This window comes from Cebidichthys violaceus, unplaced genomic scaffold (assembly GCF_023349555.1).
Source record: "Cebidichthys violaceus isolate CVI_PGR_0920_01 unplaced genomic scaffold, fCebVio1.0.p SCAF_61, whole genome shotgun sequence".
NCBI lineage: Eukaryota > Metazoa > Chordata > Actinopteri > Perciformes > Stichaeidae > Cebidichthys > Cebidichthys violaceus.
In genome coordinates, this window is record NW_027176828.1 from 920,908 (window position 1) to 992,264 (window position 71,357).

At 42.7% G+C, this 71,357-nt stretch overlaps 7 protein-coding genes across 7 annotated transcripts in view; 3 read left to right on the forward strand and 4 right to left on the reverse strand.

Annotated features, from left to right (window-relative positions):
* Nucleotides 1-17,559: 17,559 nt before the first annotated feature.
* LOC137890105 (trace amine-associated receptor 13c-like) lies at nt 17,560-18,724 on the forward strand. Its single transcript, XM_068734203.1, has 2 exons — nt 17,560-17,771; nt 17,908-18,724. Exons 1-2 carry the CDS (start codon nt 17,560-17,562, stop codon nt 18,722-18,724), a joined length of 1,029 nt encoding a protein of 342 aa, XP_068590304.1.
* Nucleotides 18,725-28,243: 9,519 nt separating this feature from the next.
* LOC137890037 (olfactory receptor 6K3-like) lies at nt 28,244-29,191 on the forward strand. The gene has a single exon (XM_068734123.1). It carries the CDS (start codon nt 28,244-28,246, stop codon nt 29,189-29,191), a length of 948 nt encoding a protein of 315 aa, XP_068590224.1.
* Nucleotides 29,192-36,374: 7,183 nt separating this feature from the next.
* LOC137890093 (trace amine-associated receptor 13c-like) lies at nt 36,375-37,605 on the reverse strand. The gene is made up of 2 exons (XM_068734192.1): nt 37,394-37,605; nt 36,375-37,191 (listed from the first exon to the last, which is right to left on the reverse strand). The coding sequence occupies exons 1-2, from the start codon at nt 37,603-37,605 to the stop codon at nt 36,375-36,377; spliced, it is 1,029 nt and encodes a 342-aa protein (XP_068590293.1).
* Nucleotides 37,606-42,826: 5,221 nt separating this feature from the next.
* On the reverse strand, nt 42,827-44,061 carry LOC137890058 (trace amine-associated receptor 13c-like). Its single transcript, XM_068734154.1, has 2 exons — nt 43,850-44,061; nt 42,827-43,643 (listed from the first exon to the last, which is right to left on the reverse strand). The coding sequence occupies exons 1-2, from the start codon at nt 44,059-44,061 to the stop codon at nt 42,827-42,829; spliced, it is 1,029 nt and encodes a 342-aa protein (XP_068590255.1).
* A 7,772-nt stretch (nt 44,062-51,833) lies between these two features.
* On the reverse strand, nt 51,834-53,055 carry LOC137890068 (trace amine-associated receptor 13c-like). The gene is made up of 2 exons (XM_068734165.1): nt 52,844-53,055; nt 51,834-52,650 (listed from the first exon to the last, which is right to left on the reverse strand). Exons 1-2 carry the CDS (start codon nt 53,053-53,055, stop codon nt 51,834-51,836), a joined length of 1,029 nt encoding a protein of 342 aa, XP_068590266.1.
* A 5,365-nt stretch (nt 53,056-58,420) lies between these two features.
* On the forward strand, nt 58,421-59,654 carry LOC137890106 (trace amine-associated receptor 13c-like). The gene is made up of 2 exons (XM_068734205.1): nt 58,421-58,632; nt 58,838-59,654. Exons 1-2 carry the CDS (start codon nt 58,421-58,423, stop codon nt 59,652-59,654), a joined length of 1,029 nt encoding a protein of 342 aa, XP_068590306.1.
* Nucleotides 59,655-70,125: 10,471 nt separating this feature from the next.
* LOC137890098 (trace amine-associated receptor 13c-like) overlaps nt 70,126-71,357 on the reverse strand; it is a 1,268-nt gene continuing 36 nt past the window's right edge. The window contains exons 1-2 of the mRNA XM_068734198.1: nt 71,182-71,357; nt 70,126-70,942 (exon numbers count right to left, since the gene is read on the reverse strand). The exon at nt 71,182-71,357 is cut by the window's right edge and continues 36 nt beyond it. Coding sequence (XP_068590299.1) covers nt 70,126-70,942; nt 71,182-71,357 — 993 coding nt within the window. The remainder of the gene's footprint in view (nt 70,943-71,181) is intronic.

Consider the following 71,357-nt stretch of genomic DNA (forward strand, 5'->3'; position numbering starts at 1 on the left):
AAAATAAACTCTATTGGTACCGTATTCTGTGTCCTGTGGTTGCTATTGGGTCCTGAACCTGAACTCTTGTGACAATATGAAATAGCTCTGTGTAGCAGAAAGCATGCTGCATACCTCAGCAAACATTATGTTAAGAATAAAGGCGCAAGCATGTATCCCAAAAGAGGTCAACCTACCGTTATATGAAATATCTGTGTGTAACAGAAAAAATGCTTCAGACCTCAGCTGTTAGGTGCTGCTTTCTGGGAAAGATGCAAGCATGCATCCCAAGAGAGGTCACACTACTTAAATCAAGCAGTGAACCCCAGCCAACCGCTTGCAAATGCAGCATTTATAATTATCTATTTTTATTTATTTAATTCATTGATGCCTGGAGGTACTAAAGCAGTCTACAAGGTAACGCTCATAGCCTTTTGAGCTGTGATTATCTCGACAACTCCCGAGTTAACTTAACGTTCATTGGCTGCTGAGAACCAGCGGTCTATAGCTTTCAGTGTAGATGCTGGAACCAATGCAACTGCAGAGGTAACTGCACAGAGTGCAAAGTGTATTGCTGGGGAAGGACTCCACATCATTTGCAGAGGAGATGGAGTCGGGTTGTGAACCAAGACCTTGATGTGGCTTTTCTTTGTCAGTTAGAAACAAGAGTTCGTCTCGCACCAGGACGTCGTTGCAGGTACCAGGTTATGGAAGTTAGAGGACAGAATGTAGTGTTGGTTAATAAGATAACAATGGTCAAACTTTTACCTTCCCCGTCAGTTTTTAAATGTTTAAGGTGGATGGAGAACATGCGAGCATCTATGGTGATATCAGAAGTTGTAAAATCATGCAAAGGATCAAAAGAGTCTGAGCTGGTTGTGAATCACCACACTGGAGGAACCGATAAAGACAGCGAAGAACACGGCCTCTAGTAAAAAATCCACATATGGCCCAAAACACCCAGGCCTTAAGTGAGGCACTAGAGTGTGCGCTGTAACGGTAATGAGAAAGGAAGACACTTTCCTGGTTTTTTTAGGCCGTTGAACAGGAAGCGAATGGAGTTCCCGAACAGGCTACATACTGAGGGGTCTGCACATCTTGAATAAAACTGAATACCTGCTACAAATGCTGTGATGGAAGACGGTGATTAATGCTCTAATTGTAAACTGTTTTAAATCAGTGCACATTTAGAGCATTAATCATGGAGGTGTTTACAAGCATGACAGGAACAGGAAAGCTGCAGAGAATGCAGTGAAATAGACCATGCGGAGTCATACATTTTTATTGCAGAGTTCTTCTAGGACTGGAGAATGCCTTCTAGTCTAGGACATTTGGAAGAAGGCTGGGTAATGCAGGCTTTGATCTGAATTGAAAGCAGCCAGGACTCTTGGTGTTGTTATTGTCGTCTTTCTAATGTGCCTCTGCCCATATTTTTCTGTTTCACTCACAGGCCTGGACACCTTGGCCTGGACATCATCTGCTACTTTTGTAATTTGTCTGTTTTATTTCAACTCCTGTCTTAACCCTGTGATCTATGCCTTTTTCTACCCCTGGTTTAGAAAATCTATTAAGCTCATCGTTACTCTTAAGATACTGCAGCCTGGCTCATGTGAGATGAACATACTGTAGAAAAGACCTGCATGGTGGTTGAAATAAGAAAGACAGATGTACTTGGTCATGGTGGTGACAAATTGAATAACAGATGTAAAAGTCTTGGTACAGTGACTTTTTATGTAAACACTGTTACATGCAGATCATAGATGTATCTTTACATTGTGTACTGTTTCAATGCAACACTGAAACAACTTAGAAAACTACAACTACTTTAGCTACTCTTGGAAATCTGTTACTTGACTCCTTTGAGGCCAACATATAACAAATCAATTGAAGTATCATTGACACATATAGAAATGCTGTCGACGTATATCTGCACGGTGCTGTGGTGGCCAACATATCTCCTCACAGCAAGATGGGACCAGGTCTAAGTCTCGGTCTGGCCAAAATTTCTGTATGGAAAATGAATTGTCTCTGTGGAGTTGTCCGGATAATACATGGATGTTGGCATTTTTGGATTCTAACAGGTCTTTAGTTACACTGTGTGACTCTGTAGCTAAAGACCTGAAGGGGTAATGCAACTCTCTTTTTCCTGTTTAGGAAGCCTGTCAGCATCTTTTCAAGGGGCCTTTCACAGATTTTACAAATCTAAAGTGTATATTAAATTATCTCAAGTGCTGCCACCACCAGAGACTACTTGTCAACGCTGTGCAGAAGGATGATATTACCACATGGAATGACCTATACATTTTTTATTATTGATTACCTTTACCAGGATGACTTGCTGGTTTGTTATGTAAAGGGTTGAGTATCATACTGTTTGGTTAATCTGTTTATTGGTATGACAGGTCTTAATGTTAGTGTACAATTGGTAGGTAGAGAAATCTGCTTTACTTCTTGAAAGACACATTTTTCCAAAGAGGGACAACAATTAATCTGGATGAAAATAATTTATCAAGTTTTAGCCACCAGAAGATGGCACATACAGTCAAATGGTGGTCTGCAGTGTTTTCGTGTGAGCAAACAACATTACATTTACTTTCAATGCAAGTTTGTAAATCCTGACAACTTTTAAAATCTGGAGAGAAAGAAAAAAATGCTGATTGCTTTAAGATCCTATGCATTCTAAGAATAAAGAATATCATCCATGATAATAAGATTTTATTTGTCCAATGGAGATAATGTTTTACAACACTCTCTCTCCCACAGCCTGCGTCTCTCTCCCCCTCCCTCTGTCACAGAAACACAGATACATTAACTCTGTCTCTCTTTCCCTGTCACACTCTTTTCTGCACATCTCTTTATTTTAAGTGCAGTTTTAATCATGCTTCAGCTCTCCTTTGTCCTGCAGACCAGAAGGCTACCAAAAGTCCTCGCTCTCCACAAATATCAGTCTCATTTGCCATTAAGTTTGCGTGGTTCTGGAGAAGCTCTTCAAGTATTTTATTGTATTGGTTACACAATAAACCCTAGCCTAAAGATCTTTAACGCCATATCTACACAGGCATATTCTTAGCAACACGTTAGCAGAGCAGCAGCAGCTTCAGTCCAGTAAGTGTCTTCGAAATCACATACTATTGTCAGTATGTGCTGCATACTGCAAACTAAATTAACAATTAAGTTTTACATTACCATCTCACTATTCACACTTAAAGCTATGGTTGAAAATAAATGTTAGAAACCTTTTTTTGTTATATTTGTTGAAATTTCCTTGAAAGTATATCCTGAAAGCAATCAATAAATCAATGCTTTGAGAAAAAAATCTGGTATCTGTGGTTGTCACAGGATTGTAATAAGCCCACTCATTCATTGAACAGCCTGCCTGTCTACCTGGCTGCATTCTGCCTGTGAACTCGACTCCAACACCTCACTGGAGTCCTCCACAAACTGCTAGCAGTGTCATTTTGATATTGGCTTCATATATTTGGTACCCCAAATATCATGTGAGGCCCCAGCCTGGCCCCCTCATTTCAAATGGTCCAGAACCACCACTGTTCCGGTTTAATCACACTGTAAGTCTCCCTTCTGCTCTCGTTACAGTTTATAGTATGATATGACATGCAAACCGATGATGCAAGTATTTGGTTTACAGTTCTGAGAAGACCTAACATGTGAATATTTGGGCTCCTATATGAATTACAGAAGCATTTTAGGGTCATAAACTGTAGGAAATATGGACCATTTATTGCAACAAATGGTTAAACTTGGCGCTCGTGGCTCCGCTCTTAAAATGCTCCCTGTCATGATCTGACTTGGCTGGGAGGTGTGTCTTCTAAGTTTCAGGCTGGGTGAGCAGGTTTCCGTGGAGACCAGGGCGGAGTCTGGCTGCTGCCTGCTGTCACACCTGTTCTTCATTCACCATCAAGAACCCTACTTAAGGAGCAGCAGGAGCACCAGTCTTCGCCAGATCGTTTTACCATTCCCGTGGTAATCAGGCCAGCTCCTGTCTCTCGAGTTTTCTTTGACCAAAGAAATTGTTGTCGTGTCTTTAACCTGTCTCCTCGTTCCAGCCTCGTTCCAGTCTCATTCCTCCCGAGTCTGACGGATTCCCTGGCTTCCGGTTGCATCTCTCCCACATCTCAGCATTACCTGGATCTGCCTCACCACCTGCCTGCTCACCCGCCGCCACACTGGAAAACACCTTCCAGCCAGTCAGTCTCTGCCTCACCCTCCAGTTGTGTTTTCACCAGCTCACAGTAAGACAGTCTCAGTTTCCCCTCTCTGGAACATTCCACTACTTGGACGCCCACACTAACCCATCTCTCCATATCCAGTTGCACCTGTCGTTCGGACCCCTGCGTTCTCCTGGTTTCCCCAACATTTCTCTGGCTCATGATCCAGCATTCCTATCTCGTTCCACTTCTCTAAAAGAAAAAAATAAATAAATCTTTTTCATACTATTGAATCCAGCATTTGATTAGCTTCTTTAGCCATCCGAATTGATAACCGCATCAGAGAACGGAAAAAAGAAAGGGACTCAAACTCCCATAAGCCTCTGCGCGAGCGCAGCTCTCGCGAGAATTACCCTCCGCGTTCGCTGCTGTACCTTCACCCGGTTGACAATCCTCCTGTCACGGATACCGAAGTTTCTGAGCCCATGCAGTTAGGACGTACTCGGCTAACGCCTGAGGAAAGATCGAGGCGTATGCGTAATGAGTGCATTTACTGTGGTTCATCTAAGCATTTTATTGCTTCCTGTTCGGTTCGCCCAAAAGAATACGCCCACCAGTGAACGCGAGGATACTGGTGGGTGGAACAAATCTTCCTCGCCTTACATTACCTATCACTCTGATGTTTGAAAGAGTCTCCCACTCCACTCGGGCCCTAATAGATTCTGGTTCAGAAAAGAACCTAATAGATCCTGATCTAGCCACTCGCCTTGATTTCCCACTTATTAGGTTACCTACACCTATCTCCGTTTCTGCCCTGGATGGTGTTTTTCTTGCCACCATCACACATAAGACCAGACCCATAACATTAATTGTTTCGGGTAATCATCGCGAGTGTCTCAAGCTTTATTTGTTCCCAGTTGCTAATCATCCCGTTATCTTGGGTTTCCCTTGGCTCGCCATCCATAACCCACATATACACTGGGCTAGCCAGAGAATCGAGAGTTGGAGCTTGCATTGCTTGTCTTCTTGTCTTCGTTCCGCGTCACCCGCCACCAACCAGCCCAACTCTCAGCCGGAGGTTCCAGTCGATCTTTCTAACATCCCTGTCGATTATCATGATTTGGGTTCCGTGTTTAGCAAGGATAAAGCTCTCTCCCTTCCTCCGCATAGACCTTATGATTGCGCTGTCAATCTGCGCCCCGGTGCTCCGTTACCCTCCAGTCGCTTGTTTAACCTGTCTCACCCTGAGAGATTAGCTATGGAGACGTACATACAAGAGTCTGTAACCGCTGGTATCATCCGCCCCTCTTCGTCACCAGTGGGAGCAGGATTCTTTTTTGTTGCCAAGAAGGACAAGACACTCCGTCCCTGTATTGATTACCGTGGCTTGAATGAAATTACTGTCAAGAACAAATACCCCCTACCGCTCATCTCCTCTGCTTTTGAGCCTATACAGGGATCTACCATCTTTTCCAAACTGACCTCCGTAACGCGTACCATCTGGTGCGCATACGTCAGGGAGATGAATGGAAGACCGCCTTCAACACTCCATTAGGTCACTTCGAGTACCTGGTAATGCCCTTCGGCCTAACCAACGCCCCAGCAGTCTTTCAAGCCTTGGTCAACGACGTTCTGAGGGATTTTCTCCATAAGTTTGTTTTCGTTTATCTGGACGACATTCTTATTTTTTTCTCGTTCCCTGGAGGAGCACAAGCGTCACGTGCGTGCTGTGCTGCAGAGACTGCTTGAGAATCGCCTTTACGTTAAGGCTGAGAAATGCAAATTTCATACCACTTCCGTGCCCTTCTTGGGATATATTTTTGAGGGTGGGCAGGTCAGGACAGATCCACACAAGATCGCAGCGGTAGCTGAGTGGCCGGTTCCATCCTCTCGCAAGGACCTGCAACGGTTTTTAGGGTTCGCTAATTTCTATCGCCGATTTATTCGCAACTACAGTCAGGTTGCTGAACCTCTTACTCGCTTGACTTCCACGAAACTGCCATTCCAGTGGTCTCCCGAGGCTGAAGCAGCGTTTGCTACCCTTAAAGACCGTTTTACTTCAGCACCAATCCTTATCCAGCCGGACCCCGAGCGACAGTTTGTTGTTGAAGTGGATGCATCTGATTCTGGAGTTGGGGCCGTCTTATCTCAAAGATCAGAGACGGAAGGGAAGATGCACCCATGTGCCTATTTCTCACGCAAACTGTCACCAGCCGAGCGTAACTACGATGTGGGCAACAGAGAGCTCCTGGCTGTCAAACTAGCTCTAGAGGAATGGAGACATTGGCTGGAGGGTGCCAAACATCCGTTTGTGGTCTGGACCGACCACAAGAACCTCATTTACTTCCGAGATGCCAAGAGGTTAACTCCAGGCTGGCACGCTGGGCGCTATTCTTCGGACGGTTTAACTTTGCCATCACTTACCGACCAGGCACCCGCAACGTGAAACCTGATGCCCTCTCTCGTCAGTTCTCCGCTAGCTCTCCGGATACCCCGGACAATATCCTGCCACGTACCTGCGTTTTAGGTGTTACCTGGGCCGTGGAAGACCAGATCCAACGTGGTCTTAACAACGATCCTGATCCCGGTACCGGGCCTCTTAATCGTTGATACGTTCCGTCCCCTGCGAGGTCATCTGTTATCCACTGGGCTCACACGGCCAAATTCACCTGTCACCCTGGCGTCCAACGCACCCTGTCCTTCCTTAAGAGGTACTTCTGGTGGCCATCCATGGATAGCGACGTTCGGGAATATGTTTCCGCCTGTCCCATTTGTGCACGCAGCAAGAGTGGTAACCGTCCCCCCGCTGGCCTACTCCAACCATTAGCCATCCCCATGAGACCCTGGTCCCACATTGCCCTGGATTTCGTTACGGGACTTCCACCATCCCAAGGTCACACAACTGTTCTCTCCATTGTTGATCGTTTTTCCAAAGCAGCTCATTTCGTCCCTCTGATGAAGCTTCCCTCTGCATTGGAGACTGTTGACCTCCTAATTAAACATGTCTTCAGACTCCATGGTATTCCCACCAAAGTGGTCTCAGATCGCGGACCTCAATTCATCTCCAGCGTCTGGAAGACGTTCTGCTCTTCCCTTGGGGCCAAGGTCTCTTTGAGCTCAGGGTACCATCCACAAACCAATGGGCAGACTGAGCGCCTCAATCAGGAGCTAGAAGCAACCATCAGGTGCGTCACCACCAAGGACCCCTCCACTTGGAGCCAACAGTTACCCTGGGTGGAATACGCACACAATTCCTTAACCTCCGCAGCTACCGGTCTTTCTCCCTTTGAGTGTTCCCTTGGTTACCAACCCCCCTTGTTCCCCGAGTTGGAAAGAGATTTGGATGTGCCTTCGGTCCAACATCACCTACAACGAGCACAGCAGACATGGGTTACTGTCCGGGAAGCCCTTCTACGTACCGCTGATCGGAATCGCTGCCAGGCAGATCGTCGTAGGTCACCAGCCCCTCAATACATTCCTGGCCAGAGGGTTTGGCTCAATACCAAGGACGTGCCACTAAAGGCTTCCACCAGAAAACTCTCACCTCGCTTCATCGGTCCGTTCGAGATCCAGTCTATCTTCAGTCCTTTGGCCGTTCGATTGAACTTACCTGCTTCCCTCCGGATCCATCCCACCTTCCATGTCTCCCAAATCAAACCCGTTTCCACCAGCCCTCTGTGCCCTCCGGCTCAACCCCCTCCGCCCCCCCGGCTGGTTGACAACTTCCCAGCTTACACAGTCCGCCGGATCCTCGATGTCCGTCGTCGTGGGAGGGGCCAGCAATACCTGGTTGACTGGGAAGGATATGGCCCGGAGGAACGTTCCTGGGTCCCTCGGTCGCAGATCCTGGATCCCTCACTGATCACCGACTTCCTCCGTTCTCGGCAGGGTGAGTCTTCCGGCTTGCCTGGGGGCAGCCGTTGAGGGGGGGGTAGTGTCATGATCTGACTTGGCTGGGAGGTGTGTCTTCTAAGTTTCAGGCTGGGTGAGCAGGTTTCCGTGGAGACCAGGGCGGAGTCTGGCTGCTGCCTGCTGTCACACCTGTTCTTCATTCACCATCAAGAACCCTACTTAAGGAGCAGCAGGAGCACCAGTCTTTGCCAGATCGTTTTACCATTCCCGTGGTAATCAGGCCAGCTCCTGTCTCTCGAGTTTTCTTTGACCAAAGAAATTGTTGTCGTGTCTTTAACCTGTCTCCTCGTTCCAGCCTCGTTCCAGTCTCATTCCCGTCTGACGGATTCCATGGCTTCCGGTTGCATCTCTCCCACATCTCAGCATTACCTGGATCTGCCTCACCACCTGCCTGCTCACCCGCCGCCACACTGGAAAACACCTTCCAGCCAGTCAGTCTCTGCCTCACCCTCCAGTTGTGTTTTCACCAGTTCACAGTAAGACAGTCTCAGTTTCCCCTCTCTGGAACATTCCCCTACTTGGACGCCCACACTAACCCATCTCTCCATATCCAGTTGCACCTGTCGTTCGGACCCATGCGTTCTCCTGGTTTCCCCAACGTTTCTCTGGCTCATGATCCAGCATTCCTATCTCGTTCCACTTCTCTAAAAGAAAAAAATAAATAAATCTTTTTCATACTATTGAATCCAACATTTGAGTCCACCTCTGTTTGGCTTACACCCCGTGACACTCCCTGGAAATAGCCAAGCAGCTATTAAGCAAAAACACGGAGCACCAAGCATAATCTCCCAAAATAACGGAACCCAAATGCCAAGTCTGATCTAAAGCCCATGCGAAGCATCAGCCGGACTATGACAAATCTATGTGTAAAAAACAAGTTTGCTGTAGACCTCGGAAACTTTATGTTAAGAACCAGGGTGCAAGCGTGCATCCTGAAGCGAGGTAAACCTAATGTTATCTGAAATATCTGTGTGTAGCACCAAGCATGCTGCAGACATCAGCTGTTAGGTGCCACTTTCTGGGAAGGATGCAAGTATACATCCCAAGAGAGGTTGCACTACTTAAATCAAGCAGTGAACCCCAGCCAACTGCTTGCAAATTTATTTATTTATTATTTTATTTTATTTATTTGTTATCATGAATGGAGGTACTAAAGCAGTCTACAAGGTAATGCTCATAACCTTTTGAGCTGTGATTATCTCGACAACTCCCTTGTTAACTTAACGTTCATTGGCTGCTGAGAACCAGCGGTCTATAGCTTTCAGTGTAGATGCTGGAACCAATGCAGCTGCGGAGGTAGTTGCACAGAGTGCAAAGTGTATTGCTGAGGAAGGACTCCACATCATTTGCAGAGGAGATGGAGTCGGGTTGTGAACCAAGACCTTGACGTGGCTTTTCTTTGTCAGTTAGAAACAAGGGTTCATCTCACACCAGGACGTTGTTACAGGTACCAGGTCATGGAAGATATAGGACAGAATGTAGTGTTGGTTAGTGAGATAACAATGGTCAAACTTTTACCTTCCCTGTCAGTTTTTAAATGTTCAAGGTGGATGGAGTACATGTGAGTATCTATGGTGATATCAGAAATTGTAAGATCATGCAAAGGATCGAAAGAGTTTGTGCGCTAAAGGTAATGAGAAGGGAAGACGCATATCATTTTTCCTGGATTTTTTAGGCCGTTGAACAGGAGGCGAATGGAGGTGTTCCCGAGTTACCGATGGATGTGCACATCTTTAATTAAACCGAATAGTTGGATTTCCGGGATTTAAAACAGTGAACAATTAAAGCATTAATCATGGAGATGTGTACGAGCATGACAGGAACAGGGAAGCTCCAGAGAATGCGGTGAATTAGACCATGCGGAGTCATACATTTTTATTGTAGATTTTGCCAGTCCAATACGAATGCAGAGTTCTGTTTTGTTTTTTTCCTGTTGTTGATCAGCTTCTTTGACTTCATGACTTAATGGTAAAACTCAATACTGTCATGAATTCCCCTTCATATTACTTGTTTTCATCCTGCCTGCCTGTTTAATTAACTCTCTTGTCATTTCAGATCATGCCATTCACACCCGATCATTTCTCTCACCTGGTTCTTCACGCCCTTCTCACCTGCAGCCCATTCCCTCATTAGTCCCTCACTATTTAGGTCCCCCCACTTGCACTTGTTCCCTGTCAGATTGTCTTGTGTGTCTCAGCCAAGCTCTTCAGCGTTATACTGTATCGTATTGTTCCGATCTGCCTGTTCCGACCCTGCCTTCCTGTTTTCTCGACCTTGGTTTTGCCCTGTCCCTTATTAGGGCCCGAGCAACCGACAACGTCGGACCAGCTAAGGCCCTATTGAAATTCTATGGGGTATTATTATTTTTCTTATTCTGATTATTATTTTTGTACTTTGGGCGCATATTTGGAGTATTTGCCATACCCCAAAACTCACCAAATTTTGCAGACCTGTCAGGTTTGGTGAAAATAGCCATCTGATATAGGTTGCATATTTCTGTGCGTATTCTTCTATTAGCGTTTAAAAGATATGGACCAATGAACTTCTTGGGGCGTGGCTTGTATATCAATACTCATAATTCCTCAACCCTTTGTCCTAAAATCACCAAAATTCCTGTATATGTGCACATCGCATGGTGGAACATCCCCTGCAATTTTCATTCCATTCAACCACTAGGGGGGGGCGCTACAGTAATTCACTCAATTTCAGTTTTTTGGTGATTTTTCACGTTTTCAGCCTTTGTTTTAACAAACTCCTCCTAGAGACTTCATGCGATCGACTTCAAATTTGGTCAGGATGCTCTTAAAATCTTTGTGATAAAGTTATCAAAAGCTAGAGTTTTCATCGAAGAACCTTGACGTGGCGGGGCGGCCATTTTGCCTCATTGGCCGGGAAAAAAGAAGTTGTTATAACTCCAAGGTAAATTATTCAATCTGCACGAAATTTCTTATGCATGATGCTACTTCAACCCTTAGCACATTTCAAATGTAAAATTGTCAATAACTCATAGTGCCACCTACTGGCAAAAGGAAATGTCATATTTTATACTTTTATTTACTTCTCCTAGCCAGTTCACCAGATCAGTCTGAAATTTGGCAAAGATAGCCTTAATACATTGATGATGCATCATGAATATTGTGAGTTTTCGTTGAACGCTGTTGCCGTGGCAACCCATCATTTGCCATGAAAAAGGAAGCTGATGGTTCACTGGCTTGGGATGCTCAAAAACTCATGGAACTTTATACATGTCATAGGTAATGGGAAGACATATTTTAGATGGGTTTTTGGTTTGTCCATTTTAAATTGTCTCCATAGCGCCCCCTACAATATTTCAAAAGATCAGCCCCAGCGCTACGTTGGAGGTACATCGATGAAACTTCGAAGGAACATGTATCTCAAAGAGACTTAAAAATAAGTCTCTTAGTACCATTCTCTAAACTGTACTGGAAGCTGGCCATTTTGATTTTTGTCATTTTTCAATAGATTTAGGCTTATTTCTTGTCGCTGTAGTTTAACGAACTCCTCCTAGGGACTTTGTCGGATCCACTTCACATTTGGTCAGTACAGTCTCAAGACCATTGTGATTAAAAGTTATCAAAAGCTTTAGGTTTGACGTAATGGCTTAGCCGTAGCCGGCGGCAACTTTACGTGATTCCGCATGAAAAAAGCTGATGTAACTCAGCCGGACTTGTTCCAAACGCTCCCAAACTTCCCATGCTTGATAACACTGATGGCCTGAGGATGTCCACAAGCTAATTTTCACTAATACTCACAGCGCCACCTGCTTGCAGCTTTAATTAGGGCCCGAGCACCGACGTAGTCGGAGTGGAGGACCTATTGTTCTTCTAATGTTTATTATTATTATTATTAGGGCCCGAGCACCGACGTAGTCGGAACAGAGGACCTATTGTTCTTCAAATTATTATTATTGCGCGTGTTTCCTCGCAAAAAGGAGGTGCTTGGGATACTGGGAATTTTTGGAAATTTGGTACGCAAGCCAGAATTTGCGAAAATTGCAGTCTGATTGGGGTGTCCAGCTGCGGTATGAAATATTGGCTCGATAGCGCCCCCTATTGAGTAGCCCCAACATTTGGTTTCACCTAGCTGTATGAAATTTGGTAGGTATGTGGAACGTAATGGGATGTACAAAAAAATCCTCTTGGAATTTTTCACTCAACCAAACAGGAAGTCGGCCATTTGTTATTTTATGACGTTTTTGGACCATTTCAAGGCGCCGTACTTTAACGAACTCCTCCCACAGATTTTTCCCAATTGACTCCAGATTTGGTCAGTATGCTCTTGAGACCTTGGCAGTGAAAAGTTACTCAAAGATCAAAAAGTTATCGAACTATGTATCCGTGGCGTGACGACAAAAAAACACTATTCGCCATGAAAAAGGAAGTTGATGTAACTCCGCCATACATCGTTTAATCTGCTCCAAATGTCACATATGTCATAACATCCTGACCCTGAACACATTTATACAACAATTTAGAAGCATAGTAATAGCGCCACCTAGTGGCAACTGGAAGTTGTACGTTTTGTACTTTGATATCCTGCTCCTCACAGATTATTCCGATCCCTCTAAAATTGACCTTGATAATGCTTCATTGTGAAGATTGTAAGAAGTTGTTGAAGGGCAGCGACGTGGCGGCTCGGTGAATTTTGATCCTTCGCCATGAACAAATAAACTGATGTAACTCAACTCCACATCATCAGATCTTTACCAGATTTCACATGTTTGATTGGACTCCAGGCTTGAAGACATCTGCAGGCCCATTTTGAATCATAGTCATAGCGCCATCTACTGGCAACAGTAAGTTAAAGTCTTTATACTTTGGCTTGTTTCTCTTAGTAGGTAAATCAGATCAACTTCAAATTAGTTCCAGACAAACGTAAGAAGTTCATAATACCAGTCCATGAAGCTTTTGATGTTTCGTCGAACGCCGTTGCCGTGGCGACGCAGTCTTCGCCGTGAAAAACGAAGGTAATTTTGAGAGGCTATAAATGCTTGAAACGTAAGCAAACTTGGCACACAGATTTAAAGCCAGAAATGTAGTTATATAATTGTTCAGATTGGCAAATCGGCTCAATAGCGCCCCCTACAAACTCTACTTTAACAAACTCCTCCTATGGAATTAATCAGATCAACTTAAAATTTGGTCAGAACAATCTAAAGACCTTTGTGATTAAAAGTTACTCAAAGATTGTTGTTTCGTGAAAGGCTGTTGCCATGGCGACGCATTCTTTGCCATAAAAAACAAAGGTGTTTTTGAGGGGCTAAAAATACTCAAAACACAATCAAACTTGTCACACACATTTAAAATCCTGAATGTAGTTATCTGATGTGATTTTAATGCTTCAAAGTGGCTAGTCGGCTCGATAGCGCCCCCTACAATATTTGAATGATGCAGCCCTCGCAGTACGTTTCACCTAGATGTATAACATTTGGTAAGCAGGTGTATCACATGTAGACTTAAAAAAAAGTCTTAGGGGTCCATGCTCTAAACCCAACCGGAAGTCAGACATTTTGAATTTTGTATGAATTTCTTGTGTATTTTTCCCATTTCCAGGTGCTGTACTACGAATTCCTCCTAGGTAATTAATCAGATCAGCTTAGAATTTGGTCAGAACAATCTAAAGACCTTTGCAATTAAAATTTTGTAAAAGCTTTAGAATTCATCGAACATGGACTTGGTGTAGTGGCCATTTTACATGGTTCGCCATCATCCATCAAGCTGTTGTAACTCAACTGTACTTTGTCAAAACTGTCCAAAAGTTGACATGCTTGATTACTGTCATGATTTTAGGACATCTGCATGCCAATATTAACTCATAGTCATAGCGCCACCTACTGGCAACCACGGACGTAAGCAGGATCCTATAATTACAGCGGCCGAAACACTGAACTTAATAAAAGGGTTTGTGGTCACACCATGAGAAAAAGACTTCTCTGATCTAAATATGTGCAAACTAAGATGCTTGGAGAGCAAAAGTTAGACAACAGTGGTTCTCAAACCATGTCAGTGGGCATTAGTATAAATGATCTGTCCAGAGCTTCTACATGAGAATCAGGTTAAATGTTATAATGAATGCTTCACACTACAATCTAAAGTTACAGAAGAGCTTAAAATGAAAACAGTGTTAAATTGAAGTAAAAGCAAATGACACTACTGTTCTGTTAACTTTCATGTAAGTCCAAATACAATCAGCAGGACACTGCAGGGAGTTGAACCCCATCCCAGTAAACTGACAGTCTGTTATGTTTCAAACATTGAAGCGCATTCACGCACATTCATTTTCTTAAAGATCTTAACAAGCTTACATCTATGATTGTATTGGAGGTACACTTAAAACATTTGAGGCTTAAGACCTGGCAGCATGATCTTGCTACGCTGCTGGTCGACGCTGGAAAAATCATCTAACTCGTGCACGCAGTGTATGATGGTCACAGAAATGCATGGCCGCGTCATCCAGAGTCTGATGGTCACAGAAATGCATGGCCGCATCAACCAGAGTCCTGCCAGTACCCTCGACGTGCGTGAAGTTGCGAGGGCCCAATCAATGCTGCTTGCAGCTTTAATGATGTATGTGTTTGCTGTTAAACACATACATCTGTTAAGCAAATGTCCTGCATTCAAAGTCTTACTTACTGTAAGTAAAAGTGTTGTCAGCACGTATTCTCATCAAAATGTACTTTTACATTTACTGCACAATCAAAATGATTGTGCAGTAAATGTACAATAGAGCTTTAGTTTCTTTTCATCTGAAAAAATGGAAAACATGGAAATGTGTCAGTTTAATTTGTGTCAGGCCAAATTAAAAATGGAACGGGGTCAACTCTCCCAAATGTGCCACTGCCTTTTGGACCTGTTTTCCCATGTAATTGATTTTCCATCAAAAATAGTGGACAACAGACGACAGTCTTTAAGAATCACTTTAGCTCAATAGCAAGTTCCTGGAGAAAGATAGCTTTCACAAGGGTGTGCAGACTTGCTGCTTAATGGGCTTATTCAAGTCATCAACGGGAAGGTTTCATGCCATTTCCAAGCAGTTTCAGCCATGTTCTGAGAAGTTATGGCCATTTGAAGGAGGGGGACTATTGGCCTACATGACCGGTCCATACAAATTTACTCGAAACGGCCGTTTTTGGGATATTAGGGAACGGGCCTTTTTTGAAAGGTTACTCCAGATTCAGTACTTGGGTCCTATAAAAACACATTAAATTGACATATGGTGGACACGAGAGGACACTCTTCAAGGTTCAAGTAGTTTCAAGTCATTAGCATGTTGTTAAAAGAAGATTCTTTCCAGAGTATCTGCAGACTTGCTGATAAAGGTGCTCATTTAAATCCTCAAATTGAATATTCCATACCATTTCCAAGCATTTTCAACCATGTCCTGAGAAGTTATGACTGTTTGAAGGAGGGACTTTTGGGGTATCATTTCCCATTCAATTTATCCAATAAAAACTATCATTCAAATTTAGTCCAACTGTCCCTCCTCCTGTGCAGGCATGCTACTTGCTAGAGAGTGCCATCCAACATGAATGTGCCCCATTTGGGCGTGGCTACAACATATTCAAAAAGCAGGGTTCTGACATGTTTAAAAAAAATGCTCCAATCTGACAAACTTCTTGACATGGTGTCAGACTTATCCATTTTGACAGCATGCTGTTCTCTGAGTTTGATCCACGCAAACAAAAATTCTAGAATATTTAGAGGGATTTTGGTCACGTGACCTTATTGTAGGGCCTGTACAAACAGTCTGGAGTCGCTTGGACCAATATTTGAGAGATTTTGTCAATTTTTTCATTGCTCAAAAAATTACCAAATTTTTTCTTTGGGCCTGTTTTTGGGGACCTTAACTTGCAGCAACGAGCACCAAATTTTAGGCATTTAATGTCAGTTAATGTTCACAAGGTTCCATTTCATGTCAACCCGCTGAGGCTTAGTGCAGCGAGGCTTGTCTTTCGCTCTTAGCTTCTAGCTCTGGGTGTTAACCTGTTGCTTACATAACAAAGGCTGCAGACTGGGCCAAGTTGAACTACTATGATCTGCAAGCTGTAGCATAATTGCCGCAGTGGGAGTCCACTTGTTGGACTTGTGTCACTATCACATCTACCGTGGCTCCACTCAACTCCCCATCTGGCTGTATCAGCTGCGTCCGTCTGGCTGATAAGATTGCAGAGCTGGAAATGAGAATCTCCACGCTGTAGAAGCCGAGAAGTTAATGGATACCATCACCTTCGGTCCAGCACAAACCAACACAACCTGTGCCTGAGTGCCTGATACCACCGCTCCCTGTCCCGCTGCAGTCTCTGTGGGTAATTTTGTGTCTGTTACCTCCCCACTGTCCTGTGGTGTACCGCAGGGCTCCTTTCTGAGGCCTCTGTTATTTTATTTGTTGCCTTTGGGAGGGATTATAAAAAGTCATAATGTTGCTTATCATTTTTATGCTGATGATATTCAACTCTATTTTTCATTCAAACCCAGTGAGGTTTTCACAGTAACTAGGCTCCTGGACTGTGTAAATGCTATTAGAGACTGGACGGCAGAAAACTGCTTACAAGTATACGGCACTAAGACTGAGGTTCTGGTTATTGCACCAGATGAAGTTGTCCCTACGATCAAGAAGAGTATTGGTCCACTCTCATCTGCTGCCCACTTTAACCTGTGTAATCTAGGGGTAATATTTGACCAATCAGTGTCGTTGGACCCTCATATTAAAGCAGCTGTCTACATCCTGTTTCTTCCACCTAAGACATATCAGCAAACTCAGATCTGTAGTATCAACAGCTGAACTAGAGATGATCATACATGCCTTTATCTCTTCACGCATTGACTACTGTAATTCACTTTTCTCGTCACTCAGCTGAAAACTCATCTCTTCAAGAAGTGCTGAGCCTTCCACATAGCATTTATTGTATTCATATTAGTTTATTGAACTTATTGTATTTGTATTGGCTTGTTCTTGCACTGTACTTTTGCACTGGTTTATGCTCTGGTTCATGCTCTTAGATGCTTGTGTAAACAAGGAGATGCACTTATGACTTCTGGTTACTAGTATTTCTCTTGAATACCTATGTTGAATACACTTATTGTAAGTCGCTTTGGATGAAAGCATCTGCTAAATGACTGTAATGTAATGTAATTTAATGTTTAAGTTTAAACAAATCCAAAAATCTGTATCTTGTACAGATTCATGGCATAATAGAAACTAATAGCTGTACTCTCTCTTCTTCTTGTCCTGGTCATAACTGTCTTAAAAAGGAAACTTTGGCTGCGTTGTTGCTGTTCCCCGTTGCAGAGCATGATGGAACTTGTAATTGTTTAGGAAAAAAAGTTAAAAAGAGGAGGAGGAGGTGAAATACATGCAAAAGCCCAATGAAAGTAGATGAAACAGTAGGGGATAAGTTTAGTCACTCCCACTAAGAGAAAGTTGTCACCAGAGTAAAAGAGCAAGGAGGGATGTGGAGGAAGAAAAGAGATTAATCAGTTGTATGACGAGCACAGCAGCATCTTTTCTCCTTTTTCTGACAATGAAAAGCCTTGATGAAGCCGAACTTTGCTTTCCAGAACTCCTCAACTCCTCCTGCAGGAAGGCCATGCCTCCTCACTCTGTATCTATGCTCACTTACATTTCACTGTCCTCCATCTTTCTGCTCACTGTGACTCTCAACCTGCTTGTCATCATCTCCATCTCCCACTTCAAGTATTCATATGTTTTATAAATTCATGAAACTGGTAGCTGTACAGAAAGAAGTGGTTAATGGAAAAGAACAAAACAAAATTGTCAGATCTGGAACGAAAAAAAAATTGATAAGCATGTTGTTCTCTGATCTCCTCAGGCAGCTCCACACACCCACCAACCTCCTCCTCCTCTCTTTGGCTGTGTCAGATTTCTTCGTGGGCTTCCTCATGTTCTTTCAAATTGTGCTCATAGACGGCTGCTGGTTCTTCGGTGACCTCATGTGTATTCTGTATCAGTATCTAGGATACATCATTACTTCTTCCTCTGTAGGAACCATGGTGCTCATATCAGTTGACCGATATGTGGCTATTTGTGATCCTCTACATTATCCCAACAAAGTCACACAAAAAAGAGTTAAGATCTGTGTTTGTCTGTGTTGGATATGTTCTGCTTTCTTTGACGGTCTGCTAATAAGGGATTACTTGGAACAACCAGGCATGCATAATTCCTGCTTTGGAGAGTGTGTCATTGTTAATGACTACATTGCTGGACTTGCAGATCTTTTTTTGACTTTTATCTGTCCTGTCACTGTCATCATAGTTCTGTATATGAGAGTATTTGTGGTGGCTGTGTTTCAGGCTCGTGCCATGCGGTCTCATACTGTAGTTTTTCCTCTCAAGTCTTCAGTACGTGCAACTGCTAAAAAATCTGAATTGAAAGCAGCCAGGACTCTTGGTGTTGTGATTGTTGTGTTTCTATTGTGCCTCTGCCCATATTATTGTGTTTTACTCACAGGCCAGGACACCTTGCTCAATGCCTCAACTGCTGCCTTTGTAATATGTCTGTTCTATTTCAACTCCTGTCTTAACCCTGTGATTTATGCCTTTTTTTACCCCTGGTTTAGAAAATCCATCAGGCTCATTGCTACTCTTAAGATACTGCAGGCTGGCTCATGTGATACCAACATACTGTAGAGAACCACTGCATGGTGGCTGTAATAAGACAGAACAATGTACTTGGTCATGGTGGTGAGAATTTAGTAACAGATGTAAAAGTCTTGGTAGAGTGACCTCTGTATGAACACTATTGCATGCAGATCACATATGTGTCTCTACATTGTGTACCGTTTCAATGCAACACTGAAGCAACTTAAAAATCTACGAATACTCTACTCTAGAAAATGTATTGCCTGAATCCTGTAAGGCCAACATAAAACAAATAATTTGTAGAATCTTTGGACAAATGTAGAAATATTGTTTTCTTTTTTTGGATCGAATATCATACGTTATACTGCGTAACTTTAATGCATCTGTCTCTTTCCTGTTTAGAAAAAGGAGCCTGCCAGCATCCTGTCAAGGGGCCTTTCACAGGTTTTACAAATGGTCTGCACAAATGTTTTAATTGATTGACCTTTATATTGATTATCTCTTTCAGGTAGTTGTGAAACTGTGTTCAGCACCTGTACTTACTTTCCCTCAGTTTGGTTAGCCCATACAGTGAGAGGTGGAATAAAATCTGTTCTTTCTTACGCAAGTTTACAAAATCACTCCAATGTACCTTGACTCTGAAAATAACGTATATAACTTTTTTAACGTATTTAACACATTTTTGAACTGCCGCTTTTGGAGGACAACCAAAATGTAAAATTTGAGCCATAACCACTCTGTATTCTTTTGGGGATCCAAAACACAGAAATTAACTACATTTAGAACCCGGACATCTGAATGGACAGAGACAGTATAGAGCGGACACATCACTAGTTTAATAAATTTAGCAAGATGACTCAGCCAAACTTAGATCAATGTAAAGATTGAAGTGGCTGACTTGCAGGTATGTAATGTAAAGGAACAAGTGTAATTGTGTTTGTTTGGTTTCACTGTTAAGTGTAGGTACAGGTAGTAATGTGAGTATATAATTGATATGTATAAGTATATGTTGAATGCACTTATTGTAAGTCGCTTTCAGATAAAAGCGTCTGCTAAATGAGTGTAATGTAATGTAATGTAATAATTGGTAGGTAAAAAAATGTTCAATGAGGGACAACTCAACAGTTAATCCTGAAGAAAATAAGCTGTGGAAATTCTGGCCACCGGATGATGGCACATGCATTCAAATGGTGGCCTGCAGTGTTTTTTTTGTGAACAAACAATAGTAACGTTTACTTAAAATGCAATTTTTTAAATCCTGACAACATCTGAAATCAGGAGAGAGACAAAAATTACTGATTGCTTTAAAGTCGTATGCAATCTATGAATAAAGACTAGCATCCATATAATATGATTTAAATGTCCAGCGTAATTTTATACAACACTCTTTCTCAGACACAGCCTGCCCCCCCCCCCCCCCCCCCTTCTCTTTCACACTCTTATCTGCAGTTTTGGTCACCTTTCCTCCCATTTGTCCTGCAGACCAGAAGGCTACCAACTTTGCCTTAGCTGACATAACACATTTTAACAGTCCTCGAAATCCATGCTCCATTGAAATCTACTTATGTATTTGGTAACACTTTATAATAACTACACACTATGAAGCATTAGTTAAGTATGAGTAAACACTTAATTCATCATTTATAAAGCATTGTTCCTACACTAACACTCATTAGTATGCAATTCTGACAACAGTTATAAATGTTTTATTCTTGATTAATAAGCTTATCAATTATTGTTTCATGATTGTGTTTTCATACTTTATGAATGAAGTATTATATATATTACAACCAATTATTAAGGAGTTGTAGATGATTAATTACATCCTTTATAAAGTGTTAGTAAATGATTAAGAACTTATTTAGATGTACATTATTCATGCAATTATATATAATGATTTAGATATGCACTAATGGTTAGGGACTATGTTAATATATGTTTTATAAACACGTATTAATATTGCAATTCATGATTAATTCAGGTAGTTACTAGTCACTAGTGAAGTATTTTGTGTGACCTCATCTAAGGTGAGGACTATTTATGCAAAGCATTTATAAATGAAACCTGTAAAAAACAGATTCTCCTTCAAGTGAACATGGCTGGATATAAAACGCTTACATTCACTCCCCTCATATAACCAAATAAATAGTCATCTAACATTGTCGTGATCATATAACAACTAGTTAGCCAACTGTCACCTGGATTGCTCATATACAACGGAGGTGATGCGGTAGTGTGCGCTGTCTCAGGACCTCTAGTTAGTGATTTGCTAGCTGGAAGGCTAGCTACATACTCATCATCCGTAATGTGTAACGTTACGTGCCAGCAAACTAGGAAACACACTGACGGACTTTGGAGGCCCGTTAGCAGTCTTTCTATCAGGTCGGAGTTTTCCATCGCGTAAGTGCACTTCTGTATCAGTTCCTTAGCAAAACGTTTGACCCACGTTGATGACGTATGAAACAGGCTTTTACTTTGTCCAACATTGATGACATATTGAAAGCGGGATTTCTCTCGATTTCACTTATTTCGCGGATCAGATCATAACCTCATGGATCTCTTCCTAAAACCACCACCGTCCAAATCATTATTTTTCAGCCGGCTGCCTTCGGGACATGCAACTGTAGAAAACTGCGAACAGTGGAGATTGATATGCACCCACATACACACAAACACACAATCAAGCAATAACAACAAACAGATAAGCACGGTAATTGTACAAATTCAAGTTATTTTTAGTGAAAAATACAGAGGTCTGGACCCCGGTGACCTAAATGGTGTGAACCAAACTCCTGGAGAGGGGACTTATCTGGAAGGACACTTTACTTCTGCTGGGGGTCTTCAACACATGGGCAATGATAGAGGAACCTGAAGAGGGGTGACTGGGATGAATTGCTTGCCCAGTCTGAACATCAGTACTGCTTTGTTACTGGACTTCTGTGCCAGTTGTAGATTGGCCATAATATACACCAGGTTAGAGCATAGGGTGATTAATGAGAGCACTTGGTACTGGAACACCTGAGGCTAAAGATCAATGATCGACTTTGTGATCATATCATCAGATCTGCGGCCGTATGTCTTGGACACTCGGGTGAAGAGCAGAGCTGTAAGCTGGGGGACTGCCTTACAGAACTCAAATGTATACTGTGTACACACAAAAAACATGTATATGCCCTTTGCCACTTATAAACTGGTAAGTATAAAGGAAGAATGTGCACTGAGATTATGGAAAACTCACACATACTTTTCTTTTTGTCTGAGAGCTTTTTAACTTCAAGGCCTGAACATTTTTGATGGAATCCGAGTGGGCCATGTTAAAAGGCTTTATTGTGGATGCGGCAGCCACATGGACTTGTCAGTGCCAGTTGTGGCAGCAAACTAAGAACCAAGGAAGCCAATAGGGCTTAAAGATATGGATTGAATCAAACAGTGTTAATACTGAAGCGAAGCTTCAGTACACGGGAATTCAGTACAAATTGAGGCAAAGTTATCCAAAATCACAAGGCTAAGGCAGAGTCAAGAAATACAAAAGTAAGATCGAATACCAATGTGAAATACACAAGAAAAAACTCTGCAACACTTGACCTAGAAATACTAAGACAAATGGGCAACAGAGAAAATGAGCACGTAGACTAAATACACACAGGCAGTAGGGTAATAAAGGAAAGGTGCGACTAATAAGAGCAGGGCAGGCAATCAAACAGTTGAGAAACACACAAAAACAGGAAATTAACCTATTCTTGAGTTCGAAAGATCATGACAGATATGTTTTTTCTTGTGTCCTCATTACCAACTCTGCTAATACCTTTTGTTGGAGCCATAATGTGGTTTTGTTGTTTTATTTTGTCTTTGACGGAAACATGTGGTGGGTTTACACATAGCAGTTCTGACACTGAACACAGGGTGGTGCATTGAGTTAAAAGTGCATATAGGTAAGTGCCTGGTGAGGAGAATCAGGTGTGTGGACGGGAAGCTAACAGTTTTTTGACCGTGTCAATGTGACGTGTCAGCAAGCATGTCAGCGTGGCTTCTCCAGGTGTTATATTATACTGTCATGCAGTATCCTGTGGTGTTCTGCTATGGTGTCAATGTACAAGCTGAATAAACGGATCATACGGATCGAAAGAAAGACAGCGCACTGGACAGTGAAATGTTTGTGGCATGAACGCGCGTCCGAACAAGTTCTCTCGTTCGCCCCCCAGTGGCTTAAAAGATAAAGATAAAATGGATATTTGTTAAAGTCACTACACCTTTCATAAAGACTTAACTGAAATCCAAATATGTCTCCAGATGATTATCTAAATAACTTCAACTGTACAATCGGGGTTGTACTTGATTCCATAGCACCTGCAAAAAAATAAAATCGCAGCACGCCTTGGCTAAATAATAATACCAGAGGATTATACTTTTAAGCCCGAGGGTCCCCCAATTGGGGGACGTAGTACATAAAAACGTAGAGAGTTTCGTGTTAAAAGTAACTGGCAGAGAACCCACGAAGAACGAATATAATGATGTTATAGTTCTGCAGAAACCTCAGCGTCCTGGGAACAACGTGAACTAGGTCACTTCTACATGAGACAAACACATCTCCCATCAGCCAAGCAAACAAATAACAAAATATCATAAATCATAACTCGATATGACTGGAAAAGACCGGAGAAAACAGCTGCTACTGTCCGTTAGCAACGTGCTACCTACAAACATGCAGCATGAAAAAGCATGTCCGCTTGACGGAGATTACGGACATATCTTCCAATTCTCTCTCCGGTAAACCATCGCAGAGATATTCAGCTTCGAACACAAAAAAGTCACACAGCTTTCATCAAATATTATACTCACTTTTGGTCGAATCTCAGCGAAAAAATGAAATATCTCCGTACTTATGTACGTATGTCCAGCTGCATGTGCTCCGTGTGAATTCGTTCGATTCGTGTCTTTCCGACACTCCTCGGCTTCTTGGGAGGGTTCGAAGCTCAGCAAATTAGATTTCAGATCTGCCATCAGATTGGACGTTTATCATTCCCATTGCCTAATAGTGCTGTCAATCATCTAGCTTTCAATTCCAGGCAATTCTATTGGCTTCTACGGTTCGAAGGAGGTCTCAATGGTGAAAATCGGAGAAAGGGGGGCAGAGATACAGCCCTAAACAGAGAGAATGGGCTGAATCTGAAGCAGTATGTGACCATAAAATGACCATAAAAAGGGCTTAGAAAGAGCTTAAAACACAAAAAAAAGCCCAATCTTCTGTCTTTTGATTCATTGAACATCAGGAGTGATAAACAGAAGTGATATAGAGTGTTTTTTAATTTAAAAAAATATTTTTTTATTCAAATATTGGAATATTTTATCAGTTTTGCAATTTTATATGCTCTATATTTTATGAATGTTTCACTGTATCTATGTATAAATGTGTATAGAGAGCCTTTATCAGTTGTTATAAGAGCTGGAAATATTTTAAATCTTGGATTTCCATAATTTCCAAAAAAAAATATCCTGAAATTGCTGTTTTTCCCCAGCGAGCTTAATCTTATGTTAACCTGTAACATATGTACTGATATTTCCATGACTTTTCACATCTCAAATATATATAAATTTATTTTTTTTATTTTTTATTTTTTTTAAATGCAACGCTACACTCACTTAGGTATTTTGTATCTTTTTTCGAGCTGAGGCCTGAAAATAGGGCTCGTTTTAACTTAAACATTAAATTACATTACATTACAGTCATTTAGCAGATGCTTTCATCCAAAGCGACTTACAATAAGTGTATTCAACATAGGTATTCAAGAGAAATACTTGTAACCAGAAGTCATAAGTGCATCTCCTTGTTTACACAAGCATCTAAGAGCAGAACCAGAGCATAAACCAGTGCAAAAGTACAGTGCAAAAACAAGCCAATACAAATACAATAAGTTCAATAAACTAGTATGAATACAATAAATGCTATGTGGAAGGCTCAGCACTTCTTGAAGAGATGAGTTTTCAGCTGAGTGACGAGAAAAGTGAATTACAGTAGTCAATGCGTGAAGAGATAAAGGCATGTATGATCATCTCTAGTTCAGCTGTTGATACTACAGATCTGAGTTTGCTGATATGTCTTAGATGGAAGAAACAGGATGTAGACAGCTGCTTTAATATGAGGGTCCAACGACACTGATTGGTCAAATATTACCCCTAGATTACACAGGTTGAAGTGGGCAGCAGATAAGAGTGGACCAATACTCTGCTTGATCGTAGGGACAACTTCATCTGGTGCAATAACCAGAACCTCAGTCTTAGTGCCGTATACTTGTAAGCAGTTTTCTGCCGTCCAGTCTCTAATAGCATTTACACAGTCCAGGAGCCTAGTTACTGTGAAAACCTCACTGGGTTTGAATGAAAAATAGAGTTGAATATCATCAGCATAAAAATGATAAGCAACATTATGACTTTTTATAATCCCTCCCAAAGACAACAAATAAAATAACAGAGGCCTCAGAAAGGAGCCCTGCGGTACACCACAGGACAGTGGAGAGGTAACAGACACAAAATTACCCACAGAGACTGCAGCGGGACAGGGAGCGGTGGTATCAGGCACTCAGGCACAGGTTGTGTTGGTTTGTGCTGGACCGAAGGTGATGGTATCCATTAACTTCTCGGCTTCTACAGCGTGGAGATTCTCATTTCCAGCTCTGCAATCTTATCAGCCAGACGGACGCAGCTGATACAGCCAGATGGGGAGTTGAGTGGAGCCACGGTAGATGTGATAGTGACACAAGTCCAACAAGTGGACTCCCACTGCGGCAATTATGCTACAGCTTGCAGATCATAGTAGTTCAACTTGGCCCAGTCTGCAGCCTTTGTTATGTAAGCAACAGGTTAACACCCAGAGCTAGAAGCTAAGAGCGAAAGACAAGCCTCGCTGCACTAAGCCTCAGCGGGTTGACATGAAATGGAACCTTGTGAACATTAACTGACATTAAATGCCTAAAATTTGGTGCTCGTTGCTGCAAGTTAAGGTCCCCAAAAACAGGCCCAAAGAAAAAATTTGGTAATTTTTTGAGCAATGAAAAAATTGACAAAATCTCTCAAATATTGGTCCAAGCGACTCCAGATTTTTGACAGACTGTTTGTACAGGCCCTACAATAAGGTCACGTGACCAAAATCCCTCTAAATATTCTAGAATTTTTGTTTGCTTGGATCAAACTCAGAGAACAGCATGCTGTCAAAATGGATAAGTCTGACACCATGTCAAGAAGTTTGTCAGATTGGAGCATTTTTTTTAAACATGTCAGAACCCTGCTTTTTGAATATGTTGTAGCCACGCCCAAATGGGGCACATTCATGTTGGATGGCACTCTCTAGCAAGTAGCATGCCTGCACAGGAGGAGGGACAGTTGGACTAAATTTGAATGATAGTTTTTATTGGATAAATTGAATGGGAAATGATACCCCAAAAGTCCCTCCTTCAAACAGTCATAACTTCTCAGGACATGGTTGAAAATGCTTGGAAATGGTATGGAATATTCAATTTGAGGATTTAAATGAGCACCTTTATCAGCAAGTCTGCAGATACTCTGGAAAGAATCTTCTTTTAACAACATGCTAATGACTTGAAACTACTTGAACCTTGAAGAGTGTCCTCTCGTGTCCACCATATGTCAATTTAATGTGTTTTTATAGGACCCAAGTACTGAATCTGGAGTAACCTTTCAAAAAAGGCCCGTTCCCTAATATCCCAAAAACGGCCGTTTCGAGTAAATTTGTATGGACCGGTCATGTAGGCCAATAGTCCCCCTCCTTCAAATGGCCATAACTTCTCAGAACATGGCTGAAACTGCTTGGAAATGGCATGAAACCTTCCCGTTGATGACTTGAATAAGCCCATTAAGCAGCAAGTCTGCACACCCTTGTGAAAGCTATCTTTCTCCAGGAACTTGCTATTGAGCTAAAGTGATTCTTAAAGACTGTCGTCTGTTGTCCACTATTTTTGATGGAAAATCAATTACATGGGAAAACAGGTCCAAAAGGCAGTGGCACATTTGGGAGAGTTGACCCCGTTCCATTTTTAATTTGGCCTTTTTGGAAGCATTTGGTACATCAACTGATGTGTCCATGGTCGAAATAGGCATTGTACGGTGACAACTGACACATTTCCTTGTTTTCCAATGAAAGCCAGAATGCTTAACCCACCCATTTCCTAGATTTCCAATGAAAGTCGTACTTAAAAACCACAACAGCACCCATTCGGCACTTAATCCAACCATTTCTTATGTTTCCCATGAAAGTCGTACTTAAAATCCATAATTGCACCCATTTGGCCTTTCGGCACGTAAAATTAGTCAATACTGCCTTCTATAGGATTTGGTGATTGAATACACATTTTGCCCCAAAGTCCTTATTTGGGCGCATCTGAACAATGGGATGTTTTACGTTCGACCAACACATTTCCATCGTGTACAAATTCTGACATGGCCCAACAACGGCCCATGCAAAAGTTGGGACAAAACCCAGACGTTCCCTAGCGGCGCCATCAAAGAGGAAAGTCAAAGCCTACTCTTAAATGTGGTGAGGGTGTTTGCCCCCCGGGCTGAAACTGGAAGCTGGTTCCACAGAAGAGGAACTTGATAGCTGAAGGTTCAGGTTCCCATTGTTCTTTGGAAGACTCTAGAAACCACAAGTAACCCTGCATTCTGGGAGCACAGCTCTCTAGTGGGGTGATAGGATACAAATTCCTCTTTAAGATATGATGGTGCCTGACCTGATAGCATTAATCCTTCATTCAAACTATTATCAACATCCCTATACTTGATACAATTAGAAGTCTGGACTCGGATATAACTTGGCAACACAACAGTCCAACATATGTAGTCTGTTTGTGACACACCGTATCTCCCTTTGGACCTTGTGTGCACAGGTTGTTGTTCTTAGTTCTGGAGAACAACATGATAAAAGTGCAGCAGCTTCCTCAGTGTGCTCTAGGTCAGGGGAGGATGCAGTGTATTTACTACACTGATGCAAAGACTGTTGACTGAATGTCTTTATGACTTTATTAGCTATTAACCACAGGACTGGTATGAACACTATTAACAGTATATTTTGTTGATACATGTTGATATATGTACTATGGACAACTTCCATAAACTGTGAAAGCTTTTCAAACTGGTTGATTGCAGTTGTGATTTTGTCTGTGAATAATGTTAATGTTTTCCCTTGTGAGCCTTGGTAACCTGGATACATCTCTTCTCCATTCATTGAACTGAAATATAATATGTGGACAAATGTTTGGTTGCTTGTGCATTTAGTCCATGAGATACTGACATGTTTCCCTCTTGTGTGTGTTTTAACATGTCTTTTTGAACCATGTGCTAGTTATGTTGAAAATGATCAAGTTTGAAATATGCAGTTAATGCAACTTACATGTACGCAGGCTTGTGTTATGTGTCCTGTTGGAATAAGTGTTCAATAGAACATTTTATTCAGTCCATTTGAATCCCTAATAACTCTCCTTTACATCATCTTTTAATTTGTTTGTCCTCTCTCCATCACTCTCACTTCTCTTCTTCCAGCTCTGCTTTGCTGCAGACATGAAGAGCAACAGTAGCCTGAATCCTCTCTACTTTCAGTTTACTCTGTTTGCAGACTTTGGGCCCCTCAGATATCTGTTCTTCAGTCTGTGTCTGTTGCTCTATGTGACTATAATCTCTGTTAACGTTGTCATCATTCTGACAGTCTGCCTGGAGAAGTCTCTGCATCAGCCCATGTATATCTTCATCTGCTCTCTGTCTTTTAACTCTCTGTACGGCTCAGCCGGCTTCTTCCCCAGGTTTCTGATGGACATTCTGTCTGACACTCATTTGATCTCACGTCTGGCATGTTTCATTCAGATCTATGTCATCTACAGTTATGCAACTAGTGAGCTCATGATTCTCGGCGTCATGGCCTACGATAGATTTGTTGCTATATGCCAGCCCTTACGCTATCACAGTAAAATGACGTCCATGACGGTGACGTATCTTCTCATGCTCGCTTTGCTTTTTCCTGCGTTTGCTGTCGCCGTTTTGGTTTATCTCACTGTTCGATTGCCTTTGTGTGGAAACAAAGTGCACCAGCTCTTTTGTTCGGTGGTCCAGCTCTCTTGCATGGACACAACTGTGAACCGAATAGTAGGAGGTTTATTTACCGTACCAAACACCCTTGTGCCCCTGTTCTTCATCCTGTACTCCTACCTGCACATTCTGCTGGTTTTAAGGAGCAGCTCGTCAGAATTCAGAGGAAAAGCGTTACGAACCTGTCTCCCTCACATTGTGACGTTCATAAACTATTTTTTCTCAATTCTCTGCGAGGTCATGCTCAGTATTTTCAAGGCCGATGAAGTCAATCCAATTGTTATCGCGGTCTTATCTCTGGAGTTTGTGATCATTCCAACGATCAGTAACCCTCTAGTTTACGGCCTGAGTCTGCCTCAGATCAGAGGAGTTGTTTCTAGATTTTTTAAAATACAAAAAAAGTTTTCTGGTCCTTCTAGAATATAATAACTCTGATTTAACTGATTATATCTATATGTTTACGCTCATTTAAAAACATCTGAATATATTTGATGAAATTAGATGCCCTGGCTCCCTAAAATACATCTCAAGTGCTCACACTTAAATGAGATAAATACATCATACTATGTGCTGATTAATAACTGCATGTTTATGGCCTTAATAAGGTGAATTAAGCGTTACTGACATGGGGTTAAACATCACTGAAAAAAATGTGTTGGATTTACTTAATTTTTTTAGGTAAGTGGTTTTTAGGTAATTTCTACAAACTAAAATTAAGTTTGATCTGTTAAACATTTTTAACTTTTACTAGAATCTTAACTTTGAATACATTCCATGTTTACACAAACAAAAGCAAACAAAATACTCACTTTTTACAACTTTATTATCTTCATTACCAGCAATGTAAATGAGTACATTTACTCAAGTATTGTACTTATGTAAAAAATACAAGGTACTTGAACATTATATGAGTATTTCTAAGTTCTGCTACTTTCTACTTCTCCTCCCATACATCTCAGAGGTAAATGTTGTTTTTTTAAACTACATTTGTCTGAAAGCTTTAGTTTCTTTTCAGATGAAAAGAAACTACTTTATTGTGTATTTACTGCACAAAATTATTGTGCAGTAAATGTATAAGTACATTTTGATGAGAATACTTGCTGACAACACTTTTACTTACAGTAAGTAAGACTTTGAATGCAGGACATTTGCTTAACGGTGCCATTGCTAACAAAATAAAACAATGCACCAGTACCATAGCTGCATGACAGCAAACACATACATCATTAAAGCTGCAAGCAGCATTGATCGGGCCCTCACAACTTCACGCACGTCGAAGGTACTGGCAGGACTCTGGTTGACGCGGCCATGCATTTCTGTGACCATCATACACTGCATGTACGAGTTAAATGGTATTTTTTAGTACTGGCAGTACTCTTGGTGATGCGGCCATGCATTTCTGTGACCGTCAGACTCTGGATGACGCGGCCATGCATTTCTGTGACCATCAAACACTGCGTGCACGAGTTAGATGATTTTTCCTGATTTCTTCCTGGTTTGAAAACCACTGTTGTCTAACTTTTGCTCTCCAAGCATCTTAGTTTGCACATATTTAGATCAGAGAAGTCTTTTTCTCATGGTGTGACCACAAACCCTTTTTTTAAGTTCAGTGTTTCGGCCGCTGTAATTATAGGATCCTGCTTACGTCCGTGGTTGCCAGTAGGTGGCGCTATGACTATGAGTTAATATTGGCGCGCAGATGTCCTAAAATCATGACAGTAATCAAGCATGTCAACTTTTGGACAGTTTTGACAAAGTACAGTTGAGTTACAACAGCTTGATGGATGATGGCGAACCATGTAAAATGGCCACTACACCAAGTCCATGTTTGATGAATTCTAAAGCTTTTACAAAATTTTAATTGCAAAGGTCTTTAGATTGTTCTGACCAAATTCTAAGCTGATCTGATTAATTACCTAGGAGGAATTCGTAGTACAGCACCTGGAAATGGGAAAAATACACAAGAAATTCATACAAAATTCAAAATGTCTGACTTCCGGTTGGGTTTAGAGCATGGACCCCTAAGACTTTTTTTTAAGTCTACATGTGATACACCTGCTTACCAAATGTTATACATCTAGGTGAAACGTACTGCGAGGGCTGCATCGTTCAAATATTGTAGGGGGCGCTATCAAGCAGACTAGCCACTTTGAAGCATTAAAATCACATCAGATAACTACATTCAGGATTTTAAATGCATGTGGCAAGTTTGATTGTGTTTTGAGTATTTTTAGCCCCTCAAAAACACCTTTGTTTTTTATGGCGAAGAATGCGTTGCCATGGCAACAGCCTTTCACAAAACAACAATCTTTGAGTAACTTTTAATCACAAAGGTCTTTAGATTGATCTGACCAAATTTTAAGTTGATCTGATTAATTCCATAGGAGGAGTTTGTTAAAGTAGCGTTTGTAGGGGGCGCTATTGAGCCGATTTGCCAATCTGAACAAATAAAATCATATTATATAACTACATTTCTGGCTTTAAATCTGTGTGCCAAGTTTGCTTACGTTTCAAGCATTTATAGCCTCTCAAAATTACCTTCGTTTTTCACGGCGAAGACTGCGTTTCCATGGCAATGGCATTAGACGAAACATCAAAAGCTTCATGAACTGGTATTATGAACTTCTTACGTTTGTCTGGAACTAATTTGATGTTGATCTGATTTACCTACTAAGAGAAACAAGCCAAAGTATAAAGACTTTTAATTTACTGTTGCCAGTAGGTGGCGCTATGACTATGATTCAAAATTGGCCTGCAGATGTCTTCAGGCCTGGAGTCCAATCAAACATATGAAATCTGGTAAAGATCTGATGATGTGGAGTTGAGTTACATCAGTTTATTCGTTCATGGCGAAGGATCAAACTTCACCGAGCCGCCACGTCGCTGCCCTTCAACAACTTCTTACAATCTTCACAATGAAGCATTGTCAAGGTCTTAAGGCTTTTCTGACAAAACTTTAGAGGGATCGGAATAATCTGTGAGGAGCAGGATGTCAAAGTACAAAACGTACAACTTCCAGTTGCCACTAGGTGGCGTTATTACTATGATTCTAAATTGTCATATAAATGTGTTCAGGGTCAGGATGTTATGACGTGTGAAATTTGGAGCAGATTAAACAATGTATTCCAAAAAATTCCAAGATGATTTTTTTTGTACGTCCCATTACGTTCCACATACCTGCCAAATTTCATACAGCTAGGTGAAACCAAATGTTGGGGCTACTCAATAGGGGGAGCTATCGAGCCAATATTTCATACCGCAGCTGGACACCCCAACCAGACTTCGCAAATTCTGGCATGCGTGCCAAATTTCCAAAAATTCCCAATATCCCAAGCACCTCCTTTTTGCAAGGAAACGCGCAATAATAATAATAATAATAATAATAATAAACATTTGAAGAACAATAGGTCCTCTGCTCTGACTACGTCGGTGCTCGGGCCCTAATAATAATAATGAACATTAGAAGAACAATAGGTCCTCCGCTCCGACTATGTCGGTGCTCGGGCCCTGATTAAAGCTGTGAGCAGGTGGCGCTGTGAGTATTAGTGAAAATTAGCTTGTGGACATCCTCAGGCCATCAGTGTTATCAAGCATGGGAAGTTTGGGAGCGTTTGGAACAAGTCCGGCTGAGTTACATCAGCTTTTTTCATGGGGAATCACGTAAAGTTGCCACCGGCTATGGCTAAGCCATTATGTCAAACGTAAAGCTTTTGATAACTTTTAATCACAAAGGTCTTGAGACTGTACTGACCAAATGTGAAGTGGATCCGACAAAGCCCCTAGGAGGAATTTGTTAAACTATAGCGACAAGAAATAAGCCTAAATCTAAGCATGGTACTTCAGACTTTTTTAAGTCTCTTTGAGATACATGTTCCTACGAAGTTTCATAGATGTACCTCCAACGTAGCGCTGGGGCTGATCTTTTGAAATATTGTAGGGGGCGCTATGGAGACAATTTAAAACAGACAAACCAAAAACCCATCTAAAATATGTCTTCCCATTACCTATGACACTTGTATAAAGTTCCATGAGTTTTTGAGCATCCCAAGCCAGTGAACCATCAGCTTCCTTTTTCATGGCGAATGATGGGTTGCCACGGCAACAGCGTTCAACGAAAACTCACAATATTCATGATGATGCATCATCAATGTATTAAGGTTATCTTTGCCAACCATTTCAGACTTATCTGGTGAACTGGCTAGGAGACGTAATTAAAAGTATGAAATATGACATTTCCTTTTGCCAGTAGGTGGCACTATGAGTTATTGACAATTTTACATTTGAAATGTGCTAAGGGTTGAAGTAGCATCATGCATAAGAAATTTCGTGCAGATTGAATAATGTACCTTGGAGTTATAACAACCTCTTTTTTCCAGGCCAATGAGGCAAAATGGCCGCCCCGCCATGTCAAGGTTCTTTGATGAAAACTCTAGCTTTTGATAACTTCATCACAAAGATTTTAAGAGCATCCTGACCAAATTTGAAGTCGATCGCATGAAGTCTCTAGGAGGAGTTTGTTAAAATACAAAGGCTGAAAACGTGAAAAATCACCAAAAAAATGAAATTGAGTGAATTACTGTAGCGCCCCCTAGTGGTTGAATGGAATGAAAATTGCAGGGGATGTTCCACCATTCGATGTGCACATATACAGGAAATTTGGTGATTTTACACTGTTGAAAGAAGTTGTGGTAGCTAAGGTGAAGTTGATAGCCTTCTGGTCTGCAGGACAAAGGAGAGAGGAAACGTGATCAAAACTGCCCTTAGAATAAAGAGATGTGCAGACAGGGAAAGAAAAACAGAGCTAATGTACAGTTGTGGTCAAAAGTTTACATACACTTGTAAAGAACATAATGTCATGGCTCTCTTGAGTTTCCCCGTTATTTCTACAACTCTGATTTTTCTCTGATAGAGTGATTGGAACAGATACTTCTTTGTCACAAAAAACATTCATGAAGTTTGGTTCTTTCATGACTTTATTATGGGTTAACAGAAAAAGTGATCAAATCTGCTGGGTCAAAAATATACATACAGCAGTGCTAATATTTGGTTACATGTCCCTTGGCCATTTTCACTTCAATTAGGCGCTTTTGGTAGCCATCCACAAGCTTCTGGCAAGCTTCTCGTTGAATCTTTGACCACTCCTCTTGACAGAATTGGTGCAGTTCAGTTAAATTTGATGGCTTTCTGACATGGACTTGTTTCTTCAGCATTGTCCACATGTTCTCAATGGGATTTTAAGTCAGGACTTTGGGAAGGCCATTCTAAAACCCTAATTCTAGCCTGATTTAGCCATTCCATTACCACTTTTGATGTGTGTTTGGGGTCATTGTCCTGTTGGAACACCCAACTGCGCCCAAGACCCAACCTTCGGGCTGATGATTTTCGGTTATCTTGAAGAATTTGAAGGTAATCCTCCTTCTTCATTATCCCATTTACTCTCTGTAAAGCACCAGTTCCATTGGCAGCAAAACAGCCCCACAGCATAATACTACCACCACCGTGCTTGACGGTAGGCATGGTGTTCTTGGGGTTAAAGGCCTCACCTTTTCTCTTCCAAACATATTGCTGGGCATTGTGGCCAAACAGCTCAATTTTTGTTTCGTCTGACCACAGAACTTTCCTCCAGAAGGTCTTATCTTTGTCCATGTGATCAGCAGCAAACTTCAGTCGAGCCTTAAGGTGCCACTTTTGGAGCAAGGGCTTCCTTCTTGCACGGCAGCCTCTCAGTCCATGGAGATGCAAAACACGCTTGACTGTGGACACTGACACTTGTGTTCCAGCAGCTTCTAATTCTTGGCAGATCTGCTTTTTGGTGGTTCTCAGTTGACTCTTCACCCTCCTGACCAATTTTCTCTCAGCAGCAGGTGATAGCTTGCGTTTTCTTCCTGATCGTGGCAGTGACAAAACAGTGCCATGCACTTTATACTTACAAACAATTGTTTGCACTGTTGCTCTTGGGACCTGCAGCTGCTTTGAAATGGCTCCAAGTGACTTTCCTGACTTGTTCAAGTCAATGATTCGCTTTTTCAGATCCATGCTGAGCTCCTTTGACTTTCCCATTGTAGCGTTTGTGGGCGTTTGTATCCAATGAGCCCTATTTAAATGGCCTCAGAGAAGTCACCAGCTGTAGTCACTCATAATCACTCACAAGAAGTTAAGAGGCCATGCTATGAAGCTCATTTCATTGACACAACTTTCTAAGTCACCAAAATTGCTAATTCATGTTGCTGTATGTATATTTTTGACCCAGCAGATTTGATCACTTTTTCTGTTAACCCATAATAAAGTCATGAAAGAACCAAACTTCATGAATGTTTTTTGTGACAAAGAAGTATCTGTTCCAATCACTCTATCAGAGAAAACTCAGAGTTGTAGAAATAACTGGAAACTCAAGAGAGCCATGACATTATGTTCTTTACAAGTGTATGTAAACTTTTGACCACAACTGTATCTGTGTGTTTCTGTGAGAGAGGGGGAGAAAGAGTGTTGCATAACATTATTTAAATTGGATATTTAAATCTTATTATCAGGATGCTAGTCTTTATTCTTAGAATAAATAGGACCTTAAAGAAATCAGCATTTTTTTCGTTTCCCGATTTCAGGAGTTGTCAAGATTTACAAACTTGCATTGAAAGTAAATGTAATGTTGTTTGCTCACACGAAAACACTGCAGACCACCATTTGACTGTATGTGCCATCTTCTGGTGGCTAAAACTTGATACATTATTTTCATCCAGATTAATTGTTGTCCCTCTTTTGAAAAATGTGTCTTTCAAGGAGTAAAGCAGATTTCTCTACCTACCAATTGTACACAAACATTAAGACCTGTCATACCTGTCATACCAATTAACAGATTAACCAAACATATTACACTCATCTTTTTACACAACATACCTGCAAGTCATCCTGATAAAGGTAATCAATAATACATTTTTTTTTATAGGTCATTCCATGTGGTAATATCATCCTTCTGCACAGCGTTGACAAGTAGTCTCTGGTGGTGGCAGCACTTGAGATAATTTAATATACACTTTAGATTTGTAAAATCTGTGAAAGGCCCCTTGAAAAGATGCTGACAGGCTTCCTAAACAGGAAAAAGAGAGTTGCATTACCCCTTCAGGTCTTTAGCTACAGAGTCACACAGTGTAACTAAAGACCTGTTAGAATCCAAAAATGCCAACATCCATGTATTATCCGGACAACTCCACAGAGACAATTCATTTTCCATACAGAAATTTTGGCCAGCCCAAGACTTAGACCTGGTCCCATCTTGCTGTGAGGAGACATGTTGGCCAACACAGCACCGTGCAGATATACGTCAACAGCATTTCTATATGTGTCAATGATACTTCAATTGATTTGTTATATGTTGGCTTCAAAGGAGTCAAGTAACAGATTTCCAAGAGTAGCTAAAGTAGTTGTAGTTTTCTAAGTTGTTTCAGTGTTGCATTGAAACAGTACACAATGTAAAGATACATCTTTGATCTCCATGTAACAGTGTTTACATAAAAAGTCACTGTCCCAAGACTTTTACAGTTGTTATTCAATTTCTCACCACCATGACCAAGTACATTTTTCTTTCTTATTTCAACCACCATGCAGCGCTTTTCTACAGTATGTTCATCTCACATGAGCCAGGCTGCAGTATCTTAAGAGTAACTATGAGCTTAATAGATTTTCTAAACCAGGGGTAGAAAAAGGCATAGATCACAGGGTTAAGACAGGAGTTGAAATAAAACAGACAAATTACAAAAGTAGCAGATGATATATTGAACAAGGTGTCCTGGCCTGTGAGTGAAACACAATAAAATGGGCAGAGGCACACTAGAAAGACGACAATAACAACACCAAGAGTCCTGGCTGCTTTCAATTCAGATTTTTTAGCAGTTAGACTGACTGAAGACTTGAGAGGAAAAGCTGCAGTATGAGACCGCATGACACGAGCCTGAGACACAGCCACCACAAATACTCTCATATACAGAACTATGATGACAGTGACAGGACCGATAAAGCACAAAAAAAGATGTGCAAATCCAGCAAAGTAGTTAATGACAAAGACACACTCTCCAAAGCAGGAATTATACCTGCCTGGTTGTTCCAGGTTGTCCTTCATCAGCAGACTGTAAAGGAAAGCAGAACATATCCAACATAGACAAACACAGATCTTAACTGTTTTTTGTGTGACTTTGTTGGGATAATGTAGAGGATCACAAATAGCCACATATCGGTCAACTGATATGAGCACCATGGTTCCTACTGAGGCAGAGGTAATGATATAGTCCAGAACAATATACAAAATACACATGATGTCACCGAGCAACCAGCAGCCGTCTATGAGCACAATTTGAAAGAACATGAGGAGGCCCACAAAGAAATCTGATACAGCCAGAGAGAGGAGGAGGAGGTTGGTGGGTGTGTGAAGCTGCCTGAAGAAATAAGAGAACAACATGCTTATCATTATTGGTAGTCAATTTATGATATATAAATATTATACTAAGAGATAAAAGAATTGACTGAAACACAAAACATATTTCCTTTACAGATCTGATATTTTGTGTTGTTCTGTTCCATCAACCATTTATGTCTGTACAGCTACCAGTTTTATAAATTGATTAAACATATGAATACTTGAAATGGGAGATGGAGATGATGACGACCAGGTTGAGAGTCACAGTGAGCAGAGAGATGGAGGACAGTAAAATGTAAGTGAGCATAGATACAGAGTGAGGACCCATGGCCTTCCTGCAGGAGGAGTTGAGGAGTTCTGGAAAGCAAAGTTCGGCTTCATCAAGGCTTTTCATTGTCAGAAAGAGGAGACAAGATGCTGCTGTGCTCGTCATACAACTGATTAATCTCTCTTCTTCCTCCACATCCCTCCTTGCTCTTTTACTCTGGTGACAACTTTCTTTCAGTGGGAGTGACTGAACTTCTCCCTTACTGTTGCATCTCTCTTCATTGGGTTTTTCCATGTAGTTCACCTCCCCCTCCTTTTTTATCCTTTCTTCAGAACAATTACAATTTCCATAATGCTCTGTATTGGGTAACAGAAAGCAGCTTCTGGTTACTATTATGCCATGAATCTGTATAAAATATAGAATTTTGGATTGTTCAAACTTCTTGCAGTAAAGAGGTTCAACTAGATTGCTGTCATGTGTCGTTGAACTCAAGCCCCTCCAGTTGTCACTGATTCCCTAATGGCCCATCTCAATAGTTGTCTCTGATCACTAGTCAGGAAACCCCTACATATTTACGGTTGGCCACATGCTGTGGTCTCCAGCCAGCACCAACAGGCCCCCAATTGCTCCGACATTTAAGTGAATCTTCCTTCCGGTCATCTGTCTTTTGTCGAGAATTGGCGAAAACTGTCCTTGAGTAGAAAATCAGGGCTAAAGCTGTGTGGTGTGAACTAGTTAAAAGCCTGGTACGTCTCAAACAGAAGCTAAAGGGTGCATTGGTATCAGATGCTGAAGAACACTGACCAACCATCTGTATTTGACACATTTTTGAGTGAGAACAGGTTTGCTCCCTCATTGCCTGCTTCTGTGACTCACCTGTAACTCTGTTTTGCAAATGACTATGCCCAACAAGCTGAGTATGAAGGTTCTGTTTGTCCTTAAAGCCTGCCGGCAGTCTTCCTGTGTGGTGCTTTCTGTGCTTCTGGCCTATTGTTATCTGTCCTGAGCTGTTCCACCTGTCTGAACCAACAGGACCATCTGCAAGGCGAAGAAAAGCAATTCTTTGTTCTAAAAAGTCGCTGGTGGGGGGGTCATGTAACACACTTCCTCTCCCCACTAATTTGTTGGTAATGTGACGGACCTTCCATGTGAACATGCAAGCGGAGTGGCAGTGGGTAGGGAGAGGGTGTAGGGGGTCGTTTGAGAAAGGCTTCGGGATGTACTGTATGAGGTAACGTTAGACGATTATGCAGGATATGAGGTGGCGTTAGATGAAGAAGATCTGATCTAAGATTTGGTCATTGCTTTGTGATAATTGGAACGACAATCGTTTTTCTACAGCAATAATACAGAAACTTTAGTCACTCTCAAATTCTTTACTTATGTGGATCCTTCTATTGGTTTTGGGGGAATCTTCAACAATCAATTGTTCGTGGACACCTGGCCAAAATAATCGATCCCTCTCCCTTCAAATATACTCCTCTGCTCTTCAAAGCCTGCATTGCCCAGCCTTCTTCCAAACGTCCTAGACTAGAAGGCACTGTCCAGTCCTAGAAGAACTCTGCAATAAAAATGTATGACTCCGCATGGTCTATTTCACTGCATTCTCTGCAGCTTTCCTGTTCCTGTCATGCTTGTAAACACCTCCATGATTAATGCTCTAAATGTGCACTGATTTAAAACAGTTTACAATTAGAGCATTAATCACCTTCTTCCATCACAGCATTTGTAGCAGGTATTCAGTTTTATTCAAGATGTGCAGACCCCTCAGTATGTAGCCTGCTCGGGAACTCCTCCATTCGCTTCCTGTTCAACGGCCTAAAAAAATCCAGGAAAGTGTCTTCCTTTCTCATTACCGTTATAGCGCACACTCTAGTGCCTCACTTAAGGCCTGGGTGTTTTGGGCCATATGTGGATTCTTTACTAGAGGCCGTGTTCTTCGCTGTCTTTATCGGTTCCTCCAGTGTGGTGATTCACAACCAGCTCAGACTCTTTTGATCCTTTGCATGATCTTACAACTTCTGATATCACCATAGATGCTCGCATGTACTCCATCTACCTTAAACATTTAAAAAGTTATGGGGAAGGTAAAAGTTTGACCATTGTTACCTCACTAACCAACACTACATTCTGTCCTCTAACTTCCATAACCTGGTACCTGCAACAACGTCCTGGTGCGAGACTAACCCTTGTTTCTAACTGACAAAGAAAAGCCACGTCAAGGTCTTGGTTCACAACCCGACTCCATCTCCTCTGCAAATGATGTGGAGTACTTCCTCAGCAATACACTTCGCACTCTGTGCAACTACCTCCGCAGCTGCATTGATCCCAGCATCTACACTGAAATCTATAGACCGCTGGTTCTCAGCAGCCAATGAACATTAAGTTAACCCGGGACTTGTCGAGATAATCACAGCTCAAAAGGCTATGAGCATTACCTTGTAGAATGCTTTAGTACCTCCATGCATCAATTAATTAAATAAATACAAATAGATAATTATAAATGCTGCATTTGCAAGCGGTTGACTGGGGTTCACTGCTTGATTTAAGTAGTGTGACCTCTCTTGGGATGCATGCTTGCATCTTTCCCAGAAAGCAGCACCTAACAGCTGAGGTCTGCAGCATTTTTTCTGTTACACACAGATATTTCATATAACGGTAGGTTGACCTCTTTTGGGATACATGCTTGCGCCTTTATTCTTAACATAATGTTTGCTGAGGTATGCAGCATGCTTTCTGCTACACACAGGTATTTCATATTGTCACGAGAGTTCAGGTTCAGGACCAAATAGCAACCACAGGACACAGAATACGGTACCAATAGATTTTATTTTCTAATGGCGAAGACAGGAATGCCTGTGTGGAGCCCTTGGTCCGACACAGGATGCAGGTCGGTTCGACGATGTGGTACCCGTGGTCCGACACCGGAGGGCTGGCAAATCGACGGTGTGATACCCATGGTCTGACACCGGAGGACAAGCAAATCGACGGTGTGATATCCCATGGCTGGCAGGCAGGCGGATCGTCCATTACTCAAGGCAGAAGACGGTACAGACTGACAACCCAGGCCTGCAAGACCAGGGTTGATATACTGCCAGGCGGTGATTAGTGGGATCATGATCCAGTGTGTCCAACTGCAGGTGGTAACGAGCCAGATTGTCCGCAGCTGTGCACCGATCAGGGGGTGTGGCCATGGGAGGTGTCTGGAGGCAGGGCTAAGAAAACAAACACAGAGCACATGGCACACAATAACAAACAGGGGAATGACAGACACATGAGGAGAGGAGATCGGGGGAAAAACAGAGGTCAACACACAAAGGGTCAGACAGGGATCCTGACACATATAACAGTAAGTTGACCTTTTTTGGGATGCATGCTTGAGCCCTTATTCTTAACATAATGTTTGCGAGGTCTGCAGCAAGCTTGCTTTTTACACATAGATTTTTCATAGTCTGGCTGATGCTTTGTGGGTTTTAGATCAGACTTGGCTTTTGGGTTCCGTTGTTTTGGGGGTTGTTGCTTGGTGCTCCCTGCTTCGGCTTAGTAGCTACTTGGCTAAATCCAGGGAGCATTTTAAGAGCGGAACCACCAGCGCCAAGTTTAACTGTATTTCCATTTGTTGCAATAAATGGTTAAAAATCTATGACAAGAGTGTTCCTGACTCAAATGAAGCATCGCGTTAGTTCATGCAGGACACGGAAGTCATACGACCCCAGCTGTAACCAGCTGACAGCCAGCCAATTGAATCATAACTCCCAATCAGCCACACAGCAATCACAGCCCACTCTCACCTCAAGGAGGTTCATTTAAATATGACTCCCTCCTCACTGATCCTTTCCACACCAATGCTGTTACAGACCATACAGCTGGCAAAGCTTACTTCCTCCACCCCAGCCTCCACCCTTTTTTAGTTCAGAGTTCTTTTTGCAATAGTATTCAAAGTTTACTTCGGGCTCATTCCTGTATACCTGGGGGGGGTTATGTATGGTGATCCAGGGAGCATTTTAAGAACAGAGCCACCAGCGCTAAGTTTTACTGTATTTACATTTGTTGCAATAAATGGGTAAAAATCTATGACGAGAGTGTTTCTGACTGAACTGTATATTTTTACATAACTCAACCGTTTAAATGACATCAAAGCTTAAAGGCATAATAAAGGACATGGCCGCTTTGAGTGACAGGTGGGTGCCGTCTCAGGTTGTGAGCTGCTAACTGTCTGCTCTGCTGCGTCACCCGGGCACTCTTCAGCTCCACCGATGATCCAACCTTATTTTACTTTTTAGGCTGTGTTGTCACTGCTTTTGATTTTTTTTCCAAAGCGTTTATTGATTGCTTTCAGGATGGAGTGTCAAGATAATTTCAACAAATATAACAAAGAAAGGTTTCTAAAATACATTTGCAACCATAGCTTTATGTGTGAATTGTCAGCTGGTAATGTCATACTTAATTGTTAATTTAGTTTGCAGTATGCAGCACATACTGACTGAGCATACAGTACGCAGAACATTAGTATGCGATTTTGAAGACACTCACTCTCAATTGCAAATGCGACTGATATTTGTGGAGAGTGAGGACTGTTGAAAGTAGTTGTGTTAGCTAAGGTGAAGTTGATAGCCTTCTGGTCTGCAGCACAAAGGAGAGAGGAAACGTGATCAAAACTGCCCTTAGAATAAAGAGATGTGCAGACAGGGAAAGAGAAACAGAGCTAATGTATCTGTGTGTTTCTGTGAGGGAGGGGGAGAAAGAGTGTTGCATAACATTATTTCAATTGGACATTTAAATCTTATTATCAGGATGCTAGTCTACATTCTTAGAATAAATAGGACCTTAAAGAAATCAGCATTTTTTTCGTTTCCCGATTTCAGGAGTTGTCAAGATTTACAAGAGGTCATGCAGGTCTTTAGCTACAGAGTGATACAGTGTAACTAAAGACCTGTTAAGATCCAAAAATGCCAACATCCATGTATTATCCGGACAACTCCACAGAGACAATTAATTTTCCATACAGAAAATTTTGGCTAGCCCGAGACTTAGACCTGGTCCCATCTTGCTGTGAGGAGATATGTTGGCCACCACAGCACCATGCAGATATATGTCAACAGCATTTCTATATGTGTCAATGATCGTTCAATTGATTTGTTATATGTTGGCCTCAAAGGAGTCAAGCAACAGATATCCAAGAGTAGCTAAAGTAGTTGTAGTTTTCTAAGTTGTTTCAGTGTTGCATTGAAACAGTACACAATGTAAAGATACATCTATGATCTGCATGTAACAGTGTTTACATAAAAAGTCACTGTACCAAGACTTTTACATCTGTTATTCAATTTGTCACCACCATGACCAAGTAGATTTTTCTTTTTTATTTCAACCACCATGCAGCTCTTTTCTACAGTATGTTCATCTCACATGAGCCAGGCTGCAGTATCTTAAGAGTAACGATGAGCTTAATAGATTTTCTAAACCAGGGGTAGAAAAAAGCATAGATCACAGGGTTAAGACAGGAGTTGAAATAGAACAGACAAATTACAAAAGCAGCAGTTGAGGCATTGATCAAGGTGTCCTGGCCTGTGAGTGCAACACAATAATATGGGCAGAGGCACACTAGAAAGACGACAATAACAACACCAAGAGTCCTGGCTGCTTTCATTTCAGATTTTTTAGCAGTTACACGTACTGAACACTTGACAGAGAAAGCTGCAGTATGAGACCGCATGACACGAGCCTGAGACACAGCCACCACAAATACTCTCATATACAGAACTATGATGACAGTAACAGGACCGATAAAAGTCAAAAAAAGATCTGCAAGTCCAGCAATGTAGTCAATGACAACGACACACTCTCCAAAGCAGGAATTATACCTGCCTGGTTTTTCCAGGTTGTCCTTCATCAGCAGACTGTCAAGGAAAGCAGAACATATCCAACACAGACAAACACAGATCTTAACTCTTTCTTGTGTTACTTTGTTGGGATAATGTAGAGGATCACAAATAGCCACATATCGGTCAACTGATATGAGCACCATGGTTCCTACTGAGGCAGAGGTAATAATATAGTCCACAACAGTATACAAAATACACATGAGGTCACCGAGCAACCAGCAGCCGTCTATGAGCAAAATTTGAAAGCACATGAGGAGACCAACAAAGAAATCTGAGACAGCCAGAGAGAGGAGGAGGATGTTGGTGGGTGTGTGGAGCTGCCTGAAAAAATAAGAGGACAACATGCTTATCATTATTGGTAGTCAATTTATATGATATATAAATATTATAGTAAGAGATAAAAGCATTGACTGAAACACAAAAAACATATTTCCTTTACAGATTTGATATTTTGTTTTGTTCTGTTCTATTAACCATTTATTTCTGTACAGCTACCAGTTTTGCAAATTGATAAAACATATGAATACTTGAAATGGGAGATGGAGATGATGACGAGCAGGTTGAGAGTCACAGTGAGCAGAGAGATGGAGGACAGTAAAATGTAAGTGAGCATAGATACAGAGTGAGGACCCATGGCCTTCCTGCAGGAGGAGTTGAGGAGTTCTGGAAAGCAAAGTTCGGCTTCATCAAGGCTTTTCATTGTCAGAAAGAGAAGACAAGATGCTGCTGTGCTCGTCATACAACTGATTAATCTCTCTTCTTCCTCCACATCCCTCTTTGCTCTTTTACTCTGGTGACAACTTTCTTTCAGTGGGAGTGACTGAACTTCTCCCCTACTGTTTCATCTCTCTTCATTGGGCTTTTCCCTGTAGTTCACCTCCCCCTCCTCTTTTTTCCTTTCTTCAAAACAATTACAATTTCCATCATGCTCTGTATTGGATAACATAAAGCAGCTTCTGGTTACTATTATGCCATGAATCTGTATAAAATATTGAATTTTGGATTGTTCAAACTTCTTGCAGTAAAGAGGTTCAACTAGATTTCTGTCATGTGTCGTTGAACTCAAGCCCCTCCAGTTGTCACTGATTCCCTAATGGCCCATCTCAATAGTTGTCTCTGATCACTAGTCAGGAAACCCCTACATATTTACGGTTGGCCACATGCTGTGGTCTCCAGCCAGCACCAACAGGCCCCCAATTGCTCCGACATTTAAGTGAATCATCCTTCCGGTCATCTGTCTTTTGTCGGGAATTGGCGAAAACTGTCCTTGAGTAGAAAATCAGGGCTAAAGCTGTGTGGTGTGAACTAGTTAAAAGCCTGGTGCGTTTCAAACAGAAGCTAAAGGGTGCATTGGTATCAGATGCTGAGGAACACTGACCAACCATCTGTATTTGACACATTTTTGAGTGAGAACAGGTTTGCTCCCTCATTGCCTGCTTCTGTGACTCACCTGGAACTCGGTTTTGCCAATGACTATGCCCAACAAGCTGAGTATGAAGGTTCTGTTTGTCCTTAAAGCCTGCCGGCAGTCTTCCTGTGTGGTGCTTTCTGTGCTTCTGGCCTATTGTTATCTGTCCTGAGCTGTTCCACCTATCTGAACCAACAAGACCATCTGCAAGGAGAAGAAAAGCAATTCTTTGTTCTAAAAAGTCCTACATATAAATATATATATATATATATATATATATATATATATATATATATATATATATATATATATTTTTATATATAAATATTGCTGGTGGGGGGGTCATTTAACACACTTCCTCTCCCCACTAATTGGTTTGAGATGACAATTAATGTGACGGACCTTCCATGTGAACATGCAAGCGGCAGTGGGTAGGGAGAGGGTGTAGGGAGTGGTTTGAGAAATGCTTCGGGATGTACTGTATGATGTAACGTTAGACGATTATGCAGGATATGAGGTCGCGTTAGATAAAATAGATCTGATCTAAGATTTGGTCATTGCTTTGTGATAATTGGAATGGCAATCGTTTTTCTACAGCAATAATACAGAAACTTGAGTCGCTCTCACATTCTTTACTGATGTGGATCCTTCTATTGGTTTTGGGGGAATCTTCAACAATCAATTGTTCGTGGACACCTGGCCAAAATAATCGATCCCTCTCCCTTCAAATATACTCCTCTGCTCTTCAAAGCCTGCATTACCCAGCCTTCTTCCAAACGTCCTAGACTAGAAGGCACTGTCCAGTCCTAGAAGAACTCTGCAATAAAAATGTATGACTCCGCATGGTCTATTTCACTGCATTCTCTGCAGCTTTCCTGTTCCTGTCATGCTTGTAAACACCTCCATGATTAATGCTCTAAATGTGCACTGATTTAAAACAGTTTACAATTAGAGCATTAATCACCGTCTTCCATCACAGCATTTGTAGCAGGTATTCAGTTTTATTCAAGATGTGCAGACCCCTCAGTATGTAGCCTGCTCGGGAACTCCTCCATTCACTTACTGTTCAACAGCCTAAAAAATCCAGGAAAGTGTCTTCCTTTCTCATTACCGTTATAGCGCACACTCTAGTGCCTCACTTAAGGCCTGGGTGTTTTGGGCCATATGTGGATTCTTTACTAGAGGCTGTGTTCTTCGCTGCTTTTATCGGTTCTTCCGGTGTGGTGAAACACAACCAGCTCAGACCCTTTCGATCCTTTGCATGATCTTACAATTTCTGATATCACCATAGATGCTCGCATGTACTCCATCTACCTTAAACATTTAAAAACTTATGGGGAAGGTAAAAGTTTGACCATTGTTATCTCACTAACCAACACTACATTCTGTCCTAAATCTTCCATAACCTGGTACCTGCAACAACGTCCTGGTGCGAGACTAACCCTTGTTTCTAACTGACAAAGAAAAGCCACGTCAAGGTCTTTGTTCACAACCCGACTCCATCTCCTCTGCAAATGATGTGGAGTCCTTCCTCAGCAATAGTCTTCGCACTCTGTGCAACTACCTCCGCAGCTGCATTGATCCCAGCATCTACACTGAAAGCTATAGACCGCTGGTTCTCAGCAGCCAATGAACGTTAAGTTAACCCGGGAGTTGTCGAGATAATCACAGCTCAAAAGGCTATGAGCATTACCTTGTAGACTGCTTTAGTACCTCCATGCATCAATGAATTAAATAAATAAAAATAGATAATTATAAATGCTGCATTTGCAAGCGGTTGGCTGGGGTTCACTGCTTGATTTAAGTCGTGTGACCTCTCTTGGGATGCATGCTTGCATCTTTCCCAGAAAGCAGCACCTAACAGCTGAGGTCTGCAGCATGCTTGGTGCTACACACAGATATTTCATATAACGGTAGGTTGACCTCTTTTGGGATGCATGCTTGCACCTTTATTCTTAACATAATGTTTGCTGAGGTATGCAGCATGCTTGCTGCTACACACAAATATTTCATATTGTTACGGGAGTTCAGGATCAGGACTCAATAGCAACCACAAGACACAGAATACGGTACCAATAGATTTTATTTTCTACCGACGAAGACAGGAATGCCTGTGTGGAGCCCGTGGTCAGACACAGGATGCAGGTCGGATCGACGATTTGGTACCCGTGGTCCGACACCGGAGAGCAAGCAAATTGACGGTGTGATTCCCGTGGATCGACACCGGAGGCTGGCAGATTGTCCATTACTCGAGGCAGAAGACGGTACAGACTGACAACCCAGGCCTGCAAGACCAGGGTTGATATACTGCCAGGCGGTGATTAGTGGGATCATTATCCAGTGTGTCCTTGGCTGAGAGCCACACCCTTTGACCGACTTTGTATTGTGGGGCAGGGATGCGGCAGAGATCTGCCAAGTGTTTGTTTTGCTCTGCCGTTCAGAGAAGAGCGGCCAAATGTCCTAGGCCAAATGACAGAAAATATCCCGTTTGGCCCTAATTAATCATAACACCCGGTACCAAAACGTTACTAAAACCAATTAGCACCCGGTACCAAAACGTTACTACAACCAATTAGCAACATAACTCGTGCTGGTATTGTACCCAATTTCGAGCCTCAATCCAAGGGAGACAGTCACTGGATGTCCCCCGGCCCTAATGGCAGAATACATCCCCAATGAAATCACTCATTTGGGACATATTCTGACATTTGGCCGAGGACTTTTGGAATGCATTACCATCCCATACAAATAAATTCGAACTGGCAGTTTTTGATTCATAAGGACACTGACATTTGTAACTTATTTTCATGGGCTGGCGATGTGTGCCAAATGTCCTTGGCCAAATGACAGAAAATATCCCGTTTGGCCCTAATTAATCATAGCACCTGGTTACCAAAAAAGGACTCCTGTCCCCCCGTTTGTCAGAAAGCTTCTCTCCTGTACTATCATTTGTCAGAAATTATCCAATATGACACGGGACATATGGGACCATTTCTACCACTGCTGGGAGAGAAAGGATGTAATCTGACATTTCGTGGAAGCATTTCTTTTGGTAAATCCCAAATGTCAGGAAAAGTCCCATCTGACAATCCCCAAATGGCATAATATGTCCTGGACGTCCAGAGTTCGTGAACCCCTAGTGGCCACTTTCGGTAAACTGCCCAAAAGGACATATATTTTTTTAGCGTTGAAAATCGTAGCTCCTCCCCTGTAGGGCAGACCGGAGTGCCGCTTGCCCACCTGACACGAGACAAGTTGGGCTATAAAATTGAGGGGGTCTGCTATTTTTAGGGGCCTCGCAAGTGCCATTTAGGGTGGCCTGAAAAAGTGCCTGTTTTTCCCTTAGACAACAATGGATGAGTATGCCGAGTGTCCGGCTGAGTCATAAGGCCGGGAAGGGAGCGAAGCGCCGGGGGGAGGTCAATAGCGCAGTCGTAGGGGCAGTGAGGTGGTAGGGAGAGAGCCCGAGCCTTGCTAAACACCTCCCCGATGTCATGGTAGGCGTAGGGAATGGAGGCGAGATCTGGTGAAGGAACGGGTAATCCCTGGGGGTGACCTCCAGGACGCAGCGCAGACCTTAGGCAGTTAGCATGACAGTAGGGGCTCCATGCGGCGATCCTCCCTGCCGCCCAGTCAATCTGAGGGTTATGAGTCGCAAGCCAAGGGTGGCACAACACTAGAGGGGTTTTAGGAGAAGGAAAAACATAAAATTGGAGTCTCTCTCTGTGATTGCCGGACAGGATGAGCTGGAGCGGCTGGGTCCGGTGAATGATTCTGGCCAGGAAGCTGCCATCTAGGGCATGGACCACTAGCGTCTCTAAGGGAAACTGAGCTCTGGCTATGAATTCTGTGTCCTTGAAATTTTGTTCCGCTCCAGAATCTACCAGTGCTGAGAGAGAGAGAGAGAGAGAGAGAGAGAGAGAGAGAGAGAGAGAGAGAGAGAGAGAGACGCAGGCAACAACAGTCTTGGTAGGGGGTGCAGATCCTCCACAGATCCTCCACAAAGTCCATGTAAAACTCGGAATTAGGCCGGTCAATGCTCAATGTATTCGTGGCCCAGTCCAAAGCCCTTCCCCGCAGTAATCCGACCACGTAGGAAACCTTGGACCTGTCCGAGGCAAAAGTCAGAGGCTGACGGTCAAATACCTGCTGGCATTGGAACAGGAAACCCCGACACCTCTCCAGCGTACCGTCATAAGGCTCCGGAGACGGCACGGGGGATTCCCGAACTGGCGAGATGAGGAGCAGAGAGGATGGCGCCGGTGCTGGAGCCGGTGGAGGCTGGGAAACCTCCGCTGCGATGGATCTCTGTGTTTCCCTCATGACCTTGAGCATCTGCCGGTGTTCCTCAAGCTGCGTGCTATGGTCAGCCAGCGTAGCTGCTCCTGTGGTAGCTGGATCCATTATGGTCAGTCCATTCTGTCACGGGAGTTCAGGATCAGGACCCAATAGCCACCACAGGACACAGAATACGGTACCAATAGATTTTATTTTCTACAGACACACAGACACACACAGAGGAGATCGGGGGGAAAACAGAGGTCAACACACAAAGGGTCAAACAGGGATCCTGACACATATAACAGTAAGTTGACCTCTTTAGGGATGCATGCTTGCGTCCTTATTGTTAACATAATGTTTGCTGAGGTCTGCAGCAAGCTTTCTTTTTATACATAGATTTTTCATAGTCTGGCTGATGCTTTGCGGGTTTTAGATCAGACTTGGCATTTGGGTTCCGTTGTTTTGGGGGTTGATTCTTGGTGCTCCCTGCTTCGGCTTAGTAGCTACTTGGCTAAATCCAGGGAGCATTTTAAGAGCGGAACCACCAGCGCCAAGTTTAACTGTATTTCCATTTGTTGCAATAAATGGTTAAAAATCTATGACGAGAGTGTTCCTGACTCAAATGAAGCATAGCGTTAGTTCATGAAGGACACGGAAGTCATAAGACCCCAGCTGTAACCAGCTGACAGCCAGCCAATTGAATCATAGCTTCCAATCAGCCACACAGCAATCACAGCCCACTCTCACCTCAAGGAGGTTCATTTAGATATGACTCCCTCCTCACTGATCCTTTCTACACCAATGCTGTTACAGACCATACAGCTGGCAAAGCTTACTTCCTCCGCCCCAGCCACCACCCTTTTTTAGTTCAGAGTTCTTTTTGCAATAGTATTCAAAGTTTACTTCGGGCTCATTCCTGTATACCTGGGGGGGTTATGTATGGTGATCCAGGGAGCATTTTAAGAGCAGAGCCACCAGCGCCAAGTTTTACTGTATTTACATTTGTTGCAATAAATGGGTAAAAATCTATGACGAGAGTGTTTCTGACCGAACTGTATATTTTTACATAACTCACCCGTTTAAATGACATCAAAGCTTAAAGGCATAATAAAGGACATGGCCGCTTTGAGTGACAGGTGGGTGCCGTCTCAGGTTGTGAGCTGCTAACTGTCTGCTCTGCTGCGTCACCCGGGCACTCTTCAGCTCCACCGATGATCCAACCTTATTTTACTTTTTAGGCTGTGTTGTCACTGCTTTTGATTCTTTTTCCAAAGCGTTTATTGATTGCTTTCAGGATGGAGTGTCAAGATAATTTCAACAAATATAACAAAGAAAGGTTTCTAAAATACATTTGCAACCATAGCTTTATGTGTGAATTGTCAGCTGGTAATGCCATACTTAATTGTTAATTTAGTTTGCAGTATGCAGCACATACTGACTGAGCATGCAGTACGCAGAACATTAGTATGCGATTTTGAAGACACTCACTCTCAATTGCAAATGCGACTGATATTTGTGGAGAGTGGGGACTGTTGAAAGTAGTTGTGTTAGCTAAGGTGAAGTTCATAGCCTTCTGGACTGCAGGACAAAGGAGAGAGGAAACGTGATCAAAACTGCCCTTAGAATAAAGAGATGTGCAGACAGGGAAAGAGAGGCAGAGCTAATGTATCTGTGTGTTTCTGTGAGGGAGGGGGAGAAAGAATGTTGCATAACATTATTTATATTGGACATTTAAATTTTATTATCAGGATGCTAGTCTTTATTCTTAGAATAAATAGGACCTTAAAGAAATCAGCATTTTTTTCTTTTCCCGATTTCAGGAGTTGTCAAGATTTACAAACTTGCATTGAAAGTAAATGTAATGTTGTTTGCTCACACGAAAACACTGCAGACCACCATTTGACTGTATGTGCCATCTTCTGGTGGCTAAAACTTGATACATTATTTTCATCCAGATTAATTGTCCCTCTTTTGAAAAATGTTTCTTTCAAGGAGTAAAGCAGATTTCTCTACCTACCAATTGTACAGTAACATTAAGACCTGTCATACCTGTCATACCAATTAACAGTTTAACCAAACATATTACACTCATCCTTTTACACAACATACCTGCAAGTCATCCTGATAAAGGTAATCAATAATACATTTTTTTATAGGTCATTCCATGTGGTAATATCATCCTTCTGCACAGCGTTGACAAGTAGTCTCTGGTGGTGGCAGCACTTGAGATAATTTAATATACACTTTAGATAAGTAAAATCTGTGAAAGGCCCCTTGAAAAGATGCTGACAGGCTTCCTAAACAGGAAAAAGAGAGTTGCATTACCCCTTCAGGTCTTTAGCTACAGAGTCACACAGTGTAACTAAAGACCTGTTAGGATCCAAAAATGCCAACATCCATGTATTATCCGGACAACTCCACAGAGACAATTAATTTTCCATACAGATATTTTGGCCAGCCCAAGACTTAGACCTGGTCCCATCTTGCTGTGAGGAGATATGTTGGCCACCACAGCACCGTGCAGATATACGTCAACAGCATTTCTATATGTGTCAATGATACTTCAATTGATTTGTTATATGTTGGCCTCAAAGGAGTCAAGTAACAGATTTCCAAGAGTAGCTAAAGTAGTTGTAGTTTTCTAAGTTGTTTCAGTGTTGCATTGAAACAGTACACAATGTAAAGATACATCTTTGATCTGCATGTAACAGTGTTTACATAAAAAGTCACTGTCCCAAGACTTTTACATCTGTTATTCAATTTGTCACCATTTTGACCAAGTACATATTTCTGTCTATTTTCAACCACCATGCAGTGGTTCTCTACAGTATGTTGGTCGCATATGAGCCAGGCTGCAGTATCTTAAGAGTAACAATAAGCTTAATTGATTTTCTAAACCAGGGGTAGAAAAAGGCATAGATCACTGGGTTAAGACAGGAGTTGAAATAGATCAGACATATTATAAAGGTAGCAGTTGAGGCATTGAGCAAGGTGTCCTGGCCTGTGAGTGCAACACAATAATAAGGGCAGAGGCACATTAGAAAGACGACAATAACAACACCAAGAGTCCTGGCTGCTTTCAATTCAGATTTTTTAGCAGTTACACGTACTGAAGACTTGAGAGGAAAAGCTGCAGTATGAGACCGCATGGCACGAGCCTGAGACACAGCCACCACAAATACTCTCATATACAGAACTATGATGACAGTGACAGGACCGATAAAGGACAAAAAAACATCTACAAGTCCAGCAATGTAGTCAATGACAACGACACACTCTCCAAAGCAGGATTTATACCTGCCTGGTTGTTCCAGGTTATCTTTCAGCATTAGAGTCTGAAGAAAAGCAGAACATATCCAAGACAGACAAACACAGATCTTAACTCTTTTTTGTGTGACTTTGTTGGAATAATGTAGAGGATCACAAATAGCCACATATCGGTCAACTGATATGAGCACCATGGTTCCTACTGAGGCAGAGGTAATGATGTATCCTAGATACTGATAAAGCATACACATGATGTCACCGAAGAACCAGCAGCCGTCTATGAGCATAATTTGAAAGCACATGAGGAGGCCCACGAAGAAATCTGAGACAGCCAGAGAGAGGAGAAGGAGGTTGGTGGGTGTGTGAAGCTGCCTGAAGAAAAAAGAGGACAACATGCTTATCATTATTGGTAGCGTCAATTGTCTTATTGAGAGATAAAATCAATGACTTAAACACAAAAATATATTTTTTTTTCGTTCCAGATCTGATATTTTTTGTTCATTTCCATTAACCATTCATTTCTGTACAGCTACCAGTTTTATAAATTGATTAAACATATGAATACTTGAAGTGGGAGATGGAGATGATGACGAGCAGGTTGAGAGTCACAGTGAGCACAGAGATGGAGGACAGTAAAATGTAAGTGAGCATAGATACAGAGTGAGGACCCATGGCCTTCCTGCAGGAGGAGTTGAGGAGTTCTGGAAAGCAAAGTTCGGCTTCTTCAAGGCTTTTCATTCTCAGAAAGAGGAGACAAGATGCTGCTGTGCTCGTCATACAACTGATTAATCTCTTTTCTTCCTCCACATCCCTCCTTGCTCTTTTACTCTGGTGACAACTTTCTATTAGTGGGAGTGACTGAACATCTCCCTTACTAATGAATCTATCTTCATTCAGTTTTTCCTTGTATTTCACCTCCCCCTCCTCTTTTTTTACTTTTTTTTGTAAACAATTACAATTTCCATCATGCTCTGCAACAATGAAAAGCAAGGCACATCACAACATGCCAGAGTTTCCTGTTAAGAACAGTTGTGCCCAGGACAAGAAGAAGGGAGTGTACAGCTTGGTTTCCATTATGCCATGAACCTGGATAAGATAATGAAGTTGTTGTGATTTTCACACTACATGACTCACCAAAACGACATGACATGGCCGTAATCATGCTTAAAGCATGTTCAAATATTAGTTTTAATCACTTATCATGCTAGATATGTGAAATGAGTCTGCAATGCCCTGGACAGCCTCCCGGCTGACATCTTTGAACAGTTCATGCATTGCAATCAAGAACCGTGTGCAAGTGCTGAGCCAACACAGATTCACCTCTTACCTTGGGTTTTTCTTGGGGATCTCCAAAAACTGAAGTGATGTGGTGTGGTGTGACCTAGGCATTAATTGAAAACCAGGTGTCACATGATGCTAAAGTGTGCATTGGTATCAGATGCTGAGGAACATTCACCAAGTGTCTGTGTTTGACAAATTGGGAGTGAGAACAGGTTTGCTCCCTCATTGCCCGTTTGTGTGATTCTCGTGTAACTTGGTTTTGCCAATGACTCTCCTCTCCAAGCTGAGTCTGAAGGCTCTGTTTAACCTTAAAGCCTGCCATCAGTCTTCTTGTGTGGTGCCTTCTGTAATCCTGGCCTCTTGGTCTATGTCCCGAGATGCTTCACCTATGTGAGCCAACAGAACCACATCATCTGCAAAGAGAAGAAAAGCAAGGTCAACAAACTGGACACTCTCTCAACCCAAGCTGGACCTTGAGATGCTATCCTTGAAGATCACAAACACAATTGGTAACAAGAGACAACCCAGGTGAAGCCCAACACCCACTGAAAACATGTTTGACATTGTGCCAAGTTTTGGGAATTATTTTAAAACATTTCACTGATTCTGAAAGTCTCACATCTTCAGGGAGGGATTTGCATAGCTGAGGGGCAATGATTACAAAAGCTCACTTAGGGACTTAGGTACAGCCAGCAGAGCCTTGCCTGTGGATCTGAGGCTGTGCTCTGCTCATTGGCAATTGGGACTGCATGTGGATGGATTTGTTTATTGAGCAAGGTCGATGTAGTTACCGGTGAGAATCTGTTGCCTGAGCATGTGCCACAGGTGATGGTTGGATGAGTGTGACTGGGCTTGCTGGAGGTAGTGCTGTGGCTAAGGTGGAGAAAATTAAGTCGGAATGACACTGGAACTGGTTGCTGGTGGAGCTGTGGAAAATAAGGGAGCATTTAAGGTGGAATGGTTAATGCTGGCCAATGATCCACTGTGGATCCCTATTGTTAGAGTGGTCTGTGCAGCTGAGGTAGCCGGTGTCGAGGTGAGGGGAGAAAGTTGGCAGAGGTGGGTGGAACATGAAATGCAGAAGCAAGAGAACAGGAAATGATGCTGGGATGGAGAGATGAATGTGCATGGGTTTATAGTGAAGTCTGGGAAAAATAAATTTCAAGGTGAGATGTCTTTACTACAGAAGAAGCTTGAAGAGGGTGGGACACAACCTGGCCCTCTAAAAGGGCTGATGTGGATGCCTGCGTCATGATTTCATCGGCATTGTGGCTGATGTGGTGCGGAGAACCTGGAAGTGCTCTGGAGGCTCGGAGTCCGTGAACAGTTTCAAAAGTTTTGCTTTTTAATTGGAAAGGGATGTTGCGCTGAACAATTGCGTTCTTCGGACGAGAGACGGTCCACTTGGAAATGTGGGATATGCGCGCGTAGTTCGATCACCTGGATCTGGGAGAGCGAAATTCGGAATCTCCCCCCGAGACTGTTTGTGTGCGCTGATGACTTCGGTGGATGGATGTCCGGGACTTCAGGATATAGCTGGTCATCTTCAAACTGTTTGTTATTGGAAGGGTAGAGAAAGAGCCTTTGTACAGAGTAAGCGGTTTAGGTTTTGCTTGTCCGTCGCACATCATGTTGAAGCTGAGTCAAAGAGGAAGTCAGTGGGTCAGATGTATTTAATTTGTGCAGAGTAAATGAGATATGCTCGGGGTGTGGTCCTTGTTACCGAAACAAGTTATAAAACTTAATATAATAGTGTGACCAACACACCAGGAAAAGGCAGGAAGAATCCTGACCAGATGCCCAAACCATCTCAGATGGCTCCTTTCGACGTGAAGGAGCAGCAGCTCTACTCCGAGCTCACTCTGGATGTCTGAGCTCCTCATCTTATCTCCAAAGTTGAGCCTTGCCACCTTACAAAGGAAGCTCAACTTGGCGCCATGTATCCGCAAGCTCATTCTTTTAGCCACCTCCCAAAGCTCATGAAATTACGTGAGAAAAATAGACAGACTGGTAAATCGAGAGATCTGCCTTCTGACTCAGCTCCCTCTTAGCTGCAACGATTTGGTACACAACATCAAACCGCCTTTCCATCTCATGCTCCATTTTACCCTCAATCAGGAACAAGACCTCAAAATATTTGAACTCCCTCGCTTGGGGCAATGAACCACTGTAATCCACAGTTTTCCTGCAGAGAACCGTCGTCAGACTTGGAGGTACTGACTTAATTCTCTGGTATTATTATTTAGGCGTGCTGCGATTTTGGTTTTTGCAGGTGCTATGGAATAAAGTACAACTCTGATTATATAGTTGACGTTATTTAGATATTCATCTGTAGACACATTTGGATTTCAGTGAAGTCTTTATGAAAGACTCATTTAACTTACCACCAGGTGGGGATCAGTTTACCTCTCTTCAGGTTCCTCTATCATTGCCCATGTGTTGAAGACCCCCAGCAGAAGTAAAGTGTCCTTCCACATAAGTCCCCTCTCTAGGAGTTTGGTTCCCACCATTTAGGTCACCGGGGTCCAGACCTCTGTATTTTTCACTAAAATAACTTGAATTTGGTACGGCAAACATATTGTACAATGCCAAGATTACCGTGCTTATTTGTTTGTTGTTATTGCTTGATTGTGTATTTGTGTGTATGTGGGTGTTGACATAGTGAAGTTGATGATCTTGTGCTTATCTTTACTCTACTCGGTGGTTATTTGATTAAGCCAGTGGTTCTCTACTGGTCTGGCTGCGGGACCCACCATCACCCCTAATGACAAGGCGCGACCCAAATTTTCAACTTCTCAAATGTATTTAATGAAAAGATAGTGCAGTTTGAACCTGAGCTGAAAATGTCCTCTGCAATCGTAGTAGTAGGGAGCTCTCTTGTGCAGAGAAATTGTTCCTGTCAGTCCCGTCCCACATGTTTCACGTAAACAAGTAAAACTGCTTTGTTTGTTATGTCTGTAGATTCGTCCATTTGTAATGCAAAATGACCACTTGCCTAAATTCGAGCTGTGGTCTGTTGTTTGATGTCATCCAACATGTCTTCAATTTGCCTACTCATAGTGTCATTTGACAGAGGTATAGTTTAAAGTTCATCCGCTGCGGATTGATCCAACACGTCCATGTCCACGGCTGCAGGTCAGTAAGACACTTTTGTGATGTCCTCAGGCCTTGAAGTCGTCTTCGAAAATACTCAACAGGTTTATCTTTGACAGAAGGGTGTTTTGTTTCCAAATGCCGCTTCAGTTTTGACGGCTTCATGCTTTCTTGTTCCAGAACCTCGCTGCACAAAACAGACTGATGTTTTTGCCCTCTTTTGTCCTCAATGTAAGAAAATCCATATCTCATGTAATTGGTGTCATACTTGCATTTTGCTCAATTAGCATATAAAAACAAATGTTGTGGGTGTTCTTCTATACCAGAGGTAGCCAACACGGTGCCCATGGGCACCTGGTCGCCCGCAGGGACCATATGAGTCGCCCGCAAGGCATGTTCTGAAAATAGCACTAGTCACCATGGAGCTCCGTCTAAATATTTTAGTTGCTGTTCTTTTTTAATCAAAAACGCTTACATTAATGTCAATTTTAAAATGAGAATATTTATTGTCATAGGAAAGTAAGGGAGAGACAGCCAGGACGAGGCCGCCGCACCGCACTAAGTTTTCAGGTTCCGAATGGCGGTTGCTTTCCGTTGGCGGCGGACGCGCGGCCCCAGCCACCCCCGCCGCGAGTGCACCCCGTCGTCAGGTCCGTCAGTTCTCGGAACAGGCCGCGGGGCAACAACTCGTGGGAGGTAGGGGTAGAGGCGAGGCAACGCAGTCATTTGTCATTTAAAACATTTGTTTAAACTGTATTCAAGGTGTCTGCTGCCGTTCTTTGGTGTGCCCGTCATCATACATTTATGTAGTAATAACACTTTGAATGTGATCAGATGGGTTTTTATTTGTGTTGAACAGCATAATTATAATATGCAGTACCTGCTCTTCCCATTACATCTCCATCACCTTCTCTCTTTCTTTTTCTCTCAGTCTCCTCATCTTGTTGCCCTTGTTTCATGTCTTCCTTCCCCAAAGTAGGCCGAAAATGAAAGGTGACCAGGCTTCTGCATTAATTTCCCCTCAGCTCTGGAAGTTCCAGCTTGAAGACCTGAGACTTGCAGAATTAGTGAAATGTATTATTGTTATTGTATAATTTTTTTATAACCAAAGTGAAATCTGTGTACATATTCTTGGCACAAAGTCAAACACATTTTCAGTGGATGCTGGCCATCAGGGTTGTCCCATGTTACCAATTTTTGTTTGTGATTTTCGCATTGCAGACTTATTCCACATATCTAGCATTCTAAATATCTGGACCTGTCAGTTAGCTACAACCAATGAAAGTGGAATACACAGGTTAAAGAGAAACCTGGCAAAGGAGTCGCCTGTGACAAAAGGTACTTTGTATTTCTTGCTTTTGCAACACGGACAAAAGTTGTCGTGAACCTCGGGTGTTGGATGTCTTAGTGAATAAACAGAACACATAACACCTTGACTGATCCACAATGTCAAGATCTGTTTAAAATAGGCTAATAAGTGAACATGTGTTCAAGCATGACTACGGCCATGTCACGTTGTTCTATTAATTTGTGTAGTGTGAAAACTACAACAACTTCTTTATCTTATCCAGGTTCATGGCATAATAGTAACCAGAAGCTGTAATCTCCCTTCATCTTGTCCTGGTCACAAGAGAAGGGGGAGGTGAAATACAGGGAAAAGACCAATGAAGATAGATGAAACAGTAAGTCACTCCCACTAAGAGAAAGTTCACGCTAAAGTAAATGAGCAAAGAGGGATGTGAAGGAAGAAAAGAGATTAATCAGTTGTATGACGAGCACAGCAGCATCTTGTCTCCTCTTTCTGACAATGAAAAGCCTTGAAGAAGCCGAACTTTGCTTTCCAGAACTCCTCAACTCCTCCTGCAGGAAGGCCATGCGTCCTCACTCTGTATCTATGCTAACTTACATTTTACTGTCCTCCATCTCTCTGCTCACTGTGACTCTCAACCTGCTCGTCATCATCTCCATCTCCCACTTCAAGTATTCATATGTTTAATCAATTTATAAAACTGGTAGCTGTACAGAAATGAATGGTTAATGTAAATTAACAAAAAATATCAGATCTGGAAAGAAAAAAAAATATGTTTTTGTGTTTCAGTCATTGATTTTATCTCAATTGTCAATTGTCAATAAGACAATTGACGCTACCAATAATGATAAGCATGTTGTTCTCTTATTTCTTCAGGCAGCTCCACACACCCACCAACCTCCTCCTCCTCTCTCTGGCTGTCTCAGATTTCTTCGTGGGCCTCCTCATGTGCTTTCAAATTGTGCTCATAGATGGCTGCTGGTTCTTCGGTGACATCATGTGTATGCTTTATCAGTATCTAGGATACATCATTACCTCTGCCTCTGTAGGAACCATGGTGCTCATATCAGTTGACCGATATGTGGCTATTTGTGATTCTCTACATTATTTCAACAAAGTCACACAAAAAAGAGTTAATATCTGTGTTTGTCTGTGTTGGATATGTTCTGTATTCCTTCACAGTCTGCTGCTGAAAGATAACCTGGAACAACCAGGCAGCTATAATTCCTGCTTTGGAGAGTGCGTCTTTCACATTACCTACATTGCTGGACGTGCAGATCTTTTTTTATCCTTTATCGGTCCTGTCACTGTCATCATAGTTCTGTATATGAGAGTATTTGTGGTGGCTGTGTTTCAGGCTCGTGCCATGCGGTCTCATACTGCAGCTTTCTCTGTCAAGTCTTCAGTACGTGTAACTGCTAAAAAATCTGAATTGAAAGCAGCCAGGACTCTTGGTGTTGTTATTGTCGTCTTTCTAGTGTGCCTCTGCCCATATTATTGTGTTTCACTCACAGGCCAGGACACCTTGCTCAATGCCTCATCTGCTGCCTTTGTAATATGTCTGTTCTCTTTCAACTCCTGTCTTAACCCTGTGATCTATGCCTTTTTTTACCCCTGGTTTAGAAAATCCATCAGGCTCATTGTTACTCTTAAGATACTGCAGCCTGGCTCATATGCGACCAACATACTCTAGAGAAACACTGCATGGTGGTTGAAATAGACAGAAAAATGTACTTGGTCATGGTGGTGAGTATTTAGTAACAGATGTAAAAGTCTTGTTACAATGACCTTTGTATGAACACTACTACATGCAGATCATATATGTGTCTCTACATTGTGTAGTGTTTCAATGCAACACTCAAATCTACTACTACTCTATAAAATGTGCTGCCTTATTTGTTATATGTTTCCTGTAAGGCACACAAATAACAAATAAGTTGAAGGATCTTTGGACTAATATGATATACTAAATATTGTTTTCTTTTCTTGGATCCAACAGGTCTTTAGTTATACTGCGTAACTTTAATGCATCTCTCTCTTTCCTGTTTAGAAAAAGGAGTCTGTCAGCATCCTGTCAAGGGTCCTTTCACAGGTTTTACAAATGGTCTTCACAAATGTTTTAATTGGTCGACTTTTATATTGATTATTTCTTTCAGGTAGTTGTGAAACTGTGTTCAGCACCTGTACTTACTTTCCCTCAGTTTGGTTAGCCCATACAGTGAGAGGTGGAATAAAATCTGTTCTCTCTTACGCAAGTTTACAAAATCACTCCAATGTACCTTGACTCTGAAAATAACTTGTATAACTCTATACAATATAACTTACAATAATTTATCATTTTTGATCCGCCGCTTTTTGAGGACAACCAAAATCAAAACATTGAGCCATAACCACTCTGTATTCTTTTGTGGATCCCAAACACAGAAATTAACTAAATATAGAACCCGGACATGTGAATGGACAGAGACAGTATGCAGCAGACACATCAGTTCAATATTAAAGTTAACAAGATGACTCAGCCAAACTTAGAACAATGTAAAGATTGAAGTGGCTGACTTGCAGACATGTAATGTAAAGGTACAAGTGTAATTGTGTTTGGTTGGTTTCACTGTTAACTATGACAGGTCGTCATGTGAGTATATAATCTGCAGGTAATAAGAAAACTGCTTTAAAGGCTTGAAAGACACATTTTTCAATGAAGGACACCTCAGTTAATCCTGAAGAAAATAAGCTTAAGAAGATTTGGATTCAGATGGTGGCCTGCAGTGTTTTCTTGTGAACAAACAATAGTAATGTTTACTTAAAATGCAAGTTTTTAAATCCTGACAACTTCAGAAATCAGGAGAGAACAAAAAAATACTGATTGCTTTGAAGTCTTATGCATATTCTATGAATGGAGACTAGCATTCTGATAGTGTGATTTAAATGTCCACTGGAGAGAATGTTATACAACACTATTTCTCACAAACAGCCTGCCGCCTTCTCCCCTACCCTCTGTCACAGAAACACAAAAAAATATTAAAGATATGGGTTGAATCAAAAAGTTTTTTATTCAGTACAAATTGAGGCAAAGTAATCCAAAATCACAAGGCTAAGGCAGAGTCAAGAAATACAAAAGTAAGGTCTAATACCAATGTGAAATAAACAAGAAAAAACTCTGGAACACTTGACTAGGAAATACTAAGACAAATGGGCAACAGAGAAGATGAGCACGTATACAGCGCAAGCATTAGCATTACGCCACAGGGACCTGTTGCCTATATACATACGGCAATAGTTTAACCCTTTCTTGTATAACATCGTTGCTTGTTTATGATCGATTGTCGGGTAATAATTTCTATCTGTTTACAAATCATATGATGGTGGAAACACAGTAAATGGTGACTCTGACTTAGGGTAGAATGGAGGTATAAAATAATGTACAATGCTGTTGTGATGTTAGTTGACTCCGGACAACTCGGTTTACTTGTATACTTTGTGATGCAAATAAATCAGCGTGAACTGAAGAAAATCCAATCTCTCTTGTGTTCTGTGGGTGTTTGTTACTGAGTTCCTAATAGGGAGATGCTGTGGTGTCTCACCACGAGTCAGATAGATAACCGTTACTGAGACAGCCGTTCCATATTTGTAAGGATTACAGCTATGGGAACCAAAGAGCACAACTCAGAGACAGAAATCAGGCTTAGATTTCTTTAATTGGTAAAGGCAAGGTCAGTCAAAAAGGCAAACAAATCCAATAAGGGACAGGTAAAAATCCAAGATCGAGAGAACAGGCAGGCAGGGTCGGAACAGGCAGAACAATACAACATATACAATATAACGCTGGAGAACTTGGCTGAGACGCGCAAGACAATCTGGCAGGGAACAAGTGCAAGTGAGGGGACCTAAATAGTGAGGGACTAATGAGGGAATGGGCTGCAGGTGAGAAGAGCGTGAAGGACCAGGTGAGGGGAATGAGAGATGATTGGGTATGAATGGAAGGATCTGAAATGACAGTTAAGTAAACAGGCATGGAGGATGAAAACAGCAAATATGAAGGGGAATTTGTGACAGTATTGAGTTTTACCATGAAGTCAATGAAGCTGATCAAGAAGATTGATCTTCTAGCTACCTTGCTTACCAAAACTGCATGCTCATCTAAACAGACTAATTCATTACTCAATACCTTCTCACCCACCTGCAAACAGGACACAGAAATGACACAGGGCAATTTCACATCTGTTCATCTCACCTGCTCCGCAGAATGAGGAAACGTCATCACGACGTTATGGCCGTAAATCTACTGTCGTAAAGGCTGTGATGCATTTCTCAATATCCAGCGGGATGCGAGACAATGTATCTGCATCTATATTAACCTTCCCAGGCTGGTACTTCACCTCAAATCAGAAATCACTGAGTTCTCCTACCCAACAATGTCCAACAGCATTTAGCTTTGCTGTGCTCATGATGTAGGTGAAGGGGTTGCTGTCTGTATAGATCGTGAAATGTGCGGCATAGTACAGGTAATCCCTGAACTTCTCGCACACTGCCCATTTCAAGGCAAGAAATTCCAGCTTCCCACTGTGTAGATTGTAATTTTTCTCAGAAGGTGTCAAAGTTCTCGATCCTTAACCAGTGGCTCTCAACTTCCCTTCCTGCTGCTGGTAAAGGATGGCCCCGAGGCCCTGCTCTGATGCGTCAGTATGCAGTGTGAATGGTAAGTTAAAGTCCGGGTATGCCAACACAGGTGGGCCTGTGAGCATGTCCACGAGTCGCTCTAGTGTTGCTTGATGTTCTTTTGACCATTCCCCTAGAGGACAGTTGGGGTCCCTTGGTGTGTTGGAGTCACTGACATTCCATGTTTCACCTGCAGCAACTCGTAAAGAGGCTTTGAGAAATCCTGAATGTAGGATCGGTAGTAGCTTAGGAAACCAAGGATCCTTCTGATATCACCTACTGCCTGTGGTGTCTTGGTTTTGAGCAACAGTACCACCTCCAGGTCTTTTGGGTAAATTTTCACTCCTTCCGCAGATACCAGTCATCTCACGTAATGGACCTCACGCTGAAAGAGTTCACGTTTCTCGGCCCTTAGTTTTACTCCATGACGCTGGAGGGCCTGTAGAACCTTGCGCACTCAACATGCTCTTCAAAAGACCTTGCATAACATAGGACGTCATTGAGATATGGAATGCAGTACTCGTCCCTAAGGGAGTCAAGCATCTCCTCCATACTCCTCTGAAAGGCTGCAGGAACATTAGCAAGGCCAAAGGGAATATGCACCCATTCGTAGAGGCCCCAGGGCGTGATAAAGGCCGTGAGATATCTGGATTTCTGGTCGATAAAACCCTGATGGTAGGCTTTTCCCTTGTCCAAGATTTTGAACCCGTCACAGCTCTGCCCATTCTCTCCCATCACTCCACACTCTCCTCACTCTAGTCATCAGCACAACTCCCCTCACCTTCCTTCTAATCAGCTCATTCAGTGCACCCACCTCATCAGCTCTATCACTCTCACCTGCTCACTCTGCTGCACTTACTATATAAACCCCTGCCTCTCAGTCACTCTCTGCCAGGTCATTGTCACAATGCTCACTGCAAACCATATTGGCTGTACATAACACAAAACACATTAATACACGTGAAAACATCGGTGGGCGTCACACTAACAATATGCCTGTGTAGACATGGTGTTGAAGATCTTTGAGCTAGGGTTTATTGTGTAACCAATACAATAAAATAGTTGAGCTTCTCTGCCAGAACTACAAAATTACAAAAGCAACTGATATTTGTGGAGAGTGAGTAATGTTGGTTGCCTTCTGGTCTGCAGGACAAAGGAGAGATGAAACATGATCAAAAGTGCACTGAGAATAAAGAGACGTGCAGATAAAAGTGTGCCAGGGAAAGAGAGACAGAGTCAGTAATCAAGCAATCAGTATTTTTTTGTTCTCTCCTGACTAAGTAAACATTACTATTGTTTGTTCAGAAGAAAACACTGCAGGCCACCATTTGATTGCATGTGCCATCATCCGGTGGCCAAAACTTCTTAAGCTTATTTTCTTCAGGATTAACTGTTGAGGTGTCCCTCATTGAAAAATGTGTCTTTCAAGCTTTTAAAGCAGTTTTCTTTTTATCTGCCAATTATATACTCACATTACTACCTGTCATACTTAACAGTGAAACCAAACAAACACAATTACACTTGTTCCTTTACATTACATACCTGCAAGTCAGCCACTTCAATCTTTACAAGTTTGGCTGAGTCATCTTGCTAACTTTAATATTAAAGTAGTGATGTGTCCGCTCCATACTATCTCTGTCCATTCAGATGTCCAGGTTCTATATATAGTTCATTTCTGTGATTGGGATCCACAAAAGAATACAGAGTGGTTATGGCTCAATTTCTACATTTTGGTTGTCCTTTAAAAGCAGCAGATCAAAAATTATAAATATTTAGTGTGTTATTTTCAGAGTCAAGGTACATTGGAGTGATTTTGTAAACTTGCGTAAGAGAGAACAAGTTTTATTCCACCTCTCACTGTATGGGCAAACCAAACTGAGGAAAAGTAAGTACAGGTGCTGAACACAGTTTCACCACTACCTGAAAGAGATAATCAATATAAAGGTCAATTAATTAAAACATTTTTGCAGACCATTTGTAAAACCTGTGAAAGGCCCCTTGACATGATGCTGGCAGGCTCCTTTTTCTAAACAAGAAAGAGAGAGATGCATTAAAGTTACGCAATATAACTAAAGAAAACAATATTTAGTATATTATATTAGTCCAAAGATCCTTCAACTTATTTGTTATATGTGTGACTTACAGGAAACATATAACAAATAAGGCAACACATTTTCTAGAGTAGAGTAGTAGTAGATTTCAGTGTTGCATTGAAAAAGTACACTGTCACGGAGGGAACTGGGGATGAGGACTCGGACGCAGGTGTTAAGGTTCAACTGACGATCTTTTATTTACAACAAAAGACTCAGGAAAATCCCTGGAAACAAAGCCTCTTTTAGCGAGGCAGGAAAACAAACTCACAAAGCAGAACTAAAAAACTTAGATTTAACTCAAAGAGCAGTAAAGTAAAAAAAACGGCAAAAGCCAAACCAAAAATCACTTCGCAAGGAAGGTATAATGCTACAAATAAAAAAGCTCTGATTCTACTCAAAGAGCTGGATGATCAAAATGGCAAAAGGCAAAACAAGGTCGCTCTTACAGAAGAAACTAAAAACGAGAAACAAGAACGGGATAGACAATACTCAGGCTTGGATTTGCTGATATCATGAGGCGGGTGTGCAAGGCAAAAGGACATGACACACTGGCACAGGACAAGGGGAGACGCAGACTATAAGTACACATGAGGGAAGTGGGGGAGCAGGTGGAGACTATCAGGAATCAGGGAAGACAATCAGACTGGTGACACATGAGGAAGGGCAAGGAACCTGAAACGAGAGGAGTTAATTTCCAAAATAAAACAGGAAGTCACAAAACAAACGTGGAGACAAGACAAAAACCCAACTTGACATACAGGTGTGACATTACCCCCCCCCTAAGGCCGAATACCAGACGGCCTTGGAATGTCCGGGTGATCTCTATAAAAGTCCCGAATGAGATCCGGGTCGACTATGAGGCTAGGCGAAACCCATTGTCGTTCCTCTGGGCCGTATCCCTCCCAGTCCACGAGGAACTGCCTGCCCCGGCCCCGCTTACGTACTGCCAACAATTTCTTCACCGTGTAGACAGGCCCCTCTTCGATCATTCGAGGAAGCGGGGGTGGCTTGGGGTTCGGCATCATAGCGCTCTCCCTGATCTTGCTGACGTGAAATGTGGGATGTACCCTGAGGGACCGGGGCAGGCGGAGGCGCATAGCTGCTGGGTTGATGATCCTCGAGATGGGGAACGGGCCGACAAAACGTGGAGCCAGCTTCCGTGATTCTACCTGTAAGGGTAGTTCCTTGGCCGCGAGCCATACTCGCTGGCCGGGCTGATATGCAGGCGCCGGTCTCCTCCTGCGGTCTGCTGCTCTCCTTACTCTGTCCCCCTGTCGGAGTAGTGTCTGGCGTGCTGCTGCCCAGATGCGGCGGCAGCGACGGACTGAGGCATGGGCGCAGGGCACAGACACCTCTGGTTCGGACTCGGGAAAAACAGGAGGTTGGTAACCAAACACACAATGGAAGGGAGACATACCCGTGGCGGAGGTGGGAAGGGAGTTATGGGGGTACTCGACCCATGTCAGGTGTTGGCTCCATGACGCAGGATTCTGGGCCACAAGGCACCGAAGGCCGGTTTCCAGCTGTTGATTGAGGCGCTCCGTCTGGCCGTTAGCCTCAGGATGGTACCCAGATGTGAGGCTAGCGGTGGCTCCAATGAGCTTACAGAACTCCTTCCAGAACCGCGAGACGAATTGGGGCCCCCGATCCGACACAATGTCTTGGGGGAATCCGTGGATCCTAAACACATTGTTCATCATGATATCAGCTGTCTCTTTAGCTGACGGCAACTTGGGCAAGGCTAGAAAATGTGCCATTTTAGAAAATCCGTTCACCACGGTCAAAACCGTGGTGTTACCCTTGGAGATCGGGAGCCCCGTGACAAAGTCCATAGAGATTTCTGCCCACGGCCGGGACGGAATGGGCAGCGGCTGCAGCAAGCCTACGCGGGTTCTGGAGGAGTTCTTGTTCCTGGCGCAGACGGAACATGCCTCAACGTACTCCCGGACCTCCGGCTCCATGGACGGCCACCAGAACCTCTGCGTGATGGCGAACATGGTCCGACGTACGCCCGGATGGCAGGTGAGCAAGGACGAGTGAGCCCAGTGGATCACCTGTGGGCGCAGATTAACGGGGACAAACAGACGATTTTCTGGGCACCCACGAGGTGGAGGGGTCTCACCGTTAGCCTGCTTCACCTCAGTTTCTATAGGCCAGGTAACCGCTCCAACCACACAGTTAAGTGGAAGGATGGGTTCAGGTTCCATGGCCACAGGCTCGGGGCTGAAAAGACGGGACAGGGCGTCAGGCTTGGTATTCTTTGACCCCGGTCTGTAGGATAGGGCCACCTTCACCGCCAGCAGCTCACGATCTCCCACATCGTAGTTCCGTTCCGCTGCTGTCAGTCATCGTGATAGGAAAGCACAGGGGTGAAGCTTGTTATCCAACTCTGCTCACTGGGAGAGAATGGCCCCGATCCCGTCATTAGAGGCGTCCACCTCCACCACGAACTGGCGAGCGGGATCAGGGAGCGTGAGGATGGGTGCTGTGGTGAACCACCGCTTAAGCTCTCGGAAGGCTGCGTCCGCGGACCAGTGAAACGGTACCTGCGGAGAAGTGAGAGCATGGAGCGGAGCTGCTGTCGCGCTGAAGCCTCTGATAAACCGCCTGTAAAAGTTGGCAAAACCGAGGAATTGCTGCACTTTTTTGCGGTTATCAGGTGTTGGCCATTCGGCTACAGCGCTTACTTTAGCCGGGTCCATCTGAACCCTTCCAGGGGCTACGATAAAGCCCAGGAAGGAGACAGTATTGGCATGAAATTCACTCTTTTCTGCTTTAACGTATAACCCATGGTCTAGGAGACGTTGCAAGACGAGTTCAACATGATTCTTATGAGTGTCTAGGTCGGGGGAATAAATCAGAATGTCATCAATATAAACATATACAAAATGATCTAAGAATTCTCTCAACACGTCATTTATCATCGTCTGGAAAACTGCTGGGGCGTTGGTGAGACCAAAAGGCATGACCAGATATTCGTAATGTCCAGATGGCGTGTTGAATCCTGTCTTCCACTCATCCCCTTCCCTAATGCGAATCAGATGATAAGCGTTGCGTAAGTCCAGTTTGGTGAAAATCTGTGCCTGTTGAAGCTGGTCGAATACTGTAGACATGAGGGGAAGGGGATATCTGTTCTTAACAGTGATTTCATTGAGTGGGCTATAGTCAATGCAGGGGCGAAGAGTTCCATCCTTTTTTCCCCACAAAGAAGAAACCAGCCCCTGCCCCCCGGTGAGCCAATCTATGTGTGGGTTGTGGCGAATTAGCCACGGAAACCCGAGGATGAGATGGTGCAGAGGTGAGTGTATAAGATACAGCCTTATGCGCTCCCAATGATCGGCGATGTGAAGATCTACTGGTTCGGTAACGTGCGTTATGGTGAACAATGCGCTTCCATTGAGCGCGCTCGCCTTAACAGGCTTACTCAGTGGGTTAACCCGAAGCCCCAGTCTCCGCGCTAAACCCCAGTCGATTAGACTCTCATCTGCCCCTGAGTCAATCAGTGCTCCCATCTCGAGGTCTTTATCGTGGTATTTAATCTTCACTGTGGTTAATCGTCGTGGGGTGAGAGTAACTGTTGTGACATGACTCACCAACAGGTTGGCCTTCACGGGGCAAGCGGTGATGAGGTGGCCATGTTCGCCACAGTAAAAGCACCTGCCCTCCTGATAGCGCCGCTGCCGTTCCTCTTGAGAGAGCCGGGCCCTTCCCATCTGCATGGGCTCCTCTTCTCCTCCGGCGGGAGGTCCTGAACGTTGCTCAAGAGAGGTCCGACGTGATGCGGCGTGCCAGAGAGCCGCTGAATAATCAGGTGCCGTGGCTGTCGACCTGGACCCGCGCTGCCGCCTCCGTTCCCGCAGCCGGTTGTCTGTGCGGATGGCGAGGGCGATGAGGGAATCGAGGTCTGGAGGGAGGTCCAATGGGACCAAAAGGTCCTGGATCGGATCTGAAAGTCCTTTCAGAAAAACATCGTATAGGGCTGTGGTGTTCCACCCGCTCTCCGTCGCCAAGGTGCGAAAGCGAATGGCGTAATCACAAACAGGCTCGCCTCCCTCTTTTATCCGGCTGAGCTCCCGAGCCCTTTCTCGGTCTGTCGCCACAGGGTCAAAGACGAGTTTGAGAGCGTCGGCAAACCTCTTAGGCGAAGCACAGATTGCCGAATTCCTGGCCCACTCAGCGGTGGTCCACGCCTTGGCCCTTCCCGTGAGATGAGACATCATGAAGGCGACCTTGGATCTTTCTGTGTGAAAGTGAAGAGGAGAGTGTTCAAAGTGCATTTCGCATTCAATGATGAATGACCTACTTTGTCCGATGGTCCCAGAGTATCGTTCCGGGGGTGCCAGCCTGGTGCATGCATCAGCATGTGTGGCTACGGGGGAGGGCTCAGAAGGCGTGGGAGATTGCTCGGGAGCAGCGGCTGGGTTTGTGGAGAGGAGGGTGAGGATCTGTTCCACCTGGGTGCTGAGAAGTCCCACCTGCGTGGTCATGGTGGCCTTAAACCCCTCCTGGCTTTGAGCTAGTCCCCTGACTCCTCGATCGAGGCCAGCCACCAGATCCTCATGCTGCGCCAGCCTTGAGGCTTGAGTGCGCAGCGCCGTAGTCAGCTGGTCCTTATCTGCCGAGTCCATTCTGGCCAGTGTGTACTGTCACGGAGGGAACTCTGGATGAGGACTCGGACGCAGGTCTTAAGGTTCAACTGACGATCTTTTATTTACAACAAAAGACTCAGGAAAATCCCTGGAAACAAAGCCTCTTTTAGCGAGGCAGGAAAACAAACTCACAAAGCAGAACTAAAAAAACTTAGATTTAACTCAAAGAGCAGTAAAGTAAAAAACGGCAAAAGCCAAACCAAAAATCACTTCGCAAGGAAGGTATAATGCTACAAATAAAAAAGCTCTGATTCTACTCAAAGAGCTGGATGATCAAAATGGCAAAAGGCAAAACAAGGTCGCTCTTACAGAAGAAACTAAAAACGAGAAACAAGAACGGGATAGACAATACTCAGGCTTGGATTTGCTGATATCATGAGGCGGGTGTGCAAGGCAAAAGGACATGACACACTGGCACAGGACAAGGGGAGACGCAGACTATAAGTACACATGAGGGAAGTGGGGGAGCAGGTGGAGACAATCAGGAATCAGGGAAGACAATCAGACTGGTGACACATGAGGAAGGGCAAGGAACCTGAAACGAGAGGAGTTAATTTCCAAAATAAAACAGGAAGTCACAAAACAAACGTGGAGACAGGACAAAAACCCAACTTGACATACAGGTGTGACATACACAATGTAAAGACACATATATGATCTGCATGTAATAGTGTTCATACAAAGGTCACTGTACCAAGACTTTTACATCTGTTACTAAATACTCACCTCCATGACCAAGTTATTTCAACCACCATGCAGTGGTTCTCTACAGTATGTTGGTTGCACATGAGCCAGGCTGCAGTATCTTAAGAGTAACAATGAGCTTAATCGATTTTCTAAACCAGGGGTAGAAAAAGGCATAGATCACAGGGTTAAGACAGGAGTTGAAATAGAACAGACATATTATAAAGGTAGCAGATGATGTATTGATCAAGGTGTCCTGGCCTGTGAGTGAAACACAATAATATGGGCAGAGGCACACTAGAAACACAACAATAACAACACCAAGAGTCCTGGCTGCTTTCAATTCAGATTTTTTAGCAGTTACACTGACTGAAGACTTGAGAGGAAAAGCTGCAGTATGAGACCGCATGGCACAAGCCTGAAACACAGCCACCACAAATACTCTCATATACAGAACTATGATGACAGTGACAGGACCAAAAAAAGTCCAAAAAAGATTTGCACATCCAGCAATGTAGTTAATGACAACGACACACTCTCCAAAGCAGGAATTATACCTGCCTGGTTGTTCCAGGTTATCCTTCAGCAGCAGAGTCTGAAGGGAAGCAGAACATATCCAACACAGACAAACACAGATCTTAACTTTGTTTTGTGTGACTTTGTTGGGATAATGTAGAGGATCACAAATAGCCACATATCGGTCAACTGATATGAGCACCATGGTTCCTACTGAGGCAGAGGTAATAATAAAGGACAGAACAGTATACAGAACACACATGAGGTCACCGAGCAACCAGCAGCCGTCTATGAGCACAATTTGAAAGCACATGAGGAGGCCCACGAAGAAATCTGAGACAGCCAGAGAGAGGAGGAGGAGGTTGGTGGGTGTGTGAAGCTGCCTGAAGAAATCAGAGAACAACATGCTTATCATTATTGGTAGTCAATTTATTTATATATATATATATATATATATATATATATATATATATATATATATATATATATATATATATATATATATATATATATATATATATATATTATACTAAGAGATGAAAGCAGTTACTAAAGACAAAAACATATTTCCTTTACAGTCTGAGATCTGATATTTGATATCTGATATAACACATATAAATACTTGAAATGGGAGATGGAGATGATGACGAGCAGGTTGAGAGTCACAGTGAGCAGAGAGATGGAGGACAGTAAAATGTACGTGAGCATAGATACAGAGTGAGGACGCATGGCCTTCCTGCAGGAGGAGTTGAGGAGTTCTGGAAAGCAAAGTTCGGCTTCATCAAGGCTTTTCATTCT

Bases quoted from the DNA above. Each gene is read 5' to 3' on its own strand.
- LOC137890068 (XM_068734165.1), bottom strand. From the start codon at position 53,055: ATGACGAGCACAGCAGCATCTTGTCTCCTCTTTCTGAGAATGAAAAGC. The intron at 52,651-52,843 runs GTATTCATATGT...TTTTTTCTTCAG, and splicing joins ATCTCCATCTCCCACTTCAA to GCAGCTTCACACACCCACCA.
- LOC137890106 (XM_068734205.1), top strand. From the start codon at position 58,421: ATGACGAGCACAGCAGCATCTTGTCTCCTCTTTCTGACAATGAAAAGC. The intron at 58,633-58,837 runs GTATTCATATGT...TTATTTCTTCAG, and splicing joins ATCTCCATCTCCCACTTCAA to GCAGCTCCACACACCCACCA.
- LOC137890093 (XM_068734192.1), bottom strand. From the start codon at position 37,605: ATGACGAGCACAGCAGCATCTTGTCTCCTCTTTCTGACAATGAAAAGC. The intron at 37,192-37,393 runs GTATTCATATGT...TTATTTCTTCAG, and splicing joins ATCTCCATCTCCCATTTCAA to GCAGCTTCACACACCCACCA.
- LOC137890037 (XM_068734123.1), top strand. From the start codon at position 28,244: ATGAAGAGCAACAGTAGCCTGAATCCTCTCTACTTTCAGTTTACTCTG.
- LOC137890105 (XM_068734203.1), top strand. From the start codon at position 17,560: ATGACGAGCACAGCAGCATCTTTTCTCCTTTTTCTGACAATGAAAAGC. The intron at 17,772-17,907 runs GTATTCATATGT...TGATCTCCTCAG, and splicing joins ATCTCCATCTCCCACTTCAA to GCAGCTCCACACACCCACCA.
- LOC137890058 (XM_068734154.1), bottom strand. From the start codon at position 44,061: ATGACGAGCACAGCAGCATCTTGTCTTCTCTTTCTGACAATGAAAAGC. The intron at 43,644-43,849 runs GTATTCATATGT...TTATTTTTTCAG, and splicing joins ATCTCCATCTCCCATTTCAA to GCAGCTCCACACACCCACCA.